General features: G+C 39.9%; 1 protein-coding gene across 1 annotated transcript; it reads right to left on the bottom strand.

Annotated features, from left to right (window-relative positions):
- Positions 1 to 229: 229 nt before the first annotated feature.
- On the bottom strand, positions 230 to 43,661 carry arhgap21a (Rho GTPase activating protein 21a; the record flags this gene model as incomplete). Its single annotated transcript, XM_079406220.1, has 25 exons — positions 230 to 1,964; positions 2,929 to 2,960; positions 6,346 to 6,451; positions 6,764 to 6,805; positions 6,914 to 7,039; positions 7,562 to 7,651; positions 7,752 to 7,825; positions 8,363 to 8,441; positions 8,535 to 8,693; positions 9,643 to 9,785; positions 10,098 to 10,246; positions 10,333 to 10,397; positions 12,726 to 13,025; positions 13,710 to 13,829; positions 14,289 to 14,331; positions 14,446 to 14,548; positions 14,644 to 14,790; positions 17,173 to 19,162; positions 20,085 to 20,108; positions 22,055 to 22,109; positions 22,490 to 22,568; positions 24,460 to 24,552; positions 37,663 to 37,684; positions 39,905 to 40,090; positions 43,380 to 43,661. 25 exons carry the CDS (start codon positions 43,659 to 43,661, stop codon positions 345 to 347), a joined length of 6,129 nt encoding a protein of 2,042 aa, XP_079262346.1. The 3' UTR covers positions 230 to 344.
- Between the last annotated feature and the right edge of the window lie 28,428 nt (positions 43,662 to 72,089).

The following is a 72,089-nucleotide window of genomic DNA, read 5'->3' on the forward strand; positions in this document are numbered from 1 at the left end:
CTAAAGTTCGTGTCGGTCTAAACCAGGGCTGGGCAACTTTGAGCCTGGAGGACCACTGTCCTGCAGAGTTTAGCTCCAACCCTAGTCAAACACACCTGAACAAGCTAATCAGTATCTTCAAGATCACTAAAAAGCTACAGGCAGGTGTGTTTGATTAGGATCGGGGCTAAACTCCTTAGGACAGGAAGTTGCCTAGCCCTAGTCTAAACAGATGCATTACCAGTTTTTGTTTGTGAAATACAAAAATACATAGAATTTTCACACCAAACATTCACCTTGGTTTGAACAGGCCTTTTATACACATATTATGACACTCTTACACACATGCAAATTATTCTTTTCTTTTAAAGATATTGGTAGAATCGTGAGCGCACCACTTGGGCTCCTGACAATTTTTGTGGATGAGCATCATCTCCAGAATTCAAACTGTTTCTGGATTTGCCCTTTGACGCGCCTCCGTTTACTTGTTCAGAGCTGGACTGGGGACATGGAGAAGCAGAGGGAGTCAGTCGCTCAGCGCTCCCTGCTTGGGCCTCTTCCATTTCTGTCTCTATCCCATCTTGACCTTTCAACTCTAGACTGGCCTGGGAGCCCCGAGTTCGACGACACTCACGAGCAATCCAGTCCCGGATAGACACGTCCTGAGAGTCGCACTTGGGTTTGAGGTGCTCCACAGAAGACAGTTCAGCACCTTGGTCCACCCCGCCCTGCTCCCTCCAATCATGAATGACATCTAGTTCAGCAAAATCCCGCTGGCCACCCATAGTATGCCGTCGGCGGATGCCCTTTTTCTTTCCACGTGTTTCTGTAGAGCGGGTCTTTTGCGTACCAACACCAAACATGTCATCGGCAGAGGCACGTAGACGGGACTTGAGTCTCTCTGTGATTTTAAGATGCCATGATGGCTCAACGCGGTCCGATTCAGTACGCAATGAGGCACTAAGGCTGCCGGTGGAACGGCCTCTCTTCATCACCTCCAGAACTCGAGACAGTCGATTTGATTCATTCTTGCTGACCCCTTGATTGCCACCACCAGCACTTGCCTCCACAGATGAATCGCTGTCCGTCTTTTGTCGAAGGGATCGCCTCCTGGTCAGAGAGTCGCATTCTATGAGCTTATGGGAGGGCAGCAAGCGACAAGCTAGTTTGGGTGTGCTGTTGCCACCATCTTCTGTGGATGGTATTTCTAATCCAGCGATGCCAGGGCTAAACATTGGGAAGTCACTCTCACTGTCGGTTTCCATTTGCCGTCCCTCACTGATGAGCTCACTGCGCTCGTCATCTGCCTCGTCTCCTCCTCGGCTTTCTGCCACAGACTGCACCTCTGGACTTAATGTGATGGATTCCACTCCTGTCAGAAAGGTGGTAGAGGAAGTGGTCGAGTAGTCCGATGTAATAGAGCTCACCTCGGCAGTTAGCGAAGCCCCCCAAGGAGCGGGTAATTGCTCAGGGGCCGGTGATGTTGTGCCCCATTTCCGAGGTCTGGCTCTGGGTACGGAGGCTCCAGAACTCATGGTGCCCAAGTCTGAGGTGGTCTCATCTAAATGTGAGGAAGGAACTGAGAGGGTGGATCTGGTGGTGCGACGGTTGAAACCAGGTGAACATGAGAGCTTGGGTGAGGGGGAGAGAGCTAAAGAGGGTTTGTCTTTCATAAAGAAAGAGTTTCTGTGCTCCTTCTTGTTCTTCGGGGTTGACTCTGCACTTACGCCGTTCTTCTTCTCTCCAACAAGTGATTTTCCGCATGGGCTGGACCTGCCTGCCACCTCCTCCTGGCTTTGGCGGTTCTGCTTTTGAGTTAGGTTCTCTTTTTTGGTGAACAAGGTATCAAGGTCATCATCAGAGCTGCTGGGTTGCAGCTTCTCCTTGTGCTTCTTTCGTTTGCGGTTGGCCACAGCAAAAATGGAGGAGACTCGTGGCTGGAGGAACTCGCGGCTGCAGTGGTCCTTCCCTGATCCCCAGGAGCCCTGGACAGAAAGAGAAAGCAAGAGTGACAGACTCAGTCACAAGGGAAAAGAAAACAACTTTGTAATCCAAGGAGCCATAAAGCACAAATGCCTAGCAAGGAAACATGGAATTAAAAGCCCAACCGCTGCCCTTGCAGGTGGCTAACCCAGAGTACTCCACCTGCTTCTCTGATAGCAGCACAAATCAGAGGTTGAAGGACTGAACATAGAAAGAAACATTAGAGACAGTCACAGAGCTCCAAATGAGGCCTCTTTTTCAGAACAACGAATAGCAAAAGAAGCACCCGCAACACCAACAGCACTACCACGTGGAAAAAGCTGCATGGGTTGCATTTGAAAACAAAGCTGGAGCCAGATGACAGAAAAAGGGATGGGAATCTTAATCCATTTAATGGTTCGTCTAGTACTTTGGGAGTTAGAGGAAGAGTCTAACTACAAGAGATCAACTGTATTCCCAACATTTATCTTCATGTCCACCAACTTAACATAGTAATGGTTCTTGGTTGACAAAGTGAAATCTTAATTCAGTGAATGCCAGTCAAACATTAATTCAGTAACTGACAGTGAATGTGCTGTTTTAGACTGAGTTTGAGAGGCTGATTCACTAAAACATTAGAACCAAGTTATACGTTAAACATTCAAGAACTGTTAAAAGAGCCAAACAGCATGAAGATATTTCAGTTGCAGTAGTTTCTAAAAAATGGTTCTCGATTCCCACCCCTAAGCAGAAATGCTTAGTGCACCTTCTAGCAGCATCTAATTTCCCTGTTACACTGAATGCAGGGCATGTTCAAAGCATGACATGATGGCCTCTGATCCATCTGTCCAGTCTCTTCAAGATGGCAACTGGCTCCCAGATGCTGCTTTGGGAGTGGTGGAGCATGTTAGCCTGGTGCAAGAACTACACTCACCCACTATACCTGCCCTATCAGAGAAGTGGCCTCGTTCCAAAAGTCAAACTCACCTTAGATTTAGCAGAGTCACTGGTTGGTGAATCTGTGGAGTAAAGAAAAATGATACATGGTTAGTGACTTGCACATGTCTTTCTACTGATCTCAAACAAACTGATATACAGACATAAGGTAATAAGCAGAGAAACATATGCATGAAGAAAGGGTGTGCATGACGACGAGAGCATGGCAAACAATGAGAGAGAGGAACATTGAGGAATATAGTTCAAAAGCAGGCATGCATGCAAACGAATGAGTGAGCGCTTTTACTGTAACGTTCGGATACATATTAACCAGTAGGGAGCAATCGTTCACGTGTAAGACCATCCAGCAAACACAGACAATACAGTAACACGAATCTGGTAAAAAATATTTTTTTGTGGTTGCGAAAGAGATCAGCTGGACTTGAACTTTTATGAAGGAACTAATAGGATGCACGGGCTACAGAGTACACACAAAATGATGCAGGTCTTACAGGCAGTGTCATTGACTGATGTGACGTCATTGAGTGACATTTGTGTTATAATGACCTATGGAAAATCTATAACCATCTGATTCTGACATACTAAGATCTTTAGAAGCAGATATACAGAATCTATGATTATAAGAAGAAACTGGAGATACATTTAATTATCTTTGCATTTTAAATAGAATATATGTATAATTTAAAGTAATCAGCAAAATATTGTACATAATAAAGTATTGTGGCTATACACATAACCAAAAGTTATTATATTAACAGCAGGCCCACTAATAATATGACCATGTAGACAACTTAACAACTCAAATAACATATTTTTGTAAAGTAGAATTAATATAAGGGCTTAAACAAAAATACAAGTTTCCCATTCATTTAAACACTTCTGAAGACTGCATTAAAGTGTGAACCTGCTTGTTCCTTTAAGTGAATTTAGAGCTTTCTAATTAATTAATTCTACAACCCTTTCCACTATGAGCTCAAGTACAATGTATGTGATTCAGAAATGGATGTTTAATGATGTATGTTGCCGTGACCACAATGAAGACGAGACACTCAAGGCATGAACCAAGGTCAGAAGTGACAGGGGTCAGAGAGGGGCTAGCTACGCAGAAAAGATGACACTATGGTAAGACAGAATGCCAGCAAGGAAAAGTTAAAGAACCGATTCACTGCTGTCTTTGCTCTCATTTCATTTTCCATGCAAATACTAGAAATTTTGGAGGCTTATTTCTTCTGTGTCGAGCCAAGCCCCCCCTACACACCCCTTGGTGGTGACAAATGGTATGACCGAGTGATATTCAGAGCCGAGTAGCATTACCATGCTGTCTCTCCATTTGGCCAGCGTTGAGAGAGAGAGAGAGAGAGAGAGGGGCGAGAGACGGCGAAGAGCCTTTGAGACAGCAGCACTGCTCTACGCCAGGTAAACTCACAAACCACACCCCACAGAACCCCACACTTCTGCTGCGCTTTCCCTCTGCACTTTTTTGTTCTCTTTTCTCAGTCGCCCACGTCATAAAATACGAGGATGTCTGCAGACTAGGCAGCTACACTGCGGGCAACAGTCCTCCCTCTTCCTACAGTTCCAGCTGCCCATCACGGACACTACTGAGTCCATCAGTGACATCAAGGTGTGATAGACTCCGCCCACTTGTCCTGTGTCAAGATCAGTATGTGTGAATGCTGGGAAAGCCTTTAGGACACGCGACAGAGGGGCACTAGGGACAGAGGGATCAGAGATTGGCAAGCGTGTTCTGCGGTTTGGCTTTAGCTGTTTGTTTGTTCTCTCTTGAAGAAAGAACATGACGTGTTAGTGCAGCAGTTGGCAGAACTACAGAGACGACCCAGTGGAGTTTGAACGCGTAGAGATAGAGACACACTAAATGGGTGAATCTCACAGAAACAGTTGTATTTCACCCCAAAATCAAAAGGAAATAATCTGAAATTGTAATCTGCATAGGATAAATGAAGCCTATTCTAAGTTATTTTGCATTATAATATTATTTTCATAACAATTAAAGGGATAGTTCACCCAAAAATAAAAATTCTGTCATTAATTACTCACCCTCATGTCGTTCCAAACCCGTAAGACCTCCGTTCATCTTCGGAACACACATTAAGATATTTTTGATGCATTCTGAGAGCTCTCTGACCCTCCCATAGACAGCAATATAATTAACACGATCAAGGTCCAGAAACGTAGCAAGGAGATCGGTAAAATAATCCATGTGACATCAGTGGTTCAACTGTAATTTTACGAATCTACGAGAATACTTTTTGTACGCAAAGAATATAGAAATAACGACTTTATTCAATAATTTGTCTCCTCCACGTCACCCTATAGCTCCATTTTGGAGAGTATTCACTGAACATAAACAGCGTATGCTGTTCTGTGTCAGCTGCGTCAGGCGGACACGTTGTTTTCATTCAAATCAAAGCATAAACAACATAGAAAACGTTGAAGATGAACGGAGGTCTTACAGGTTTAAAACGACATGAGGGTGAGTAATTAATAATAGAATTTTCATTTTTGGGTGAACTATCCCTTTAAGGATCTTTCCAGTCAAAATTCTCATTACGGTAATGTGCCCAAATGCTTCACTTTTTTTTTTTTTTGTATAATCTCATTATTCTCTCCCATTCTTCTTATTATTGATTCTCATAAAATATCTGATGTCACTTTATTTTAAGAACCAATTCTCACACAATTAGTACTTATTAAGCACATGACCATATTTTAGATCCATTATTCCACCCCATACCTAAACTTAACATCCACCTTACTAACTTTTTAATAAGCAGCAAATTAGGAGTTTATTGAGGGAAAACTCTTAATTAATAGTTAATATATATTCCTTATTCTAAAGTGTTACCAAACACCTTTATTAATGTTCTTATTTTGCACTGTAGTAATGTGGGGAGGAAATAATTGCACAAATGTCTAAATGTTAAAAATAGCCTTCATTTTTCCTTTGCAAAATAAAATGTAATTCTTTATTCTCAGGTGAAATATGACCCGGCCATGTCTTTGACAGGTTTTGTGAGATTCACACAAACATGACAAATGAGCAAAACAGAAAAGGGATACAGACAGCTATAGAAATTTACATAATTTAAATTAAATCAGCTAAAGGATGTAAAGTAAAAATCCAAACCAAATAATTGAATGTCGCACAAAGCAAGCTTCTGTAGGCAAAAATGTCTAACATCTTGCCTCACAAACTCACACAGGCTTTGTAATTAAGCCATAGCACAGAAAAAAATCTAAGTTGGGAGAAGCTGCTTCTGTTTTTTTTTATTATCAATATTAAAATAAAATATTTAAACATTATTATACTGTAGTTTTTGTTTTAGCTCACATCACAAGGTGTGCTCTTAGACATAATTATACTTTACAGAAGGGTATAAAAGTTGAACCCGTGTCAGAGAAGATCCAACAAAGGGCACATGTTACCTGACACTTCCCCTGGAGAGGTGCCCGTCCGGCCGATGTTGGTCAGCAGGTGGTCAATGTTAGGCACAGGCTGGGACTCCACAGCACTCTCCTCCTGGACCGTAGTCTGAGCAGACATACAGAAAATCAATTCAATGAAGCTGCAGTGATTCAAAGTCATGAAAAGAAACTAGATTTTTAAGGTTCTTGCTCATACAAAATTTTGCCTCTGTGATGCTACAGGTGTTTTCAGTGATTTTTAGTGTAGGAGTTCTGGGTGGCTGCATCCAGTTATGGATAAGATACACTCAAGTAGTGTAAGGTGTCAATAGGGTTAGGGGTGTGTTCAAAACCCTGATGCCTGCCTTAGCAAACACACCTAAAAAGTAAATAATAATAAAAAAAAAAGAATGACGAAAGCAGCTGTACTAATACACACCGTAGGTTCCTTGTCACCCTCCTCAGTGAAGAACCAGTCGTACTGCAAGAGAGCACCAGACTGCATTCAGAATTATTTCACCAATTCTCAAATACCTGACACATCTGATAGAGGTGTTTTCATTTTACATGAGAAAATTAAAGAACTCACATGCTGAATGAGCGTTTCTACAATCTTGTACTGGTCTGGCATGTGCGTCACCATGTGAGTCATATTGTCTTCAGATGTTCTCACCAGTGTTGGGCCAAACACAATAGCCAGATTCCGTGGCTCCATCTGACACAATGACAAATGATGAAAGATGAGACATTTCTCATCATAAAGTTAGTGTACACACAGAACATATTCTTTTGAACGTCAGGGTTTATGTCCAATGCACCACATATTGCTGTTTTGTTTACATGCTTCATTCATGTTCTTCTGTAAAAATCAGCAGTGCACATTATTACACAGTAACTTGCTCTGCCAATAAACACTACTTTCCTTTTGGTTAACATCATATGGCCATGCAATCAATTTTTGATACATACAATCAAGTCCCACCACTTTTGAATATCATATTTCACTCAGAAAATAACAACTAAAATTAGCTGCAAACTTCATTTCACGTTTTCCTTAAAAAAGAGCTTTAAAATAAATATCTGGATCACCGAAAATCTGGGAAAGAGCTTGAAAACATGTCTCGAGAGCGCTGTATTATGTGTTCTGTTACATTCTGTTGCACGTCATCTTGTTGTTTTTAACAGAAGCGCACATTCTGTGTTTGTACATCCCTGTGGACTACCAGAAATGTTTTACCTTGTTCTTTTCCGAGTTTTCAGCCACAGTTTTGAGATGTGCCGAGAGGAACTTCAGTGTTTCGTAATGGTGATCAGGCAGTTCGTGAAGCTGAAAAATTAGAAGTTTATTTAGGGTTGCCATAACAAACAGTGAAATTATTAGCACTATAAACAATTTACAAATAGTAATTAGGTAAATAGCTTCATACCAGTCTTTTGAGCACTTTGAGTCTCTCTACAGGATCCTCTATTCTGTTGGCATCAATAAAGTCTGCATATCTCTCTACAGAGGGCATATCATGAAGGAAAATTACTTCAAATATCATATGTGACCCTGGACCACAAAACCAGTCTTAAGTTGCTGGGGTATACTTGTAGCAATAGTCAAAAATACATTGTATGGGTCAAAATTATTGATTTTTCTTTTATGCCAAAAATCATTAGGACATTAAGTAAAGACCATGTTCCATGAAGATATTGTGAAAGCTTGAAAACTTAGTAATATGCACTGCTAAGAACTTCATTAAGACAATTTTAAAGGTGATTTTCTCAATATTTGTATTTGATTTTCAAATAGTTGTATCTCGGCCAAATATTATCCTATCATAACAAACCATACAACAATGGAAAGCTTATTTATTCAGCTTTGGACATTTTTGGAAAATTGACCCTTATGACTGGACTAGGAAATTGCACATCTTTATCACTCACAGCCACTAGATGGCAAACTTCACAATTAATGTAGAGCAAGTGCAAGATATTTTAAATAAAATATGAGTCATAAAGCCCCGAGCAAGGGAATTCCAACAAGGACTTTTACCGTTAGTGAAGAGAGGTTCAGGAAGTTTTCTGAAGAATGATTTGAGTAAACTGCTGATCACATTCAAGTCCTTCCATTTCTGTGGGGAACAGATAATGTATTCAAAAAGAAGAAATTGGACCTCAAGGAAGAAGCAAAGAAAATCTTACGGACACCTGAACTATAAACTCACATCATCCTGAATATCGATGTCACCCATGCCCTTGTTATTGAGCTCTTCCTGCATGATGGAGATGGAGGCATTATTTCCTGGCACTCTGTAAATGCCAGTGTATTCCAGTCCTCGTTCTTCCACCAGCTTACAGCACACTTCAACTATCAGAGGAACAAACTAAAACACACAAAGAACAGTCACATGCCTGCAAGCCAATCTAAACCTCTGCACACAATATGAATGTGTGTTGCTTACACAGACAAATATGACTCCAAAATCAGCAGTATGAAAAAAAAAAATATATATACTTGCAGATAATATATTAATGAAATGAGGTCACTTAAGTGTGTTAATGACAGTACACTTTCAAGACTGTCTTTTTTAACTCACTTAACTACACTTTTAAAAAGTGCACGGTGGAATGATGTTAAATTCAAAGTTTTACTTTAAAGTACATTTTAAATTATTTTTTAAATAATCTGTTAATAATTACACTTATTGTGATGTGTTGACTAACATACTAAAGCACAAGCAGTGTGTTGTTCAATATTGCAGTTAAAATTAATATATTTTATAGTATATTCAGCAGTACACTTTAACCATATCTACAAGACAACACAATTATAAAATTACATGGTAAACACTATTTTAAGGTGTCCTTGTTACATGTACTTACTATTATGATAACAATACATCATGCATAATTACATGCAAGTAACCCTAAACCAAACCTTAATCCTAACCATATAGTAAGTATATGTAGTTATAAAGTGTAACCAATTACATATAAAGATGTACTGAAATCGAACTTACCGTAAATGACAAAAAAAGAGAAAATGCTCTAAACTTAAGATCAATTTATTTATTTTTAAAGTTAAACTATAATGTATATTCATTTAATTGCAATTAACTTGCTATTACAGTGTCAAAAATCATTATATTCAGTTAGCACTTAAGAATATTCTTTTAAATTATATTAAGCGATAAGTCCTCTTTTTAAAAACTCTAAAGTGTACTTCTTTTTCACAAGGGACTGAGTTTGTCTTTGTTTTTAGTTTGTCACTGAAATCAACAATACCAAGTGCAACAGTCAGAGAAAGAGAAAGGGCGCTCTTTGTGGTCTTACTCTGTTGGTCTGAGCTGGAGGGCAGTCATCTAGTCTTACTCCAAATGTGATTCCATGAGACAATTTCTTCTCAAATGGCTTTCTCATCAGTCCAGGGATGCCCTTCCTCCATGTGCCCTTATCTTTTGGTGGACTGGTTTCATCTATTTACAGACAACCATAATAAGAATTTATCAGAGACGCTAGTCTCAAAGTTAGCGAGCTACAGAATGTATCTTGAAAGGCAGAACCCTACCCAAACGGAAACTCATACATGACTCTTTTGCAATCAACAGCACTAATGAAATGACTTCTGACTCACAGTTGATTACAGTAGAGTTTGATGTTAACATGTTGCTAAGCAAAATACTCTAAGCACAAAAATACGTAACATACACAAGCACTCAATACATTTTTATTGATACACAAAAGAACTGAGTACAGCACAAAGATTTAAGTGCCCTTGATGCTGTTACCTTTGTGCATGGCTTTCCTGTCATGGTCCTTGTTTGGTGAGTGAGGGCTTGTGGCTTTATTCTCCCCTTTACCGCCCAGTAACGTCTGCCTGATGCTCAGGGACTGACGGGACGCTCTGGGTGAGGGTTCTGTCTTACTGCAGGGTGGACTGCAACACACAAAAACCAGGTCAAGATGTAGAAGAGGAAGAAGACTACAACATTTGATGGGAACCCTTCTGTTTTTCCTTTTTACCTCATTAGAGTGTTGTACTCCTTTATTTTCCGGTTGATGAGGTCTGTGCTAGTTACAGTTGCATTCTACAAAAAGAAGAAGGAAACAGAGAAAAGGAAGACAAAAGCTGGTGTCAGACGAGTGGATGAAATATAAGAGTGGAATCCCCAAACACACCAGAGGGCTTGTGGATAACCCAGTGCTGTAAGAAGACAGAAGAAGACACGCTATAAAGAAGATGCATTGGTTTTACTGAAGTGTTACTATTTATAAAAAAAAAAAAGCCCTATCTTATGTTCAGCTATTGTAAGAAAGTTCTTTAAATAGGGTCTTTTCCATGATTCATGAGGAAGTCCAAAACATCCACCATATCTATATCAGGCACTAGACCTGGATAGACTTACCCCATAATTCAAAGATGAAGTGTGGTTTCTGCACTACCCACGTCACTAAACGAAACTGCAAAAATTACGATTATTTAATTTTTAAAAACATGTTTCCCATCTGCCAATGGTCAGACAAACCCATGGTACTGGCTGAGCCAAAGTTAAGTCAAATTTATTTGTGTAGCACTTTTCACAATTCAGCTTTAAAAAAAAAAAAAGGCACACTGAATTTTTATAAAGCCTGATAAAGTCTGATGCTAGGACACGTGCCTTAGCATTCAAAGGTAATTAAGGATTTATATAATGCTCAGTTTTGTTCTAAGTGAGAGTGTACAATACTCAAAAAGCATCGATGAGGATACACTCGGTTGTCTTAAGTGAAAAATAGCTGGTTGTCAAAGAGTCTGAAGTGAGTTTAACATTTTCCATTATTTTATAACATTATTTAGTTCTAATTTTGTTTCTAGCTTTTTGCCAACTTTGACATTTCTACACACCGACACCATCACTTGAATAAAGTCTATGCAGAAATATCATACTATAGATTGCCCAAACTTCAAATTCATCAATGCCACTTTGTTCATTCTTTTTTTTTCTCCCTAATTCTTTTTTTATCATCCAACTCTTTCTTGCAAAGCATGTGTATGGTGTTTTATGTACAGTACATAAGATTTTATTTTGTGCATAAGAAAGATATTATTTTACTGGACAAGAAGAAAAAAAAAATTAACTCATTCTTGAAATGAAATTACATATTGATTAGATTCACTGTTTCGGCCTGCCAACTTGGACTTTAGCACACAAGTACAGACATTTCTGGAGAGTGATATCTGTGAGTTGTGCCAGCCAAAGCATGACATTTCTCGTCCGGTGTGCGAGAATAGAGAAGGCTTGTAGAGAAGACATGCAGGTGACTTGATGGAGAGTATAGGGGTTCATGGGAAGAGATTTGGATGCAAAAGTGTATAACCTGCATTAGCACCACAGCTTAACGTGTAGGAGCATGAGTGCTAACCACTAGGAATTGGCTCCAACAAAACTCTCAACAAATATGAATTCAGCAAAAAAAACTAAAACTTCCAAGCATCCAAGTCAGTCTTAACATAATTCGGATAGTGAGGATGTACGTACCTGGGACACTGAAGTATGAATCGCCACCTTAAAGGGATAGTTCACCTAAAAATGAAAATTCTGTCATTAATTATTCACCCTCAATTCATTCCAAACCCATAAGACCTTCGTTCATCTTCAGAAAACACAAATTAAGATATTTTTGATGCATTCCGAGAGCTCTCTGACCCACCCATCGACAGCAAAGATCCTTACATGATCACGGCTCAGAAACATAGCAAGGATATCGTTAAAATAATCCATGTGACATCAGTGATAACTTTACGAAGCTACGAGAATATTTTTTGTGCACAAAGAAAACAAAAAGAACTTTATTCAACACTTCGTCTCCTCCGTGTCACCCTATAGAGCCATTTTGAGGAGTATCACATACGTAAACAACATATGTACGTGGATACGTTGCTTACGTTCAGATCAAAGCATAAAAAAATGTGAACAATGCATCCGCATACGGTGCTGCTGACTCAGAACAGCATACGTCGTTTATGTATGTGATACTCTCCAAAATGGCACTATAGGGTGACGCGGAGACAAATTGTCGAATAAAGTTGATATTTTAGTTTTCTTTGCGTACAAAATGTATTCTCGTAGCTTTGTAAAGTTGTGGTTGAACCACTGATGGATTATTTTAACGATCTCCTTGCTACGCTTCTGAGCCTTGATCGTGTAAGGATCCTTGCTGTCTATGGGAGGGTCTCGGAATGCATCAAGAATATCTTAATTTGTGTTCCAAAGATGAAAGTCTTACGGGTTTGGAACGACATGAGGTTGAGTAATTAATGACAGAATTTACATTTTTGGGTGAACTAACCCTTTAATGGCAGGTAATGCTCCTTTATTTGTATGTAAGCAGTGAAATTGAATTTTGATGAAAAAAAAAAGAGAGAGTGCTTTCACCTCTTCATCCAAGTTGCTGTTCTCTTGAATGACTCGGATCCAGGACAGCATTTCCTCACGATCTTCCGCCTGGAACAGGTATTCACAGTCTGAAGTTGTCAGCCGAAGTACGTTCTTCCGCTTTGTGTCACTGTAGGAGATGTCAATCAGACAGGCTTTGATGCTGATTGGCAGAGGCTCTTCTTCAATCTGGGAGTTGGTATTGGTTTGCCCATCCCTCTTGTCCTTGTACAGATAGAGGCAGTGGCCACGAAGCACAGCGTAGATCTGCTTCCATGACCGCATGCTACTGCCAACACGCTGTAGAAAAGACAACAGAATTAGGAGTTAAAATAGCAAATACAGAAAACACAAGTTGATCAAATTAATAATTTATAGCAGCTTCAATGATTTTACACCCTTAACCATGGTCACTATAATCTACAGACTTTTTTATTTTATTTATTTATTTAGTCATTTAGCAGACGCTTTTATCCAAAGCAACTTAAAAATGAGGACATAAGAAGCAATTAAAAGCATCAAAAGAGCAACAACGTGCAAGTGCTATTACAAGTCTTGGATAGCCTAACGCAGTACAGATAATTATTAGTATTATATTTTATTTTATTTATTTTAAATACAAAGACATATAGATAAAATAAAATTAGAATAGAGAGTGCTAGAGTTAGAGGGTCAAGTAAAGATGGAAGATACAGACTTATTGTTGAAATGCTACCCCATATTGTACATGCATTTTACTTCTTCTGAATGGTGTAAAATATGACAAGATCTTACAAGACAAGATTTCTGGCACTACCTTTGCCAACATTAAATGTTTCTGAAAGCCTGCCAGACATTCTCATTCATTCAGAGGTGCAAAGACTCGTTGCAACATGTTTACAATATCAGCATCACAGACCAGCATGCTCTGAAAACACTTTCATTAAGTACTGGTACCAGGAACAGGAGAAATCTTGTGAATTATGGTGTTTAGTGGTGTTGTACCTTTCCCTTATCTGAGTTGAGCTGCCGGAAATGAAGTGGACCCTCTTTTGTGGCATCAGTGAAGACATCTGAAGTAGAGTCTCTCCTAGAGCCAGAGTCCTCAGAGGATCTGTCGACAGCCTGAAACACACCAAACATGGACTAACCAGGATTCATCCTTTTAGACAACTGCCATTGAGAACCCTATGAGATACTTTATCAGTTTGGTAACTGGAAGACCACTGAGCTTAATATTCAGTAATCAAATTGGACGAGAAGTCAGATTACAACATTTAATCAAAAGCAATGCTAAAGGTTTAGAAAATAATACAAGTGCTTTGTTACAAAGTTTCCGTCCATCTCTCTTTAATCATTTTAGGTGCTATTCATTGGCCAAAAAAGAAAAAAATATATTGTGAATTGCATACAGGTCAGGGTGCATTATTAATGTATTTTAATAAGAATTGGCACAAAATTATCATTACATTTTCAGACTTAATGTTAGCTGGAGATCAGATGCTAACAAGACCGACCTTTATCTAAGGTGTGAACTAATAATAATTTGTCATGTGTTATCTTTATTACAGCAGTCTCACTCACCTTTCTAAGTCCCTTGAATCCATGGGTGTGTTTAATCGACCACCTGTTCAGACACAGTAAACAGAGAGATCATATAGAGCGAGAAACACCAATAGAAGAGGACTGACTATTCAACCTTGTAGTAGCTTATGACTTCATGTCCTGATCGTAAACTTACCCTCTCTCTTCTCTGTAGTTATCCAAGCCCTCATCGAAGGACCTGGAACGCTCCGTTTTAGCTACAGAATCTGATTCCAAAATTGTGAGGAGTCGTAAGGAATCTAGGTTGGAGATATGGGAGAATTCATGGTTAAAAACAAAAGCACATTTTTGATGCTACTGAGATATTGTATGTGTTGGCAGAGATGTTCCTCACCCTGGTCATGGGACAGCTGTCGCCTTATTATGGGAGAAGGGGAAGCTGGACTGGGTGGGATGGTGGTGATGATAGGTGTGCTGGAAATCACGGCAGAAGCAGGAATGTGTGTGGTGTCATGGTCGTTACTGGAGCCTGACGGCTCGTCTGATGACAACAGACATGAGACACTCATAAGATTATTTATCTTAGTAGTATACAGCATGGATTAATGTAGTCCAATAGAGACAGCAGAATCAGACAGTCTGGAGGAAACATGCTTACTCATTCAGCTAAGAAGAATGAGCAATCATTAAACTGATAAGCCTCCCACACCTTTTCATACACAGACAACACACAAACAGTAGGGCAGACAGATTGCATCACTGGGTAAAATATTCCATTTTTACCCACAGGATTTCCTTCTCTATTATAGTTTTGGTGGAAAGTCCTAGTGATTGCTCTCCCTGCAGTCTCTGTATAATACACTAATAAACTTTATGATGCAAAAATACCAACTGAGAAAATTGCCATTTCAGAAAACTACAAGGCAGTAAATGTTTTAGTGAAGTGAGTGAAGTAACATGTGGCCAAGTATGGTGACCCATACTCGGAATTTGTGCTCTGCATTTAACCCAAGTTTACACACACACCGTGAACACACACCCGGAGCAGTGGGCAGCCATTTATGCTGCGGCGCCCGGGAGCAGTTGGGGGTTCGGTGCCTTGCTCAAGGGTCTCACCTCAGTCATGGTACTGAGGGTGGAAGAGAGCACTGGTTATTCACTCCCCTCACCTACAATCCCTGCCAAACCTGAAACTCGAACCGCGACCTTTGGGTTACAAGTCCCACTCTACAAGTCTATCCATTAGGCCACGACTGCCCCATTGTGTGCACTGTTGTGTGCATTGGCATAATGTTTATAATTATATAACTTGACTTTAAACTTCATGCATGTTAATCCTTTCTTGAGTTCATCAGTTTGAAAGCCCAGATATGTAAAACTCTGCACTGTCGACTGGTTCTGTATAACAAAAAACAAACAAAAACCTATCAAACATAAAACATGGTCTATTAAATACAGTCAACCAAACCAAACCCAATACAGTTCTACCAAGTTAAATATAAACCATACCATAAAAAAGTAACAGCCTATCAAATAACACAGTCTATAAAACCAAACCCAAACCAAGGTAAATCAAATTAACTTCAAAACAAAACACATTCCACCAAATCAAACACAAAAAAGATTATTGCTTTCAAAGAAACTGGCATTTCAGGAACTAATACAAAAAAGGAGCAATCTTTGAGCTAGTTTCCATTGGCATGTTCCATTACTTTGTCCTATCATCACTTTACTGCCCTCTTGTTTGTTTGAGATGTCTGAGCTGTGGATGAACTGGTGTCAGGGAATGGCAGTGCAAGTGGCTTCCTCAGTCCCGCTGCCTTGGGTGGAATGTGTCAGTATGTCACATTATCTGTGCCCCTGGGGACTATGATGTCATGTCCTATCACTGTACTGGTGTACATTACAGTTTGGAGATGCTCCCAGGGACTTCATGAACCCATGTGCTCCATGAAAACTCATGAGCTGCAACACAGTCTAGTTGCATGCACATCAAAGCTTTCTTAAGAAGCGCAACCATTTGTGATGGCAAATGACATATTGAAATGTCTATGTGTAGGACATATTTTGGAAATCTCTATGTATGTCTGTTTTGTCTAGCGTTTGGCCAATATTGAGAGGATGACTGATGACTTGAAAGACACAAAACTGCTTTTTTTAAAGCTCCTCTCTCACACAAAGAGATTAATAGATCTCAGATTACTCATCAGTCCTCTCTGCTCAACAGTGTTTACATTGGGTTGAGCTGTTCATCCTGCTGTTATTAATATTATCATCATAAAAACCCACTGCTATACATCATTTGCTCTAAAGCTCTCTATGCAACGCCTGTGCCATTAAGGATGGAGAAACAGTGTGGCCTTTTAGCCTATATGAGATATCTGAGCAATACAAAGCAAATTCATCAAGTCATGTCCTAGTGTGAACCTGACAATGACTTCCTTGTGTTAAAAGTTGGGGGATAACATTCAGATGTTTAGTTTACTATGAATAATATAAAACATAAAACAATATAAAACATGATTATTGAGACAAAGTCATTTCCCTTGTGTCCCCTCAGCTGCTTATGTTGATAAACAGACTGCTTTAGTAAACACATAAGCTACATTAGATAATAACGAAGCAAGCAAAAAGCCAAAAGAGATGCAGTTTGCATATGCAAATCCACTTTGAATATGTCAAAGTCTACATTCATGTATATACAAAATGTTCCTTTCTGAATCTGAAATGCTTGTATCCAAAGAGACTACTTACATTGCATTAATTGTGTACATTTTATCCGTTTATGCATATTGACAAGTGCCACTTGAGCTACAGGACATATATTTTACATTTTTGAACAACCTGTTCACCTTATCAAAACTCATCCGCCTTTGCGGTAGACTGAGTTGTTGCTATAGCAAAAAAGAGAAAAAGCTCTCACCAATGAAGGGAATGGAGTCCAGTGAGTCATCAAGGTTGCTTGAGAAGGAGGTTTTACACTGGTCTCCTTGCTTCCTCATGTGCATTTCTCGGCAGGTCTCATTAGGCAGCCAGCAAGTGTTGGATTCTGCAGGTGGTTCAGCCCCTCTCTCCGTCTCATTCACTGCCAGAATGTAGGAAGGATGGCGGATAGGTTGAGATCCAGACTTCTCCCTCCGAACCACAACTACAGTGGCATCTGGGCCCTCCATACCCACCACCGTCTTCTCATTGGCTTGGGGTTGTGGTTCTGTGTACCAAGGTTGCTGAGGAACTGTTCCGTTACTCCTGAATCTGGGCTTGGATCCACCCTGCTTTGTTCTATGGGGTTTAGAGGCGGCAGAACAAGAAGAAGAGCGACCTCCACGGGCTACTTCTCTGACGGGATCCTGAAGGCTGTCAGCCCGCCCCCTGGGCTGTAACTGCTTTGCATTGTGGGGCATGTGGTTGGCAGTGAGAGGTGTTCTTTGGTCTTTCATAGGGCCTGTGCTGGAGCAACCACTGATGTGGCCCTGTACTGATGCCAGGGCAGAAGCTATATAAGAAGCAGCAGCAGTGGAAGAATCTGATACATAATTTTTCGCAGGTAACAGTGAGGGTCTGTTTGTGGAAGTTGCAGAGGTATTACCCAGGCTTTCAGCTCTGGAGGTGAGCAAAGAATCTGTACCTCTACTAAAGTGAGGGGTGATGGGCAACCCTGGGTAACTACCCCCTCGCCTGTCTGTGTTAAATACACCCTGTGTTCTGAGAGGCGCCATGCGTAAGGAAGAAGACTGCCTGCTTGCTCTTGCCTCGTCCCCTTTGTGCAAGAGCAGCCACTCATCTGTCTCAGTTCTGCTGCACGCTTGCCTGTCCAACGTGGATGTTGCATTCTCATTCTGTCTGCTTAGGTAGCCGCAAGAATATGCTCTGGGTTTCGGGATACCTATGGGGGCTGATGGGAGAGCATCCTGGGAAGCACTACGAGGCCAATTCCCAGTTAGAGAAGCCCGATCAGCACCACCAAGCCTCTCCTGAGAGGCACTACGCAGTGTCAGCACACTGGATACCTGATAACTCCGATCATGTGAGGCGCTCCTCCGTCTCAGCTGTGATCCAGAAAAGCCCCGTGAGGGCGTAGCTGTTGTTGATGCACTCTTCTGCTTGCTGTATTCATCTGTACTGGATGGGGATGCAGCTCGCAAACTGTCCAGGCGCTCCTGAATAGTCCGGGAGCCGTACATGTAAATCCGTTTGTTGTCAATGTATTCCTTGTAGGTAGTGTAGTTCCTCCAGTCAATGTTCTGATGGGGAGAGCAGGGGGAGGGGGTGGCAGGTGGAGGGGAGGGTGTGTAAGGGGTGGTAGAGGTGGCTGATGGGAAGGTTTCTGCTGTTGTGGTTAGGCTATGTCTGTGGGAAGATATATGCTTTATGTCTATGCAAGTCTGTGGAGTTCTGGGGGTAGTGTCAGCAAAACCAGTGGACTCCACAGTTCTGTTGGGTTTGCGTTGTGATTGTGCTGCCCCGGTTAGAGATAAAGTGACATGGTCACTGGACCTGTTAAAGCTTGGGTCTGTTGAATCCCCATACTGGTTATCCTCCTTCCTGTGGCTGGGACCAGCCCAGGCCACATGTGTAATTCGGTCTGTGGATTCGGGAGATGCTACCATTGTCTTAACATTTTCGTTAAATACACGCACAACAGTTTGGGTGTTGGGGATCAGCGGAGTTTGGGATGCGGTAAGGGGAGATACAATATCAATGTGACAACCTATGTCCGGCTTATAGCATCGATTTACTCCTTGTCTGGTTCCACACGAAGTCTCAAAAGAGCTTGAAGGCTCTGACACCTGTGCCATGGCCAAGGCATTGGGCTCTATCCATGGGTAACATATTGGGGGTGGCTCAGGGATGTTCTGGGCATTTCCACTATATGCCTCATTTCCTTTGAGGTATGCATCTTGAGAATAGGCCTGAAAAGAAGGGAGGTTCTATTAAATGAATGAATGACACTAATTGCACTAAACAAACACTGGAATACCAAATATTCATTGCCAACATGGTTAATGCTGTTTTCAAACATCAGAAATGTTACTTCTTTACTACTTTAATAATAAAATACAGGGGACAGGTTGACCCCCCATTTCAAGTTCAAATGCATCCCAGGAAAAATTACAGGGGAAAAGGTCAAGTAGCCAGACTCAAATGCCTTTAACCTCATGGAGAGATTAGGTATCAGAGGCTTACCTACCCTTAGCTGAGGAGAGAGAGCAGTGCGCAGACAACAGGGAAAAGCGAGAGGAGGGTAGACTTTCACAGACGCTAGTGGCTGCTCTGTTATCATCTTACGAAGTCAACAGCCAAGTAATATCCTTAAGGTCTGACTACTATATTCCGCTCAGAAAATCACTCACATTTACAATTAACTCTCTTAATCCAGGTTAATATAAGAAGTTATTTATGTCCCAATGTGCACAGCACAGAGCTCAGGCGTTAATGCGAGTGTAGATGTGATAGCTGGACTTTTGACTCTACACCTAAGGTGTCGAGTTACACTAGTAGACATGGCCCTCCCTCTCTCTCTTTCTCTTTCTCTGTCTCTCTGCTCCACCCCTTCTATGAAAATAAAGATGACTCAGAAGGTGACAAATACATATAAAGGTGTAACCTCACAGCAAAGTAATAAATTATGGGAAAAATGTGTTTTGTGATTGCATAAGCAAATACTGTACACAAGCCTGTAATTATTAATATAGGTAAAGACTGTATTTTAATAGGCATTACAGGTATAAAGGGAGATGGAATACACATGCACTTTCATGCAAAGAAACCTCAACAGGGCAAAATTACACAACAGAAGAGAGGGAGCAGGTGACAGGTTTAGCTCCTTCTTACCAGAGCTGTGATATCCCTGGAGAACTGCAGCTGGAAGGTTATATTGACAGCGGGAAAAACAGAGGAAGAAAGAACAAGAAAAAAGAGCAATGGTGAGGGAAGATGACAAGAGCTCTACAGGTACACCAGAAGCAATCAGCCCCTACTCCAAAGAGTGCTGCTGTCATTCTAGTGCAGGATAAAGTGTGCTATAAATACACACTGCAGCAGAAAGAGAGAGAGAGACTGCTGGAGGGCTGCCAGTCCAACACCAGAGATGAACTAGGCAGAGGGGGACACACTTAAGATCGGAGGGGGGACTGCTGTTTTTTCCAGAGTGATCCTGAAGCTTTTAAACATGTACAACTTTTTTACACACAAACACACACACACACACACTCACACGTTTGTTTTTGTGAAAAGTGGGGACTTCCCATAGGTGTAATGGTATTTACACTGTACAAGCTGTATGTGCTTTTGCCCTACACCTACCCTATACCTAAACCTACCCCTTACAGGAAACGTTGTGCATTTTTACTTTCTCCAAAAAACTCACTCTGTATGATTTATAAGCGTTTAGAAAAATGGTGACATGGGGCAATATCCTCATAAGTCACCTTCTCCTTGTAATTCCTATGTCATACCCATGTCATTATACAAATTGATGTCCTCATTTGTCACAAAAACGTGCACGCGCGCACACACACACACACACACACACACACACACACACACACACTCGTGCCTATCTTGTAGTGTTGCCTATGTGGTTCCTTTCCATCCACACTGTCTGTATAATTCCTGTCTTTTCAGATGGCAGCTTCATTTGTTCTTTTCCTCTGTTGCTTGTACGCCCTTTCAACCGGTTTACACCTGATATTAAGATCCACCTCAGGTGGTCCAATTACAAGTGGTCACCTAAGACTTACACCGGGTGGTAATACGGGTCTCAGATGTGTTTTCTGTGACCACTTCCACATTGGATTTCGATGGGAGGGTCTCTATTTCACTACATCAGTAAAATAAATAAATAGACTGACATACTTTAAAATCTATACCTGCCTTGGTGTTATTTTTTCATCATTCATCTTTGCTTGTTTCAAGACTTTGCAGTTTTTCAGTCAAAACATTCATTTTGCAAGGTGCTGCTTTGGATCTGATCGGCTGACTGCATTGCATTCTGTACTTGTTGTCCTTCTCTGATGTCCATTACATATCGTCTTCTTAAGCACACATGGTAATGTGATCCTTATATCTGCTCATAATCCGCCTACATCCAGTCTTTATAAACAACTACTAGTGCAAGTCTGTCATCAGCAATGTCATAAAGCAATTTTAGATTACAGCTTTTGCCCTAAATTTTTTTTTACTTTAATTATGTTGTCTGCACTATGTTTGTACTTCTGTACTGGAAGCTCCTAACACCAAGACAAATTCCTCGTGTGTGTAAACACACTTGGCAATAAAGCTGTTTCTGATTCTGATTCTGATGTAACAGCCTGAGATTTGGAGTTCTGTTTGGAATGTGCTCAGATACGGCCCTAGTTCTGAGGAAAACCTCATTATAGCTGAATTCAAAATAAGCACACACACACACACAGGCGCCAACACGCTTCTCTGCTCGGCTGGATCACTGAACTCTGGCTGGGAGAGCATATTCACACACAAACTGGTGCCGTTTGTTTCCACTGGTCTGCTCTCCTTCCCACAATTCCTTTTGCTTGAGCAATTTCATTTTCAAAGCAGTTTATCCATTGTCCATTCAGAAACCTCAAATCTTTTGATCATGGCACACACACACATACCACTGAACACCTGAACATGCATTACTGCCCAAAACATTAAAAATAAGAGGGCAGATGAGTAACTTGAATTTTCTCAAATAAGAATTCATTTTAACTGACCAAGCCAATATGAAATCCTAAAGAGGAATTTATCTATTTGCGCAAGAAAGCAAGTAAACAAGTAAACCCATGAGAAATAAAACCTACCAGCTGTAAAATGTCTTCATCTTTTGGCATCACGCAGAGCTCCAGAGACGTGTCACTGCAAAGAAATGTTTTGAAAGGTAAAATGCAATATCACAGATGATGTCATTACTACAGTCACAAGTACAGTGCTTTCTTTTAGTAAATTCAAGAACAAGGAAGGACTCCTAACTGTTAATTCCAACTAAAATTACACAATAAACAGCATATTCATTAAACTTCCTCAAGGATTAAGAGATTTATCTAGATCAAGTCTTAGCAGGAAGAGATAATCAACCCACAAAATGAGGGGAAATAAGAGCATATGGATACAGAGCAGCAAATATTTAGGTCAAATGTAGGTCAAACAAAACAAAAACTATGACTATTTAGATCTTTAACCATGAAGCTACACCACCCCTCAGGGGCTGAAACAAGCAGCGCAGGTTGCAACATTACCTGTTCTGAATAAGGGCAATTACTTGAGAATATGTTTTCCCGATGATGCTTTCTCCGTTGACTTTTACAATACGATCCCCTGTAGGAAAGAGAAACAGGAAGAGAATCAGATGCTGTAGTTAAGTTATGCAAATACATGTTTTATAAAATGTTTTGAATCTATTCACAGGCTTGGAAGCTCTTTGCTGATCCTCCGAGGAACTGAGGATCCACATGATTCTGTGGTAAGAATAATTAAAGATTTGGACAGAACTCAGAGCCTTGGAGTAAGTGTGTTCAGATATGTTGACTGATTTGAGCTGAATATGAGATTCACAGGAAGACAGTCAGAGTGGGCCAGCAGCGAGAGATTCTGAATAAATGTATGTATGGAATATATGTTCCGGACCCTCCAAAATGTCAGTCTTACGACATCAAATAAGTAGTAGCTCCTCAATGTTTCTTTGGGTTCAGATTGATCACACTTACGTAACACTTCAGCTGCTTATGACAAAGTTCTGCCAGTTAATTTTGGATGTTGGCTGGGGGTATGACCTCTTGCCTGGTTTACCTCCAACCGTTTAGTAGTGATGCTTTCATGCCTCAATGAGCCTGGATTTATGTCTTAAGGGGGCCAACCGGCAGGATGTTTTCGCAGTCTATTTGTCCTATATTTATATTTGCTGGTGTATGTAAATATGCATCAGATGGACGTCTTTGGATGCTGTATTTTTAAGACGGCGAAATAGTTAAAACTTTAAAAAAAAAATGGTATTGATCGTAACTGTGTTATTTAAAATAAATATAAATTGATATCATCTTAAAGGGACAGTTCACCCAAAAATGAAAATTCTGTCTTTAATTATTCACCCCCGTGAAGACGTGAGACATGTTATACGTGAAGATGTATATCTTCAGAACACAAATTAAGATATTTTTGATGAAATCTGAGAGCTTTCTGGCCCTGCATAGTCAGCAATGCAACAACCATGAAAGGTAGTGAGGACATCGTTAAAGTAGTCCATGTAACATCAGTGGTTCAATGTTATGAAGCTACGAGAATACTTTTTGTGCATTTATTCAACAATTTATTCTGTTCTGTGTTATTCTCCACTGCCATTCACAAGAGTACCATGATGCATTTTTGTTTTCTTTGTGTAAAATGTGTCACATGGACTACTTAAATATGTCCTTACAACCTTTCTGGGCCTTGAACGTGGTGGTTACGTTGCTGTCTATGGAGGGTCAGAAAGCTCTCGGATTTCATCAAAAATATCTTAATTTGTGTTCTGAAGATAAACGGAGGTCTTACGGGTTTGGAACGACACAACAGTGAGTAATTAATGACAGAATTTTAATTTTGTGGGTGAACTATCCCTTTAATACACACACAATCATAATGTAAATAATGCAGCGCCATCTGGTTGACACTCCAATATTACACCTAGTCTACAGCTACTACTGCCACACAAACTTGATGATGGATGAAAAGGAGTCACTCGCTTTAAACACTCGAAAAAAAAAAAGATCCTGTCTGTGTGGGTGTTTTTTGAATTTCGTAAAAAAAGGGGTATACCTAGTCTGCCTGAAGTCTATATACGCTTTTGTAACATTTTTGGTTACAAACCATCTCTCCACTTCCCTAAAGTCATGTTTTGCGTGCGATTCATTGGCCAAAAAAAGAAAACACAAAATAAACAAAGTTAAAGATGAATTTGAATTATATTGCCCCCCCTCCAAAAAAATAAGTCTATAGATACTGTGATAATATCCTTATTGTGAATACTTTTCATCATGATATCATCTACTGAAAATCTGATACCGTGACAGCAATAAAACGAACCAATCAGAATGATATGAAGGAAGGACAAGCATTTTCTGTTTACTTAGTGTCTGCTACAATGTTAGTGTCTTAATACCCTAATTATTAATAACTGATGACAAGCCTACGCATTACAAACCTATCTACAGATCCATGTTTCTCTCTGTACCTGTGCAGAGTCCAGCTCCGTGCGCAGGGCCACCCTCTTTCACCTGCTTGACAAAGATGGTGTCCATCGGCTCCAGTCTGTTCCGTTGTCTCCCTGATGGCATGAGACACAGAGCAGGAGTTACTAAAGAGTTTAATCTGTTAAAGCATCAAAAACACACAAAATAAGCAGGAAACTTCTAATGTAATGTAATACATTAGAAAGGAATATTTAAATCAGGCCTTGTTCAGGCCCTCTCTTTTTCTCTTGCATTTCCGAAACTAAACAGGTAATGTCTTACACCATTTTTTTTAAGACTCATATCGCACAACGAGACAGCACATGTTAATCTACTGTACTCTAGTCAAGCTCACTGAATCTTCTGTGGAAATCTCTCATATGCTGATCTGACTAAAGCATAAGATAATATAAGATTTGAGCATGCCTACATGTGAGAGTGTGTGTGCACATGTTTGACGGGGTTAGATCATGCTGACAGCCGCATGCCTGCAGGGATACACTGAGGGAAAGTATGTGTGCTGTCTGAAACATTGTAGCTACAAATATAACAAATATAATATATTATATAATGCATAGAACTGACTGACTATCCACATTATGATGCATTGCACTGAATAGTATGCAATATTAAATGCTAATGCTGCATGCCATATCTGATCTGCAAACTCACACATTACTAGTAAAAAAGAATCATATTCTGCAATACACCTAAACTGCACAACAAAGCCTTTGCAAAAGTGCAGCATCTCTGGGACAACTGCCACAAGCCACATATTGAATAATCAGATACTGTAGGCCAATAAGGATTCTGCACGTTTTCATCATTTTCTGTGCTTAAGGAAAATCTGTAGAATTCTCTGGAATGTTTAAGCTGACTAACCTAATTATTTAATAAAAAAACACACATTGGGCAGGAGACAAATGCCACTGTCTTTGTTTGCTGTTCAAATTCTGCAGAAACCAAACAAATCAAATGATGGCAGATTATGTGCTGGCCTACATGTACAGTTGTCTGGGACCAGAAAAATAAAAGCCACACCAGCACAGAAAAGTGCACTGCAGAAAACATACAGCCACTAAACACACAAAATCATTGATACGTCTTACAAATATGCTTGCATTAACATATAGATATAGAAGTGCAGTATTTAGAGATGTGTTACACTGTTGTGTGGTGTCAGGCTCCCTCTACAGGCAGATGGGGTTTTGCAGAACATTTTCTCCATCCTGAATAATGTAATACCTCACTGACCAAATAGTATACTTATCACACTCTGTTTCTGACATACATCTGGGTGTGTATGTGATGTACATGCATTGGTTTCCGACTTCATGTCATGACCTCAAAAACTAAGACACAAAATGAATGTTTATGTGTCAAGTCAATTGTATTTACAATATAGATTGCTTTAAAGCCACTTATCAGAAAGTTCATCTGTGAGCATCACAAAATTCAGTTTCAGTAACCAGTAGTTTCAAGTAGTATAACAAAGCAGATCTATGGAGACTAATACAGTGCAAGTGAGTAAAGTGCTGCTGCTACTGTAGTTTCATTTGCAAGCTTTAAATATGTCATTATGCCCCCAGTGAGCTAGCCAAATGTAACAGTGGCAAGGAACCAAAAAGCAGTTTCCTGTGGCTTACAGGATGAGCAAATTGTGAATCCAAGTCCATATATTGCAACTGATAGTATTTAACGTAAAATAATACCAAAATTAGCATGTAGTTGACCTACAGTCTGATTGTTGGGGTCTCCTTGTGTGCTTAATTACTGAATGTGCACTTTTAAGCTTCACATTTATATAAGCTGTTGTGGTATATGGTATGAACAACATCTTTTCTCAATCAGTTGCCACAATGGGGGACATTTTATTATTATTATTATTTCAAGTAGCACTGATTTATCCAGTACTGAACATTCATCCATATCCTATAGAGGGCAGTAATTCATCTGACCAATTGATGGTTTTACAGAGTAATGGGATACTATCAATATAGTGGCTCAGTACCAGACCAGGAGGTTAACATTTTATTCCATTACATTTGAATTGTGGTTCAATCTGATTAGTACTGACATGTCGTGAGAGGCTTTGGATAATATGATATGGCTCATCCTCATCTATTGAATCAGGCTGCCAAGGCTGTGTTTTTAATGGCAGTGCTTTGCTGAGAGGTGGAAATAGACAAATGCTCCAAAGGATGTCCCACTGAAACTATTACATCCATCGACTAATGGGCTGTGGACATCAATCACAATACTGTGGTAATTGCAATTTCGAAGGTACGTAAATCTGCAATGCTTCAGAAGACTTAGAATATAGAGCATGAGTTGTACACTGATCAGCCACAACATTAGAGCAACCTTGTTAATGTCATGCAAGTCCCCCTTGTGCTGCCAAAACAGCTCTGATGCATTGAGGCATAGACTTCACAAAGACCTTTGAACTTGTCCTGTAGTATCTGGCACCGAGACATTAGCAGCAGATCCTTTAAATCCTGCGAGTTTCAAGGTGGGCTTCCATGGATTGGATTTTGGTCCAGCACATCCCATAGAAATTTCATCAGACTGAGATCTGGGGAACCTTGAACTCTTAGTCATGTTCCTCAAACCATTCCTGTTCTCAAACTATTTTTTGCAGTGTGCATTATCTTGCTGAAAGAGGTCACTGCCATCAGTAAACACCATTGCCATGAAGTGGTGTAAGTGGTCTGTAACAAGCTTTAGGTAGGTGGTACGTGCCAAATTAACATTCACATGAATGCCAGGATCCAACGTTTCCCAGCAGAACATTGGTCAAAACATAACACTGCCTCTGCTGGCCTGCCTTCTTCTCTCCACAAAAATTTTGGTCAAGCCTTAATTTTTTGTATTAGAGAAATCTAGTACATTGTTGAGCCACCCAAAAGACTGCTCAGCAAAAAAAGTAAAGATGATGATACATGGGGGAACTTTTTAGGTTTGATAGTTCATAGTGTGCAGTTATTATAAAGTGTTACCATGTTAGTTAATCCAAATGTTCATGTTAATTCACAGTGCATCATCTAATGTTAACAGATAAAACTTGACATTTTAATAATGTTTATAATTTTTGAATATTAACTAACATTAATAAATGCTATATAAGGATTGTTCAGGTTAATCAATATAGTTCAGGTTAGTAACTGAAACCTTATTGAAAGTGTTACCGAAGTTTTATGTATTGTTGTGTGTGTGTATGTTTCACAGTCTTGAAGGTTTGGATTAACCCTTTCATTGCTGAATCCCTCAAATCCAAACGGCCAGAGGGTTACTGTAATGCATGTGCTCGCTGTGCACCGTTTGCACTGACGTCTTGGGCCCGCCATCGCTGCTTGCAGCTATATTTTACTTTTGTTGTATGAAAGGCACAACATGAATATTCAACAAGCTCCTTTGTGCAATATTTCAAGAAAATCAACAACGTGAAGGTGAATAAATGATAAAACCCTTGAAAATCAGAAGAACAATTCATTTGATTGTTAAAGCATCTCTGTAGCGTTGAGAAACTTAATGGTTGTAACTTTAGTCTGATCTGAATGTGTCCACATGTGCGATGATGTTTCACACTGCCTGTTGTGCCAAATTCTCTGCTGTCCCTCGGGTGACTCATTCAAACTTGCTTTTCTTCAACACATCAATAGAGGGCAGAGGAGGGCACACTGAAAAAACGGCTTTGTGTGGACAGGTTTGTGTAACCCCCCAGCGTCTGGAATCTCTTTTGTTAGTCTGTGTGAGTGTGTATGTGCTTGTGAATTAAGAACAATGCTTCCACAACAAACACACAGCTTTTTACTGGACACAATTTGCTTCTCACTAGCTTGCAAACAAAAATCCCCAAAGTTTAGTTCATATCCCAGTGTTTGCTTCTCCAGGGCAATTTCTTCTTTCAGTGTGCGGTATATAAAATAAATGACTGATGTTTTCAGCTTGAACTGCACTCGCCCTCAAAACCCAGCCAGTGTCAACACACTATGTGACTTAATGTAAGAAATCAAGGCCTGTTCTGCTGTAGGCAATCTGCACCTGCACCTTAAACTGCTTGTGGAACCAGTGTCAGGCAGTCAGGTATAGATTGCTCTAGGGTTCGTGGGGTTCAACCCAAAACCAGGCTCTGTGGGAAATTCCTGAATTCTTGATTTACATTAGCACACCCTGTTCTGCTCTACCAGCTGAAATTGCCATCCTTCTTTCACTCAAATTTAAAATTGAGTGAGTAATGGTGTTTTGGCCACATTTAGATTTGCCATCACAGGAATATAACACATTTTAAAATATATTGAAATAGAACAATTTAGATTGCAACAATAATTCACAATATTACTGGTTTTACACCTAATAAATGCAGCCTTTGTGAGCATAAGAGAGGTCTTTCAAAAAGTCTTTAGCCTGAGATGGTCAGTGAAAGAACTTTTGCATACAAAAACAGTGAAATCTTTATAATATCCCCATCTCCAAGCCTGATTGGCTGACTGCACACATTCGTAATGTGTTCTCTAATGTGCCAAACTCTGCTCTATATGCTTTACTCTAGTATTTTCCACTCTTCTATATTTGACCTAATCTTTCCTCAGTCTTTTTTCCATCTCTGTGTGTGTTATTTTGGCTAAAGTCTCTCGTGCGCAGCTGGCCCTCCTGTTGTTGTGTTGGATAATGTTGTTTGGCAGCGGTTAGGAGGACGCCCATTCCCTTGATTCCCCTCAACATTACACAGCAGGGCCAAATTCCTGCACAACACAGCACCGACTCTTTCTCTCTGTCTCTCACTCTCAGACAGTGGAGGGAGAAAGGGAATAATTAGGGAACTGGACTTGGTATGCTGCACAGGTGTAAAAGACATGAATGCCCATCATTCATCTGACTCTCGTGAACAGAAAACCACAGGAAATACTTTGCAAGATAATATTATGACAGTGCAGAGAAAACCCTGATGATCCATGAATTTAAAAGAAATAACTCTTTTTTTGTTCTATTTGTTTTTTAATTAATAACAAGAAGTCCTGAATATATTTAGATTTAATTCCCAAATATACTCATATCTGTTTCTAATATGCTCTAAATGGCAAGCCATTTGATTTAAAATCCAGTATAAACACCGAAAGATCACTGTGTGTTATTACCTATCATCACTTTGAGCAGTCAGTCACCTTGTCAGTTGCCTAGAAACCATTCCTCACATACACCATACATTTCAATAAGAAAGCTGCACAAGCTGCCATCTCTCTATTGAACACACCACAAAACATGTCAGTGACACATCAATCAATCCAACATAGAGACTGAACACCTTGAACAACCAGAGTTTTGAAAATGGCAATAGCAGTATCTAGAGAGCATGATGATAGACCTATAGGTTGATATTTGAGATGATTGACATCTGCTGATAACTGTACTTACTTACTTGATTGGGAAAAGTGTACAGTCTTTTTCACAAGGAACGGTGGGTGTAAGTCGATGGCGTCATAGTGGCCAAATTAATCAGCCTTTTAATACATTAAAGTCTGCTTTCACCTGACAAGACAACCAGACCTTAACACTGGCCATATCATAAACATATGAAAGTCAACACTAGTTTTACAGTTTCTTCAGTCTGAATGTACATGTAAACAGTTAACGAAGCATAATGCAGAATGTAACAGTAAATGCTTCAAACACAAGTATGCTACTTTTTTTTCACATTACTTCACTATATCATATAGGTTTAATTCAGCGAGAGACATTGGGTTATCTTGGCTATAAAAATGGTAGAGCTATTTAAAATGCTTGTCTCATATAATGAATCAAGAAAAATAAATTGCGACTGATATTACTACTAATGTCAGGTCAAGTGCAATGTATTATGGCATACAGTATTCCACATGCTAAGCTCTGCTGTATTACTGTATTACAACCAGCTTAGCAAAAGTTTGCATACTGCACATAGTGTACATACGGCCCAATGATTTCCGTGATGTGGAAAATGGAATTTAGCCGACTTTAAAACATGGAATGTCAAATTTAAGATTAATAAATCAAAACATTAATTTCCTCTCCAGAGCTTATTTATGTACCACAATGTTTGATTGTAAATCTTTTATTAAATCAAACACAGAATTCGGATTGATTAAAATTAGTATAGAAATTTGCGGGAAAATAAAGCTGATTTCAATGTAATGATTTATTTAAATGTTAACAATAATAGGGTGATTTTTGTTCCAATTTAAATAATTACAGTGTTAGATTTATTATTATTATTATTATTATATTAAAGCGACTTACAAATGAAAAATCAATTGTAGTATTAAAACAACAACAAAAATAAAACTAAAAACTAAAAACTTGATAAATACTAAATATACACATTTTAAAAATAAAGAAATTAAATGACAAATGCATACAACAAAATTTCAAAACTTAACATTTAAACATAAAAAAAAAAAAAATATATATATATATATATATATATATATATATATATATATATATATATATATATATATGTGAATTAAATTGATGAGGCATGCATTTTTAATGAATTAATTCATTTTCATACTTGAAAATTTTAAACAGAAAACAGAATTTTGAATCAATGAAAAAATAAAGAATTAAAAAATATCACTTAAAGTGTGATTCCATGTATGGTTCCAAACATAGGTCCAAACACAAAACCAGCGCTGGGGGTAATGCATTACAAGTACCGCGAGATATGTAATCAGATTACTTTTTTCAAGTAACTAGTAAAGCAATGCATTACTTTTTAAATTACAAGAAAAATACACCAGTTACTTTGTTTTCCCTTTTACTGACAGACAGCTCTCCGGTTCCCACGTTGAGAGAAATCGGGAGTAAGTGCAGAGACACTGTGTGCACGGTTTAAACATGATTCTTACTGTATAGTTCAAGACTAAATGTGAACATGCATTTACTCATTTACTCATCTTGCACAAAAACAGATTCAGTATTCCTCAAAATGAATAAAAACAGTGAAATGCAAACTGACACAAATATGACACAAACCTCAATAATTCAAAACAAATATCCTTTATGCATAAAATCCCATTGCATTTCCTTCAGCCTGAGGCTTATTCATTTCACTTTTGGTGTGAAAGCCAAAATATAACTTTTTATATTAAAAGCAAACAAACAAGCATTAGCAAAAGTAATATATTAACATGTAACTAAGTAACACAAATAGTTATTTTTTTAGGGAGTTAAGCAATATTGCAATGCATAACTTTTAAAAGTAACTTTCCCCAACACTGCACATAACATTGGACCTGTTCATCTGTAATCAGGTGCAGGAACACAGGATAGCAGCCAAGCTTTTGTGTGACAGCCGAGCCAAAAACACATTGTTTTTTGGGAACCCAGAGCTCTCTTATTTACGAGCGGAGCGTTCTCCATATCTACTGCAGTCAGGCAGCACTAAAGCAGTGGAGAAACAAGAGTCCCTGTCTGGAGCGCATCCAAATCAAGTCTGGCCAGTGCACGTAAGGTGGGGTTTTACTGGTCCTCCAAGAATCATGTGGAATTCTATTTGCTTTGTGCTATTGCTCCCATCCCTCTCCTCATGGACGCCACCCAAAACACTGGCAAGAAAATAAAATGAAATGAAATATCTCTGGCATGTATTTTCACAGAAAAGGAAAACAAATATTTGAACAGATGTTGACTTTTTTATTTTTACAGCAACTTTGTAGCAAAGTCCTGAAGCAAAACACAACAGGGGGGATTCACTACGAATGAACTGTGACCGCAGATATGAAATATGTATTTGTCCGCATTGTTTTAAGGTATAATTCAAATCATACAATGGAGAAAACAACCTGATCACAAGGGAAAATGGTCACTGATACACAGAAATGGACCCATATATTGACAGAAACTAAGTGGCCTTCCTACCTTTTCCTTGTGGAACTTGAGGGACTTCATTTAAAATCTGATTCTACACTTCTATAATTACGTTCTACTCAACCATGTTTGATGTTTAATATACAGTACATTCATTTTCTATCTGAGCGGGGCTGTTGTTCATTGCATTTGCAGTTGGTTAGGACAAAATGTTAATTGATTTTAATTAAAAAAAACATGCATTATTAAATTTTATATTATACACAATTAACTTTCTGTGTCGCATCTGGATAGAACATTGTTTTCTAATAAACCTGTTTACAGTTAGCTTAATGTGTGTGGTTACAGCGTCCTCATGCAAACAGTGATGCTTTCCATAATCAGATACAGGGTTTGCACAAAAATGTTAAAATGGCACAACTGTTTATGCACCAATATGTGAGTTCAACACCCACACTCAACTCAACACTTGCACATCTCATGTGAACGTGAGAGGAAGAGATGATGGGAACTGAGACAAATGTATTCTGGGCTTTACAGAATTAAAGCAAAAACCAACAAACACACAAAAACATTGTGCCATTCTTTCAAACACATTTTAAAGGCAGTAAGAGCGAAGAGCTCATAAAGCTGTTTATACACAGCTCAAACTGGACGACATCCAACTATTCCACCCAGATTGTCTGCACGTGGAGAGCAGATCTCCATCCACACACACGTCAGACAAATAAACATCCTAATTACTCTGAGGAAACATCTAGTCCTATGCAACGATAAGAAGCAAAAGAGGAAGAAGACATCCTAGTTTGTCTTGTTTGGTGACAAACCCAGAGGAAATTTGTTAGGAGACTTGAAATAAACTCTACACAGGCAAGTGAATGCAAAAGCTCAAACTTGATTTCATTCATTGTTGCATTGTGAAATGTGCCAGGATGTAACTCATAAAGCAAAATCATCTGTCATTTAAAGGGACAGTTCACATCAAAATGACAATTCTGTCATCTTTTGTTCACTTTCTTGTTGTTCCAATCCTTTCTTTTGTGGAACACTCTAAACAGATATTTTGGAAGATGTCTTTTTTCCCCATACAACAAAAGTTGGTGTCGTCGATGGAATAAAATGGTTCTTTTTTGTTCCACGGAATAAAAAGCAATACTGGTTTGAAACAGCATGAGGGTGAGTAAATGATGGCAGAATTGCATTTCTGTTTGAACTATTAACTATATTTGTACTCAATCTAGCTAAATCTGTGCAAAGGTTTAAGACATTGATGAAATCTCTTCTAAAGTGGACACGTGTGAGATTATCAGGGTCCAAAATCTGAGAAGCAGAAGACTTCTGTAAAACTCTCTATTTAATTGTGTTGCTGTCTAAGTCAAACAACTGAAATATTTAAAAGACCTTATTATTTGTGTTCACTAAGGCACAAATTGCTAAAATAAGGAGAGGGACCTGAGTTATATCTAGAAACCAAAATATCAGTGGTTCGTTTGGTTTCTTTTGACATGGGCCAGTAAGAAATCATCTAGCAACCACACTGTCAGACAAAATGGGCAAAAATGGGGGTACAAGAGCTTGTCACTGGGGCAATGTCCTCAAAGGAACACATTTGTACCAAAATGTACCCCTAAAGGGTGCATATTAGCAACTTAGAATAGTAATATGTGCCCTTAAGGTACATTATGGTACTATTATGCACCCTTTAGAGGTAAAGAAGGTACAAAAGGTGTCCCTTTGAGGGAACTGTCCCAGTGACAAGCTGTTGTTCCTCTAAAGGTAAAATTATTGCATGTTTTTGTCTTAGAGTGCATGCACCAATGCTTTAGCAACCATTCAGCAAACACTCTGGGGTTTGAAGAGTACTGCCCTTCAGCAGAGTAATACAAGCTGCCAAATGAAGGCGTGTGTTACACATACGGGCAGCATTTCCTTAACACTACAATAAATCTGTGTGTGTGTTTGTGAGAGAGAGTTTCAAGTTACACACCCCCGTCGCAGCGCTCTCTGGAATGCACCGTTTAAGAACAGTTACGAGAAATTTCTGCAGCTCAATTTCCTGCAGGAAAACCTCTTTACCAAATCTGTCACTGAAAGGCCGATCAATTCGCTACAGTCCTGGAAAACATCCCTACACAGCCGTCAGTTGTAATATGCCTTTAGCTTTGGCTGTTAAAGGTTGTGATTAGTGCTTAATTACTGAAGACTACCTAGCATGCTGAAATTATTTTATCTGTGAATTAGGCCTAGTTTTTTTTTTTGTTGACTAATCAAATTCACAATAAAGCAGGCCTCAAATGCCAACATAATTACAAAATTACAAAACTACAGAACTAAATAATAAAAATAATAGCACACAAATGATAACTGAAACATTGTTTTATTATGTTTCAGATGAAGTCAATAAGATTAAAGGAACCCTGAAGCTGGAAACAGAGTTGGCCAATCAGCATCCAGAAGGGGAACTGATGTGATAATGAATAAATCTGTAAAAATGATAATACATCTCTATGTAGGCTTTATTACAGAAAAACTCACTGTAGGACTTTATATACTAATCTCATACTAAAAAGGTTTCTATGGCAGGGAGATATGTTGAATATCTTGTGTGCATATGTGTAAGTGAGTGTGTGCAGTAAAAATGACAAATATGTGCAGCAGAAGAAAGCCAGAGCAGGTCTTCCTGCTGTCATGATGGACGTGATTCGGATGTGAATGAGGAGAGATGTGACAAACACTGCAGCAGAACAGAGAGAGAGAGAGAGAGAGAGATGGCGCTTCCTTGACGAGACTGGACAAAGAGATCATTTAGACGTGCATACAGTAATCTACACACTATAAAATGTTTTTTGCAAATAATTCAATTGCTGCGTTTCCAGCCAACTATCTATTTATATGCAAATTTGGAGTTTGCACTTAAAGAAAATATGAATGGAAATTATTGATATGCACACAAAAATTCACATTAAAGTTAATCACAGATGGATTTTCTGGAAGTCAAAATGTGCTGGAAACAGGTGATGGAAACAGCTTTTCCACATAAACTATGGCATGTTTGGACACTAAAGATGAGGCGCTGTTCAGCAAAGTTGACAGGTTTTAGTGTTTCCCCTGCCATTATATTAGGGGGGGCGCCCCACCCCCCCTTGAAGGTCAAATTCATTTTATTTTCTCAATAGCGCCAGATCACAACAGAAGTCATTTAAAGTTACCGTTCCTATAGAACAGGTCTATACCATGTTCTTTTATTAAACAAACTAAATAGCCTTATGTTATTTATCTTATTCACACGACGGCATGTCATCAAACTCCCTTTCAAGGAAAGCCCGTTCACTCGGCCGCCATATTTGCAATGCCTCCGGGCAGCTTAAACGAGACCAAGTCCTATCTAAATGAATGGAGGAATCCTGAAATCTCAAAAACTGCTCGCTGAACTCGCTCTTAAATTGTAGCAACAAAATCTGAAATGAACTGCCCCATGAATGTTGTTTCTTATGCTCAAATAGCATTTCAAAAACTTATTTTAAAATTTTGTCATTAATCACTTAACCCCATGTTGTTCCAAACCCGTAAAAGCTTTGTTCGCCTTGTGATTGTCCCATTGACTGCCAAGTAAATAACACTGTTAAGGCCCAGAAACATATGAAAGACATCGTCAAAATAGTCCATCTGCCATCAGTGGTTCAATCTGAATGTTATAAAACGACGAGTATACTTTTTGTACGCAAAGAAAATAAAAATTACAACTTTATTTATTTTATTTTTTAAATTTTTTTTTAGCTGACGCTTTTATCCAAAGCGACTTACAATTGCTATATATGTCAGAGGTCGCATGCCTCTGGAGCAACTAGGGGTTAAGTGTCTTACTCAGGGACACATTGGTGTCTCACAGTGGATTCGAACCCGGGTCTCTCACACCAAAGGCATGTGTCTTATCCACTGCGCCATCACCACCCCATATCTTATTCAACTTTATTCAACAATTCGTCTCCTCCGAGTCACCATAGCGTCATTTTGGAGAGTATCCGCTGGACACAAACTGAGTACACTGTTCTGTGTCAGCCGCAACACACGGATATGCTGTTTTCGTTCAAATCGAAGCGTAAATAAACGTAGAAAACTTATTTGTGTGGCGCAGATGACACAGAACAGCATACGCAGTTTGCATTTAGTTCGGGGTCTGCAGCGTTTTCAAAAGTCTCAGTTTTCGACCTCGAAAACGCCGGAGTAGTGTAAATGACAGGTGTGACCGTAGCAAAAGTAATGCATTTTAAAACGAAAACGCACTAGTATAAACGGGGCCTTAGTGTGTCAACAGTCAGTGCCAATTTGAACTAATCGAACTGCATATATAGCCTACGAGTGTGACAGTTACATACTGCATGTAATTTCATGTAAGCAAGATTTAAAAAAAAAAATTCAGTTGTTTTGTGGAAAATAAATGTCTGACATTAATTGCAATCTTTAACGTCATTAACAACAGCCCTATACTGTTGAACCAACGTGGTTTAAGCAACGTGAGTCGCAACTAGCTAGTTAATTTCTCATGTTGCATCATACTATGGTAGTTAAGCAGTGAGTTACGTCATTGAATGGGAAACCAGCCCTGGTTAGGACATGATGTTAGAGCTAACACTGAAAGACTGAGAAAGAAATTGCCAACAAACCATACAGATCTGGACAGACCTTGCCAGGGGCTCCAACACTGTGAATATCAAACATTTGCAACCCTCTTCTCATACATATACATACACACTCAACTATGTATATTTCAGCCTCACTCTTTCTTATAGTTAAATCACTCCTGTAAACATCAGCTTCAATTCACAGCTTCTGATCTTTATTCTGCTGTTTTTCTACTGAAAACAGACCTGTGTACATTCTACTACCTTGTATGATTTGTAACTCCAAAAACAGTCATGACACTCCTCTGCAGTAACCAAACACCAGCCCACAGCTGATCAACCGCCAGAGAGCATGCTGCACTGCCAGCTGGGAGTTTTCCTGCCCCGGGCGCGAGCATTAAAGATTCCCAGCAATTCACATGGTGCAAGGTCAGACATAGGCCATTGAAGATAACACCTCACTCTGAAGTTCATGACAGACACAGCAGATATTGACTTGAATTTCTGAGAACCTCCGACCCACTATTATGAAGCGTGAATATGGTTTCTCCAAGAAAAGATCGGGACCAAAATCATTAACATGGCTGTTCTTGCAGTGATTATCTTGTTGTTAGCTATGATCTTGTGATATTTAATTCTACAGTCAACTCAGTCAGTCCAAGACAGCCATGTCTCAGAGAAAAGCCTTAAATAAACAAGCACAGTGAAAGTGGATCACAGAACGGTTAAACTCACCTCTGCTGCTATTGTCTTCATCCTGAAAGAGAGAGAAGATAAAAGAGTGTTAAAAATATTTCAAAAGACATTCATGAAATCAAGAGCTTTGTGGAGCTGGAATCATGTTCCATCTGAAGTGCAATCCTACTGAGACAATCAAATGTTATTTAGTCTCAGATCCTTCATTTGAGCACTTAAACAATCAAATCTTAATGGATGGATCAAGTCTGGCCACCCAACAGTTTGTTTTACTTGGGAACATTACTGAAGTTAAATGTGTTACAAAAGCTGCTTAACATTGCAAGAAAAAGTAATCTCACTTTTATGTGTCAAACAGATTACTGCGATTCACATGTTTGCTAACAGAAACTAATCTGTATGGAAGCAGTGTCTGAAGCAGCTGATGGTAACAGCTTTATCTAGACGCTTCATTCGCACCGGCTGGTGATGGTGAGAGAACAGAACTTTAATCTATTTACAGGGATCATGAATTTTTTTGACTATTACCATGAAGTCAGGTCAACTTCATAGCTTAAGCGTGTCCAGAAAAACGGCCTTCTGACCAACATGTTAAACATCCATTTATGCTTAGGAGCAGAACAATCCTAAAATCCGAAACACTGAGAGCTCAAGGATATATACTGTGTGTCAATAAGTGTCGCAAACTAAATTCTGAACATCTTTGATTTGATGCCTCTATCTTGGCAAACCTGGCAAATCCAGTGATTAGTTCTTCCTTGGAAGTGCTTATTGTAGCAGCCTGGGAACTTTTCCAGGTAAATCTGTGCAACCAGATATACAATAATTGTGGGAATCCAGAAAAACAGAGTAGACTTGAACTTTTTTTTGCAGCTTGTGTTTGCCATTTTTGTGAGCAAGATGCAATAGATGGTGTGTTTATGGTACACAGGCATACCATCGGAAGAGGAGACTTGGCAGCCAACTGTCCAGTTTGGGTTAGACTTATCTTTTGACCTCATGACCAGAACTGTGGGTGGTCCCAGTTCATTCACTGTCTGATGCATACTACACACAAAAATGACTGACCAACTTCTAGGAGTTTGGCTAGTGTACAAGTCAAGAAACAAAAATGTACCGAAATGCTATGCTCAACAACTTTGAAGATCTAAATGGCAATTAAAACTACGAAAACAATGGTTGGTCACATTACATGTTGGTCAGATGGTTTCTTTCGTAATAAGGTGCAAAGTGAACCAGTGGACTGGATTGACAATACCAATTTCTCGATTTTAACTGACTTTCATTTTGATGAACCAATATAGATTCTTAAATCCTAAAATTAATCTAGTTTTCAGCTGATGCATGAAAACAAACGTCACTAAACATTATTTGTAGCGCACCTGCCATCCAATAATTGCAATAAGCTTTGTTCTTCGGTACTTCTGATATGAAACAAAGTCTCAGTTTTCACATTTTGTCAATTTTTATAACAAATTTTTATAATGTATGTCAAAATTCAAATGATTTGACACTCTTTAATGTGACTTCACAGATTTCTATAGACAGATCAATCCTCAGGAAAGCATTTCAATGTCCATAACTTGTTAGTTAAATAACGGTAGTATTTGCAAAATGTATGCACTATATTACAAATTCATTACAGTGACGTCGTTATTTTTAATGCAATTACATTTGTCATGAAATTAGGCTTATATTTAAATTAAGTTTATATTTCAACAATGAACTGGAGTAGACACATAATTATATCATAAAAACATTTATATAAAACTGCCTTGTGCGCAATTAGAGTGCTGATTATTAAAAAATATTTCAGTGTTTCACTGCTTCCAAACGTATCTCATAATGTAGGATATAGTTTACAACAGGTTTGACAGCAGCTGACGAGGGTTTCCTATAGGATCCCATAAAAACTGGATAAACTGACAGATATGGCACTTTTGAGACTGGACAGCTTTAACACTGCAGTGGAATATGCTGAGATAAAACTTTCTACAACCCACAGTCGAATACATTGAGAATTCACAGTGCTGAGAAACAGGCAAAGCAGCACTACGAGGTGTTATGAGGCCCGGTAGATGTTATTTTTCCCTGCTTGAGATGCAAACATCATAAAAAAATTCCCCTATTAGCGTATGAGGAAAAGCACTAAGCATTTAGATTTAAGCACATCTCTGCCAGTCTCTAAAGCTAAATTATGTTTAAAGAGGAAGTAAACAGACAAAACCAATTGACCCATTGATCTGGACCGCACTTCTGTATATGTTTGCTGTGTGCTGACCTTGAGAGAAGACTGTACGGCTGACTCGGGTGGGTACACGATGAAGTGACGGAGCGTGAAGCCAAATCCGTGAGAGGTACGGCATAGGTGCAATGTTTTAGGCCCTGGCCATGAGAAGGGCTCCTCTTCAGCGGCCGGAGACAGAGCCGATGCCTCGCTGCGCTCACAACCATCCTTTTGTTTAGCCTGAGAAAGAGAACAAACACTTAATTAGTCATTCAGATACATTTATTATAAGTGGCAACACACTAATTAAAGAGGAAATCCACACAGAGGCCCTCATTTAGGGTATTATGTAATTTACTGTTGTCTGAATATCTGCCATTGTTTCATTGCTTACACAAAATATGATAATAGTACATTTTTAGCCTGGAGATGAAAGTCACAAACCTAAGGAGAACAAGGTTTTGTGAAATTAGACATTTGAGCACAATCCTTATAGTTACTGACCCTTGTCATGATGTGACAACTAACCCCTTTCTCACCCATGATGAAGAGCACTTCTCTTTTCACAATTTACAAATGGATCTGCACTTTATTTTGCCATGTGTGCAGTATAATACTGTTGTCAAATCAAGAAAGGGTCAAAATAATTTAAAGAGTATGATCTCCAGAGGGTCTATCCTAATCTGTTTGACCCAAGAGTGAAAAAAGAACTGAAAGGAGCTCAACATTGCACAAAGCACTCTCTGTCCCAATGCAGCAGCAAAACATTTGCCTATTTAACCTGGCACATCAGCACTCACATCGAGACTCTTGGTGTTCTAAATGATTTTCACAGGCATTGAACAGTATTATGACCAGGATATACAGACAAACTGTTACTTATGAGCAAACCATGAGACCGAGGAAACAAGCTAACATTCAAGAAGTTCATAAGAGTTCAAAATAAATTCCTGTACCACTAGCAACTGGTCATGGTATTTGTAAGTATTGATAAAAAAAATAAAAAAATAAACATTTAAATGCATTTTTACTGTGTTCAACTGTGTATTTTTATTCGTATTAGTGTACCACATCATTAACATAGCAACATGCTAATATCTGACTCAATATTAATTAACTGTTGAGTTAAGTCTCCCATGTGTTTTATTTTCGGCATGCTGTTAGATGGTTAAATTGTTGCCTTAAAAATCAGCAAGGCAGCTCACTAGGTTTTGGAACAGAGCTCTTGTGCCCTGTTATCATGTCATTCATATGGTATCTGAAAACAATGTGTTTCTCTTAAGGGCAGAAGGTATTGAAACAGAGTATCCTGTGAGTGTTTATAAAGCATCGCTGACATGATTTTACACATCTCAAATATCTGCCATGACAATGACGGTCACACAGAAAATGCTCTGAGTCAACTGAGACTTTTCTTTCCTATGATCAATGACCAACACAAATGTACATACCACATACATCACACCACATTCTGTGTTCTTTTTGTTTTTTTCTCCTAGAAAACGCTTGTCATTTACATTATGAAATAGTGGCAGTAGAATCCCATTCCGCCACAGGGTTTGTGTTTGTGGTGGGCTCTGACAACACTACACTGACTCTGGGTCACTCTGGCTGCCAAACAGACCAGACTGTGGTCTAGTCCTGCAGGAGATGGATGTATTATAAGGGAATGGATGTATTTTAGCTTGTGGCTGGGCTCAGGTACAGACAGCTGTGGACGTCTCTGTGGAGTCTGGGCTGGGCTTTTACATAACTGAGCCTGAAAATGACATCACCAGGATTTAAAGCACTTACATCCAGTGTTGGACCCCGTCCACTGCAAAATCTCACAAAGAAATGGATAGAGAAGTTTGGGATGGCAAACTAGCATACTAGTACGAAGTGTAGTAATCAATATGCATCTTGTAGTGATTACTGTATGATTTTACACATTCGTCTTGTTCAATTATTTGAATCACTGACAAACAAGGAGACATTTTCACAGATATTAGTCTAGATTTCTCCATACAACATATTATTGAGGTCAATTTCGGAACTTTCTGGCATCAATCAGTGTAATTATAAGCTATGTGAAGGATTCTTTTTCCTGCCTTTGCTCTGGTCCACCTGTGAATGCTACCTTGAATCATACATCATGTATTATTCCTCTGCTTTTCATTTTTCATTTCCCTACCATTAACCAGTCATATTCTCTATGTGGTGGGCACACAACCCTGTTTCCAATGCTAAAATTAACCTGTTAAATTATACATCTGGAAAAAACTCTCGTCTGAATGACGGAAAGTCCAGGAGAAGTGAATGGCTGCCCTGTTTGAGACTCCTTCTCACCAGAAACAGCATCATACAAACCATCCAGTCCATCAAAGAGCATGTATAATACACAAAATCCCATTGGTCATTGGTTACATTTAAGATCCAATCACATGCTCTGATTTCACTAGCACGTGCATCTATTTTTAATTTTTTTTAAGTTCCAGTTACATTGGGACTTGTAAGACCAGAAAAGTTGGCATGGCAAATTCAGCCAAGCTATGGTTCAGCTTTACACTCTGCTGGATCTCATTTGTTTGTCTAGAAAGCAATGAGATTACATTTAGATGGTTTCAGATGTCACCTGTTTATTAATATTTCTCTTTAAAAAAAAGACCCTAGCAATATGACATTTATTAGAGATCTCAACATGGTCTTAAACTCGTATACCAAAAACTTCTCAAAATGAACTCAAACGTTATTTATCAAATTTTTCAAAGGTCAAAGGATTAATTTTATAGCTCTATTCCCCTACCGTCAACAACTGTCTCAACTGTCTATTTTTTTATTTCTCTTGAGGAACGTAAGGAGAAACATCTGAGACAAGACTGATGGTTAGCTAAATAAAAAACTTAAATCCATTTCAGGGTCTCCTGAGCTATGATAGAGCAACCTTTAAGCAATAACATTTTCTTGCAAATGTTGTCATGGCAAAATGCACAAATATGCATGTGCGTCCTGTAGTTATGGCAAGCGTGAGTCACTCTTTAGCCACAGTGGAGCTCCCCGCGAACACAGAAATATCTTGCTTTCCCAAATACACACACTTTTCCAAACATAAAAAACTTAGCCACAACTCTGTTCTCCAAGTAAAACAATTATCCATTGGGTTTAGGTTAAAAATGTGAGCAATTACACAATCCAAAGTCTGTTCAATCCCAAGGTTGCTCTACTGGGACGGCTGCTTACATAGGAACAATAACTGAAACATGAAACCAGGGCATGTACACACACAGTCTTCTTGCTGTGAAAAATATGTTACATGTTTGCTCAATGTAGGAGACCTAACCAACCACCCTGGACGTCAGTGATGCACAAAGCATTCCTGAGAGCCATCTCCTCGCCCCCCTCAGCCTCGCGTAACTCAATACGCCGCTGGGAGCCTCTGCCAATGTGAAAACCCTCCATCCCGCTGCATCACCAGACTGTCACAATGAACCCATCTTCTCCAGTTTAGTTCTGCTACACTTAACCCTACAGCAGATCCAGAGATCCTTACCCAAGACCGCATGCAGTTCCTCGGAGATGTCTTCTTCAATTTTCGCCAAGAGACACCCTTCTGGGCCTCCCGAAGCCCCAATTCCACATCCCCCCAGTATGCCCTGGCCAGGAGCTGGAGCCAAAGGCAGGAAGTGTCCGATAAACAGCCGTCCACCCCTGTCAGACAATCCCAGGGACAGTCCCCTATTGCGCAGGAACACCCTGGTACATCCATCTGGTCTGAGCCGTCCTTCCCGGGCAGAACGCAGTCGGTACACGCCCCATTCCTCTGAGTGAGCATGGCAAAGCCTGCTGGTCCCTGCTATGACTGCTTTCCTCTGCTGATCTTCTGATGATGTGATTCTTTCTCGCTCTTTGCGATCCCTCCCTCACTCTCTTCCTCTCTCTTTCAGAGTGGGAAGGAGTGCACATGCATGAGGTTTCCATTGAGACACGGAGCACGTCAAGGAGAGAGTGAAGCAGGGAAAGAGACCGTCAGAGCTCAAACCAGCGTACCGCAAGCACAAACATCTGTCTGCACTGGACAAGATGCCTTTCTCTTCTTATTTACAATGTTTCTTATTTGATTGTTCTCCATTGCTCAAATGCAAAGCTACTCTACTGCCTGTCTCAAATATACCTATAACCCTGAGAATTTGGGATGTAACTCATCCTGCATCATTTGTGCAACAGAACATGAAGGATAATAGCGTGAGTCCGATTTACAAGGCTAGAACAGACTTGGTGGTAGGCTCTTTTGGCTTGGACCAGTAAACAACCACACAGAACACCCTAGCAACCACTTAACAATCCACTGAAAGTCACCTAGAACATACTAGCATCGGAAAGGCAATTGTTACACAAGAGAGTGACACACTTCTCACCAGAAGATGGCATCCACAGCGGAATAATAAAAGTCAGGGGTTCTCTAGGACCAAGGCTGGGAACCACTGAGAATGATTATGAAAAACTAAGAGGGTGCCTTTATGCTTTTTTTTTTCCTTTAGTGTGTAATATATCTGTTTGTGCTTGTAAATGATCTACAAAGTTACAAAGCACAAAGTTAATGTCTCAAGTAGAAAATACTTGACTGAAACGCCTTGTTTGTAGTCCTTCCATTATTTCTGCTACATCTTATACATCTGCATAATTAGTACACACAGAAAAAGAAAAATACTGACTTTATTCAACAGCTTCCACTATTATGGAGAGTAACATGACCTATGTGTGTGGTGCTGCTGACGTAGAACATAGCTTCATAAAATACAGGCACATGGACTAGCCTATTTTGTTGATGTTCTTGGTACCTTTCTGGGCCTTGAATATGGTAGGACCCTTGCAGTCTATGGACGGTCAGAAACCTCTCGGATTTCATCAAAAATATCTTAATTTGTGTTCTGAAGATGAACAAAGGTCTTATGGGATTGAAACGACATGAGGGTGATTAATTATATTAATATTTATAATTAATTATTAATTAATTATATTAATAATTCTATAAAATGTATTAAAAAATATTTTAAAATGTCCTGGCTCTTCCAAGCTTTGTAATGGCAGTGAATGGCTGTTGAGATTCAATAGTCCAATAGAAGTCCAATAAAGTGCATCCATCCTTGCATCATAAAAAGTACTCCACATGGCTTTCACATTCATTCATTTCACAGTCATTAAGACGTCCTACGCCATCCCCTGAAACGCCACTCTCTTGTGTACATGCATACAACAGATAGCGGAAGCAAGAGATTACGGTTTATAAAGTTATGAATATACATATTTTTCTTACACAAATGCATCGATTCGCTTCAAGAGGCCTTTATTAAACCCAGGGCTCTGAACCGGTTCAAGGAATGGAAACGAAAACCGGAAACGAATGATATTTTGACTGGAACAGAACCAAAAACAGAAACTAAATCAAATTGTATAGTTCCGAACAGAATCGAAAATTTGAAATGGCCATTAACCGGTTAATAACATTATTTTATCGTTCCATTTAATATTTGAAATTTGCTGTCAACCAATCAGGAATTCAAATAGTACGGACTATGCATATGTGACGCTGACGCATCCAGCGAGTGAAATGCCCGCCCGCGCTCAGCTGTGAACTCGTGAAGAAGTCGTAATGGCAATGTTAGAGTTTATCTGAGGATAGTGTAAAATGGATTCAACAGATCTTACACACCTGCAGCGCTTCTGTGAACGGAGAAAACAGAATAAAACTAGGCTTACATAAAAGGAATAACCTATATTGGCCTATACACAAAAAATGCTGAGTTAGGCGTATGTTCATTGTGACTCGTTCCATAGTTCTCGTAAAGGAAAACGAGACAGTAACTCCACCGTTCAACAGAATGACAGCAACAGGACAGCACACAGATAGTTAAAAAAATTAAAATAAAATTTAAAATTAAAATAAAATTTAAAACAATTTAAAATAATGGACAAATATACAAAAATGGACAATGTGCCAAATAGCACAAACACAATATACAAAATAGACAATTCAGTATGTACAGGTATGTTAGGTGCAAATTTGAAATGTAATAAGTATGTGTGTAAAATAAAAATAAAAAGTATGATAGTGTTTTGTGTTTCATGTTTATTGTTAAGAGTTCAAGTGTTCATGAGATGGATTGCCTGTGGGAAGATATATGTGCTGATATAGCCGACGTGAAGGATGATGTTTTACGTCAATGAAAGTACAAAGCCTATAATAAATAATATTTTAGCATCCAGATACGAATGAGAGAGGTAGGCATCAGTTTCACCTTTAATGTTTGGCCTTAAGTTTAGAGGATTTGTTGTGGAGAGTTAATAATTATAATAACTGTGTTTATAATGTCTGTAAACATTTTGATTTACTGGCATTGTAGCCTAGATCATTTCTGAATGCCTAAAAAAATGCGACACAACTTAGCCTATACACAGACCTGCAGCAGACACTAAGAATTGCTTTATTTTAAGACCTGCTCCCCACAGTGGCCGATCTTGGCTAGATAGCACTCAAACAAGGATACTGATAGATCAGCATCCCAGCATTAAAACTATGTACCAAAATCACACAGAGCATAAACAAAACAAAACTATATAAACCTGCACTTCCTCTAAGAATCAATAATTCTTTCCATAAATCACATGCACAAACACTTTCCATATCCCACAAGCATGTGCTGGGCTATTTTGTGCAAAACACACAGAGAGCCTTCAGAAATATGAAAACAGGAAACCAATGATGGCATGCTCATCTTCATTCCTCTACACCGGCATGGCATCTCATTACCACACACATTCCTTTAGACATACACATGCACTCACTCACACTATTGCGTATGGAAAACATATCACAAAAATAACTCATCCAGCCATGTGAGGCATCCCTGTTTGTGAGGATCAGGGTGAAAGGGAACTCAAAGAGGGCACTGTGTGATCCCCACTGAATATGCCAGCCCCAAAAAAGAAGGCATGCTGCGGTATTGGTTGGTGTTCATCCCAATGGGTTTCACTCCACACAAAAAGCATTCCAGTGCAACTACATAAGCATCTAAAAAGAGAGCGGTCATAGTTCAAAATGCATTTTAATGTGAGCGACGTTAAGAATTAAAACACGTTTGGATGAGTACTGAAAGTTCCTGTCGTTTAAGACACATCATAAGAAATCCACATAAATAAAAATATATTCCAGCTGGCTGAAGCCATACACTGTGTGCTCATGGAGGTTATTTCATAGAAATAAAGGGGGAGGAACTCCCTGCTGCCATGGAAACAAACAGACCATCACAACAGGTTAGACTCTTGCTTTGCTGTGATGTCACTTATAATATTGGTCAAGGGTTTTTACACTAAAATAATTAGGTTATGTAACAAAATATAAAACCAACGGCATTTAATTTAAAGAAAAAGAAATACACTTGCCAAGAAAAATATTTCACAAAGAAATTAGCAAGGTTTCAAATTAAGTAAATGCCAGTGTGAACAGTCAGTCCTAAAGATTGCATTTGAAAAAGAAACCAAATTATGTGAGTGTGAACATAACTAAAGCTTCTTTGGGTCACTGTGTTTTTCCAGTCACTTCTGAGAATAGTATCTAAATGTATTTCATTTGAACATGTTTAACACTCACAGACTTGAAAAGTAGATTGAGGAGGGTTCAAATAAAGAGACAGTTTACCTGAAAAATCTAAAATTTTGTCATCATTTACTCGTCCTTATGTTCATCTGCGAAACACAAATGAAGGTATTTTTTTAATGATCAAATATCAAATATACCACATCTAATATTGTTAGTTGGAAGGTCACACAAAATCAGGGAGTCGACAATAGTTGGTGCATTTCAACAATTAAATGGATAAAAGCATGTTTGCACATTTCAAAGGCTCACAAGCATCCACTTCAAAGAAACCACAATACACTGAGCATCTTTTGAAATCCAGAGCCTTATGGCATCACAGGTGTGTCACTTCAATCGACCTGTTGACCTTCCAGCGTATTGACTGACATGTTGTTCCAAACCCATTTGCCCTTTTCTTCTGTGGAACTGAAAAGGAGATGTTTAGCAGAACGTTCATGCTGCTCTTTACATATAATGAAAGAGTGTTAAAAAAGTGTTCCATGGACTTGTGCACTATATTCCAGTCTTTTGAAGAAACAAGTCTTTACTGTTAACTGCTGATGTCTTCTGTAATAGATGCCAGTAGCACAAAACTGAGGCAATTCAAATGTGGAGGTTATGCCAGAGCAGCTGACAGCACTGAACTATCATCTTCAGACAGCAGTGTTTCATTAAAGCTCTTCTTGTAGCAGGTGAGCGTTCTAACCGCAGAATCACTGCCTGTAAAATTAAGAGCAGTTTAAACATCCCCCTGAACTATTGTCTGCCTGCTACCTTTATAAACCAGTAGCAGACTTCTATGACATGTACTGAATACATACAAAAGACAGTAATAATATATGATTATAAACGGAACTAGAGCCATATCTCTAAACTTTTGACAATCATACAATGGCTTTTCTAATCAGATGAACATGGCAGTGGGCACAAACAAAAAGACTGGGGCAGCAGGGAACACAATTTCTTTAAATATACATGTTTTTTGTCAAAATACTTTGGGTGCAATGCAAGTTGCTTTGGATAATAAGTGAAGTGACATACTGCCAAGTATGGTGACCCATACTCGGAATTCGTGCTCTGCATTTAACCCATCCAACGTGCACACACACAGCAGTGAACACACACACACACAGCAGTGAACACACACACACCGTGAACACACACACACCGTGAACACACACCCGGAGCAGTGGGCTGCGGCGCCCGGGGAGCAGTTGGGGGTTCGGTGCCTTGCTCAAGGGCACCTCAGTCGTGGTATTGAGGGTGGAGAGAGCGCTGGACATTCACTCCCCCCACCTACAATTCCTGCCGGCCGGAGACTCGAACCCGCAACCTTTGGATTACGAGTCTGACTCTCTAACCATTAGGCCACGACTTCCCATAAAAGATGGGGGGTTCCCTTGGTTTTTACACTTTTTTTTGTCTGATCTGTGGTCTCCTCACACCCTCACGTCACAGCTGAGAGCAGCTTTGCCAGGGAATTGTGGGTAAATGTATTAGCAGTCTTCAGGCCAAGCAGAGCATGCTGTAACCATGGCTGGCGTTGTTATTTGCAGTCATGTTTGGGTTTTTTCCCCCTTTATTGCTTGGTAAACTAAAACCAAATTAGTGGTAAAGAGTACATCCTAAGGGGAAAAAGTGAGCCAGCTTGTGGATTTGGACTTTCTGCGAGTCGTAGACTAAGAGCCAAACACAAACACATGGCTTTCACTTTACTTCTGTTCAGAACAAGTGCAAAGTAAGTGAATCTCACCAAAAAAAGTTTGTATCATATTTCATCCCTAAATAAATAAATACATTTTTTGAATAAAAGGGAATTTTATTATCTTATTTCTTATGATTTTGGGGTGCTCATCCCGATGGGTTTCAGTCCACAGAAAAAAATAAAAATAAACATTGCAGTGAATTTTACAAAAATGGTAAAACTATTTCTGGGTCATATCAAAAGGGGGAAAAAAAAAAGTGGAATTAATCCAAAATCAAGGATCATTTTAGTCAATAGCCCATAATAATAATAATAATAATAATAATAATATACAGTATATATATATATATATATATATATATAAAGTTATTTATTTATTTAGAGTGAACTTTAATTTGTATATTTCTTTAATTTTTTTATTTAAATACAAAGCTTTCTGTAGTCACACAAGTAATTCTTTGCAAACCGTTGAGGTTTATTTATTCAAATCATGGGGCCTAAGATTTATTGGCCGATTATTAAGGTGGATTTGTGTGACAAAAGAAACAAGGGCGATGCTTCAAGACAAAAGGGATGGAGTGGATTGGCAGCAAGAGATTAGAGCCACAAGACGGCCACAAAGGAGCCCGAGGAACCCTGGGCATTCATACGAGAGCGAGGCAGAGGATAGATTAGGCTCTATTCAGGAGGCCTGAGACTCACAGTGAGGGTAAATTTAATCTGGGCAGACTGCATCTGGACTCACTGAGGTATGTCTTACAGTAACAAAAGCTGCTCTAATGAAGGCTACAGGAAGAAAACATCACCAAGATCCCTAATATAGCCCCCTAACCATGTGAAGTTCAATAATATGCAAGCTTTACCCAAAAAAAATCCTGCCTCCTGACCTGGTGCCACTGGCACACTACAGTACACTACACAGGAAGTGAGATAGCATGAACAGACGGGCCATTATGTCTAATAGTGACTCATATTACTTGTTTCTGAAAGGTAGGCAGTTGTGGGAAAGTTATTGCCAAGGGTAGAGGGCTATTTTGGCATTTCTGGTCACGAGGAAAGCCAATTTGAACTGTTTGTGTGGCTGAAATGTGGCAAACAGCATGCTTAGGACAGTGTTGCGTAAGCTCTGTTAGCCTAGCGCTGAGCATAACTGAACTGAGAAGGCTCAGTCACACTGGTTTTCCCCATTCACATGAGGAAAAGAAAACAATATCCTAAAATCTTCGTCTATAGACCAAACATCAACATAATCTTTTGAGGAGTCAGTGAGTCACACCTATAGACTGTTTTGGTAAAAAAGAACACAACCATCTTTCAAAAAAAATGTTTTTTTCAAATGTGAGTCACACTCTTACCGCATTTTAGAGAAGTTCAGGGTTTTTTAACCATCACATGAAAAAGTTACGCTTGGTCTACATAGAGGACAATTCCATTAAAGTAATAAGAGTTAAACTCTATCAGCAAATAACTGGCATAACTCTTAAACATTGTTATACAATGTAGAGCATGAGACTAGTGTGGCAAAATCACTGACAAACTCTTAGTTACATCCAGTTTACCATGCCATGACCTTGTCAATCCAGTCACTTTTGCATGATCTGCACAAGGATACCAGGTGACATTATTCATAAAACACTATGTGTGGAATGTTAGAATAGCGTATGGTGTGCATTTTGCAATGCTAAAAAATTCAAAATCGAAGTCCCTTGTGAATAAGTTTGTTTAATTAGGTCAAATGTGCACTTTTAGTGTACTTCAAAGAATATAAAAAACTGTAATTACAGATAATATAATAGAAGTACACTTGTGTGTCATGTACTAACATACTAAAGCACATGCATTTGATTATAATTTTAACTGCAGTGTTATTCAATATTACATTTAAAGTCACTATATTTTAAATATACTAAATTGCAACTTCATTATTACAGATGTGTAATTACAAATATCGTATATTTAAATAGCCTACATGATGTACAAGTTTCAATGAAAAATACAAAGATTTGCTACTAATTTAAATGGAGTGTTGAACACAATGCATTGTGAGATACACTATCCATATTGTGCTCTGACTTTATATTGCACTGGCTATACCGTACATACAGAAAATGTGCATATTGTGCACAACATGAATAGCCTATTATTTCTGAATAGTATGAACAGTATTTTAGTACGCTATTCCAAACATAGCCACAGTTAACATGGCACAAACTCCAGTGGTAATGCAAAACCAGATGTTCATGCACCTGGAAAGGTAGCCTCAGCTCAAAAGGACGATTTAGACAACTTTGCAGCTCAAATCACAATTAATTAGTCAGGTTAAGAAAAAGCTTCTGATTTTAAACCCTTCAGTACTACTCTCCCATATAGTTCCATTATAAGTGAATTACTGTAAATAAATGTTTTTTTGATTTACAAACTGTGGGACAACTTAAAATTATTGTCTTTGTTAACCACCAGCACTCCACAGATGTTGTTAATCAACTTTAAGTTGTAAATAAAGTTATATTATATAAGGACTATTATTTTAAACCAAGCCTGAATTTCTATGTGGAGAAGATTCCTAGTTCCCTATAGAGAATACCAACAAAGGGTCCAATGGTGGGGGTGCAGGGTCTGAGGTGTGGTAGCTATTGCTCAGTGAAGGGCCCTGCCATTGTCCCCACGGGTCCCTAGACACTAACAGACAAATGCTGCTGTCAATCACACACCCTTTCATTCGTTTAACAGCAGCTGCTCCCATGCAGAAAAGAAGGCAAAATATGTTTGTGACAAAGGAAAAGTGTGGCGATAATTTGAATATTTGCATTCAGACAGATTCTGCCTGAGGGATTAAACCAAATCTGACAAACAAAACCTATGCAAAATGAAAAGGGCAATGAATAGAATACCATCAAAAGAGAAAATAACACAGTCCAGATATGTAGAGTTCTTAATATAAAAATAATTCTTATTTGTATATTAAGCATAAGCAATTCTTCCAACGAGTAATATTGTTCATTAACGGAAGTATATGCTTTTATGGGTGACATAGATTTAAAATAATAACGCAAAATAGTTTGATTTGGAATTTCTAATTTGGAATTGGAATTTACTCACACACTCGGGTCTAGACACTCAACACAGACAGATTTATCATCCACACAAGCACCTGATTCATGCATAAACCAAAAGAGACGTAAACATTTGGAAACATAAGGAACATGTGAAGGTATAGGCTAGCCGTGTGGTGTGTCTAATGACTCAAGCGTTCCAGTGGGCTGAAAGAGGCCTAAGTCTTTAATGTGCAGCACTGGAAAAAAACACTGACACAAAAGGGGCTGTACAGCAGCAGGGCCAGTGCAAGCTGATGCTGAAATATATCTGAGCATTTACTCAAAAACAAATATTAAAGTAATGCCAAGTTTCTATGATTCTTTTTCATTCATCGAATAAAAGAAACAGGTATTTTGCTGAATGTTCAAGCTGTTCTTTTCCATTCAGTTAAACTGAGATGGGACTGGAATGAAACAGACCAAAAGGCACTATCAAAGCGGTCAATATGACTTATTATTAAGTCATATGACAGCTTTGTGTAAGAAAAAACTCCAAAATTTAAAGGGATAGTTCACCCAAAAATTATTCATGCTGTTCCAAACCTTTCTTTTTCTGTGGAAAATAAAATATATTTTTAAAACATTATTATTATTCTTATCTAAAACTGAAACTATTTCAAATAAATTTTGTTAAACGGAAAAACAAAAAATCTAATATTACATGAAAAACGTCAACTTATACTAAAACCGAAACTGTTTATTAAAAAAATAAATAGTAATAAATAATATATTAAAAACTAATAATAATACATAAAAAATTATAAAAGCACATAAAATTACTAAAACTAAAGTTGAAAGCATATTCATAACAATAAAAGCTATTTTAAAATATTAATAAATACTACAATAGTATATAAATAATACTAAATGTTCTTTACACCCTACAGTGCAAGCCAATGGTCACCAAAACAGTTTGTTTAACAAGATTGCTAAAAATATATTATTTTGTGTTCTGATGAAGACAGAAAGTCGTGGTTTAAAATGACACGAGGGTGAATAAATTATGATCATTTTCATTTTTGGGTTAACTATAAATTTAAGGCATTTATGAAACAGAGAGGTTGCTACATTCAGTAGTTAGTTGAAGAAGAAAAAAATGAGGATGAGCATGATAAAAATAGATTATTAAAAATTCTGTCATCACTTACATGACCGCAACAGTCATAGCCTTGCAGATGTGAAGATTAAGACAGTCACAACAATTGCTTTTGAAAGCTATTAACTAAGTTTCACTTCATTCATTCTCCAATGCGTGACCAGGTTGTTAAGACAGTGATGTAACCATCATTACTCAGAGACAGACAGATAATGTGATAATGAACAAAGTAGAACAGAACCTCCACAGCTGTTTATGAACCAGAAATCCACCGTGATCCTGCCATGAGAAACTGATTTGCAATTTGACTTTCCGAACACACCCGTAGCTAAGACATGCCACGCATGTTATTAGCTGCGTCTGCCATGTCTATTTATGTGACTGGTGAAATATTCACAACCGGGATCCAAAATTCATTGGTGCTTTGAAAGACATGCCTAAATCTAAAAATACCCTGCCTTCACATGAAAGATTAAGATCCATATGACTCCTGTGAGCATCCAGCATGCGAATAAGCTTGGGGCTTTCTCGCCATTGGTTGGTTCCTCGGTTGACATCAACATTTGGATCCAAAGAGTTTCCAGCATGATGACTTCATATCGAAAGAGCCGAGTGGCTGGGGTTAGACTGGAGAAAACAAGACTTCGGCCCAGTTGAGTTGTTTTTCAAGAGCAGTTGCTGTGGGCTTTGGTGGAGTTTATTGCACGATAATCCTGACTGCTGGAAACAGGATCTTCTAAAGAACGCCGGAGCCGTTAGTGTGACAGAAGCGGTCCACACCCTTAAAGCTGAACCTAGAGTAATAAATAAGGGGGAGTTTTATTCAAGAAAGAAATCGAAAGCGGGGGGAGTCATGATCACATAAATTGAGTGATTTGAACTGTCCACAGCATCTGCGAGTGAAATTAGCATGCTTAGAAACTGCACTGGTGTTTTCCCCATGTAAACAAGCCCTGGGTCACGGCACATGGAAGAACCTCCATCAGCTGATGGGTGTGTACCGCTCTCCTCTCACGATGCTAATGTTGCAGAGCTCCAGCCAGCCTGCCAGTTATGGTCATTCTGGCGCTTTAAAGGAGTAGTTCACCCAAAAATGGAAATTATTTTATTTACCTTACTTATGTAGCTACATTTATATTGTATGTATATGTTTTCTTTCATTTACATTTTAATTCAGGCTATTTTTCTATGCAAATAAATTATAAAGTATACTTGGTTAAAAAAATGCTCTAAATTCTCTCTAGTCTGCTCCAAAGTCTTTTAAAACCATGTAATACCTTTGTGCGAAAAAAAAAATAATAATTATTATTCACTGACAACATTCTTTTGCAGCCATTGGTGTTTAAAGTAATTGATGTCAAACCAATGTTATTTAGTTTTAGTTTAGCATTACTTATATTAGGGCTGCCCGATATATCGTTTCAGCATCGATATCGTGATGTGCGCATCCATGATAGTCACATCATGTATGATGTTTACTATACTGACCGTTAAATTTATACTGATCGTTTTCTTTGCTCACACATAGACACCGTGTCTACACCGGACACGACATCTTGGACCTTTGCAAAACATTTGAACTCTGTGTCAGTATGTCATAAATAGAACGAGGCATCAGTTTACTGTCGGTGATTTGCCGTGTCGCGCAGCGCTGCATTCAGCGTAGACAGCATCACTGATTATAATGGGTTCATAATATTTTGTCGCGCATCCGGTGTAGACACAGTGAAAGCCACGCAGATGCACGTGAACTCTGAATTCTGTTCACTTCCGTGTCTATTAATGACACATACACGCAAAATTCTGTCAAAATGCATGTCTCTGCAAATATCCTTGTAAACACAGTTGCTTATGGCTTAGGTGAAGGTAAACAATTGAGAAAGAAAATGGACGTGTGAGAAAATTTTCAAGCTTTAACACAGATTAATTAGATTTAATTAATACAGTGAATACATTTGAATACTGTTAGACTTACCTGAAAAATGTAAAGCACCGTTCATTTCATTTCTATCTTTGCTCTATTATATTTATGCTTGTAATTTGTTAATTTTCTATGCTGATTTACTCACCTCCAAAATGACCCCAATCACTGATTTTTTTCTTTCTTTCTTTTTTTTTCCCAAATAGAGCTATTCAAGTCATCTGGTGATTTTTATTTTGTCATATTGCAATATATATTGCAGAAAAACTAAATATCGCAATGTTTGTTTTTTTTCAATATCATGCGGCCCTAATTTATATAGTATTATATACAATTCATTTTAATTTTAGTTTTGTTTTTTGTCATTTTATTAATTAAAATTTCTAAACTTTAATTTGTTTTAACAGAAGATTTTGAAAGTCAGTTGTAATAAAAAATAAAACAGAGATCATACAGGTTTGGAACAACACTGTAAAAGTGAATAAATAATTATGGATTTAAAATTTTTGGTGAGCTATCCCTTTAAATTTCCGTCTGTTTCTCACAATAATGTGTGTATTGCTCTGTGTACTGCACAAATTTACTGTATGGTTTCAGAGGGCATTTAAAATGCACAATCTGTATGAACTAACAGTATAATCTTACACTTTTTTGCAGCTCAACAACTTTTGCAGTATGGAAAACTATGACTAACATCTTTTGTCTTCTGTGGGAGAAAAAAAAAAGTTTGGAACAACACAGTAAATAAATGATGACAGAATTTCCATTTTGAGTTCCTAACTATTCCTTTAAACTAATAAAAATGACAAGCATAGTTAAATGTGTCATTAAGCACATGTCCAAAGTTCTCCACTTTCCAACTTGTTTGGTCTGAAGTTATGAGGGTTCCTCTGATCTTTGAGACCACAGAAGGGTGATATCACCCCTCTGAAATATCAGGGTTCTCTGAGGACAGCAGAGAAGGCTGTAGGGGAAATCCCATCGCAGAACAAGCCCATCTGTCCTAGCACTGGCCTTTCGAGCTGTCTGTCCAACTGTCTCCTCCGAGGCATTCCTCCAGTGTTGAGTAGAGAGATCCCAAGCAGGATTTGCTTTGATTTACTGTCTGCTGTGTTGTAGTGCTGTAATCAGTCGCTTTGCGTAATGTCTGTGCTCAGCTGAAGCCCTGCTGGAAAGTCAGAAGCTGGAGTTTACCACGATGATAGGGTTAAGGTCAGGTCAGGTGACTCGGGAGAAGAAAGTGGTGGAGCCGGTGAGAAGATGTAAGCATAGAAGAATTGACTTTAAGGTGAAGTAGTTTCTAAATTACTCAAAACACAAAGACGATGACTTAACAGAAATACTAGGATGTTAGATAAATTAAATTTATGATGATGCATCCTTGATAACGCCTTAATGGTTGACAAAGAAAAACTGCAGTGGTTGACATCAGATTAACTATTTTCTTAATAATTGTCTAACTTTTAGCCTGATTAAACAATGTTTAGACTGCTTCACTCTAGGGCTGGGCGATAAATCGATTTTATCGATTAACTCAAATGTGTAGTTTACATTGACTTGTTTGAATGAAAATCGGTTTTCTCTAACATCCGCCGATGCTCCACTCTGGACTCCCGTAGTTCCGAATGGGATCAATTATTATTTTTTTAAATGTTTTGTCATCTGCCAATTGATTTTATATAGGGGGAAAAATCGATTTAAATCATAAATCAGATTTTTTTTCACTCAATGAAACTATAAAAGGCCTTCACTGACAGTGATGTGAAAAGAAAACTCCCAAAGTCATTCATTTGTAATGAGGGTTGACGACTTGAGGCAATATGAGTGTCAGACTATTGGCAATGTAAGAAAGTTGAGAAGTGTTGAATTTTGCAAATACGCAATGACTAGATGCTAGCAATACAGGCAGTGGAGCTCACATGATCTGCCGCTTGGCACAGCTGGATACATTTTAAAGTCTAATGATTAAAAATAGTATAACGCAGGGTTCCTCAAATCCAGCCGTGGCGGGCCACTGCCCTTCAGCTCAAACACTTATCAAGGTCTCCTACCTGTGATTTCCTAGTGAACCTGATTAGCTTGCTCAGGTGTGTTTGATCGGGGTTAGAGCTTAACTCTGCAGGGCATTGGTCTTCCAGGACAAGAACTGGGGAACCCTGGTTTAGCATGTCCAACATCTGTATGGTACATGAGCTATCAAACAAGCAAAATGCACTGAAACTGTAAGTTCAGTGGTGAACAATCCTGCTCCTGGAGGGCCACTATCCTGCAAAGTGTATCTCCAACCCCAATAAAACACACCTGAACCAGCTAATCAAGGTCTGCAGGATCGTTAGAAACTTCCAAACATGTATGTTGGGGCTGAACGCTGCAGGATGCAGGAGAAGGTCTCCAGGAGCTGGACTGGACATTTCACTCCGAGTTCTTGGTAAAAACCCACCACTGTGACTTCATTGTGTTATTGACAGAAAAGGGAATACCAAGGAACAAGGATATATGTTTATCTGGATAAACATAGTTTTATCTTTTCCATTTCTCATGTCAATGTGGTTTCACAGCCCTCAAAAATGTCTGCAGATGCTTAGCATTTATCAAAACACGGGGTCCCTCTGTGGTGCTGTTCCTGATTTGTTTTTAAGTCATGCTTATGCAATCAGGACCAAAGCCAGATGAAGGTTGGAACAGGCCATTAAACCCTCCACACCTCCATCGCAGCAACCCTCCAGCTGCAGAAAATACTTCACCGTGAGCTCTACTTTCTCACAAGACACCACAGATTATAGTTACAGACTACTGAGTGATTTTATATATTATATATTATATATATATATATATATATATATATATATATATATATATATATATATATATATATATATATGCTGTCATTTCACATCTTGCACATTCAAATGCCTGTATGTTTGCAAGTGTATTCTTGACTGAGACAAAGACTCATAAATGTGTTCACTGTATTTGATGTAACAAATATGTTCTGTTTTGTTACTTTTCTTATGAAATAGCACTGGTGTTGTGTAATAAAAACAAGAGGCATTTAGAATGCAGAGAATGTCTACAATGAGAGAATGACCAAGGATGTTGAAAGAGGGGGTCACTCTTTCTTTCTTTGGCTGAAAACTTTACTCACCTGGGTACAATTACGGTTTTCACAAGATGAAATATATGTTGCAAGAAAGCTTCTCTCTCTCAGTATCTGTTTTTGCTTGTGGAAAAGCATTGCTTCCACATAACTTAATTTTCTTAGCTGTATTTGACATTTAAGCAATATTTCATTCATCTACTGATGTCATATATAATCGATTTACATCAAATCTGTGCTTTGCCTGACACTTGGCAGTGCGGAGATAACGTCTCAGGTTACGTATGTAACCATGGTTCCCTGAGAGGGAACGAGACACTGCGTCCTCTAGAGGTCGCTATGGGGAACTCCATCTACGTGACCCGTGTCTGAAGCATATATACAACAACACCAAATATTGGCCGGCGACAGCCTATGACGTCACTCCCGGTGCGCCACAGTATAAAGGGGCGCCGGGAGAAAGCATCATCCGCTTCTTCGTCTGAAGCTGCATCCGAAGCATGGCCTGAAGTCTAGAGGACGCAGTGTCTCGTTCCCTCTCAGGGAACCATGGTTACATACGTAACCTGAGACGTTCCCTATCAAGGGAACTTCGAACTGCGTCCTCTAGAGGTCGCTATGGGGAACGATATACCAACGCCGCCATGCTGAGGGAAGTGCATGCCATTCCAAAGGCGAGCACTAAGCATCAACTCTTATCAGCGATAAAGGAGTTGTCCCTGGGATGAATTGACGGCTGTCAGTGACATTATCCCCTTCGGCCAAAGTCCTGAGTTTCATACCCCGGAATTACCTGATAGAGGCCGGACCTCCCGGACCTGGGGTAAAACTCAGGGCTTGGAATCAGTTTACGGAAAGATTCCTTTAAGGGGATACGGCCGAGTGCTTGGGATAGTAACTAAGCCTGGCCTGTCACCCAGGAGCTACTGCTTGCTCTTACGAGAGCTTGCTGAAGGAACTGTCTCGACAGATCCTTAATAGTAGCCCCCGTGCAAATGATATCCCTGGGGATACATAGGTAGAGTGGGGCCCAAGGAGACCGGGGCCTAACCGACTCAAAGAATGGGACGAAGCCTCGGCGCGTAACCCATACCATACAGGATTTTTAGAAAGACCACAAGACACTCGGTGTGCGATCTTACCACATCGTGGATTTCAGAAAGCGAACAAAGACTGGCGTGCGCACTTACCATAACATGGATTTAAACATCGTTGCTTTCACATGCTCTGGAGGGAGCAGCAAGCTCATAGATAACCCTCTATAGCGAGGGGAGCAGTGCCGGCTCGACCAACAAGGAGAGCTCGTGAGGGAGCAGCAAGCTCATAGATAACCCTCTATAGCGAGGGGAGCAATGCCAGCTCTACCACGACAGAGCTCCAGAGAGCGGTGAACTTAACTCTCAGTTCATGAGAGGATACTAGCACGTACATGAGTAGAGTGGGGCCCAAGGAGACCGGGGCCTAACCAACTCAAAGAATGGGACGAAGCCTCGGCGCGTAACCCATACCATACAGGATTTTTAGCAAAGACCACAAGACACTCGGTGTGCGATCTTACCACATCGTGGATTTCAGAAAGTGCCCAGAGACTAGCGTGCGCACTTACCAATATGGATTTTAGAATTGTACTGTCAGATGACAAGGAGGCCTAAAGAAAGGCCTGACGTGCTGAAATTTCTGAATAACAGAGCTCTGAGAGCGGAGACTCGACCCTCATAAGAGGGGAAACTCAACGCTCAGCAGGGAGCGGCATGCTCATAGACAACCCTCTAACGAGGGGAGCAATGCCAGCTCTACCCAGCCCGAGCTCCAGCGAGCGGAGAACTTAACTCTCAGTTCATGAGAGGATACTAGCACATACATGCGTAGAGTGGGGCCCAAGGAGACCGGGGCCAAACCAACTCAAAGAATGGGACGAAGCCTCAGCGCGTACCCCATACCATACAGGATTTTTAGAAAGATCACAAAGACACTCGGTGTGCGATCTTACCACATCGTGGATTTCAGAAAGTGCCCAGAGACTAGCGTGCGCACTTACCATAATGATGGATTTGAAATTTCTATTCTCCAAATGCTCTAGCTTTTAAACAACGTTACTCTCTATCAGATGCTCTCTGGAGGGAGCAGCATGCTCGTAGTCAAAGTGACCCTCTAAGAGAGGGGAGCAATGCTATCTCGCCAGAAAAGAGAGCTCCTAAGGGAGCAGCATGCTCATAGGCGACCCTCTAATGAGGGGAGCAATGCCAGCTCTACCCAGACCGAGCTCCAGCGAGCGGAGAACTCAACTCTCAGTTCATGAGAGGATACTAGCACATGCATGCGTAGAGTGGGGCCCAAGGAGACCGGGGCCAAACCAACTCAAAGAATGGGACGAAGCCTCAGCGCGTACCCCATACCATACAGGATTTTTAGAAAGACCACAAGGCACTCGGTGTGCGATCTTACCACATCGTGGATTTCAGAAAGTGCCCAGAGACTAGCGTGCGCACTTACCATAATGATGGATTTGAAATTTCTATTCTCCAATGCTCTAGCTTCAAACAACGTACTCTCTATCAGATGCTCTCTGGAGGGAGCAGCATGCTCGTAGTCAAAGTGACCCTCTAAGAGAGGGGAGCAACGCTATCTCGACCAGCAAAGAGAGCTCCTGAGGGAGCAGCATGCTCATAGGCGACCCTCTAAATGAGGGGAGCAATGCTAGCTCTACCAAGACAGAGAGGCTGCTCAGCACATATCTAGGCAGCCGTATTGTCAGCTGCTCTCTGGAGGGAGCAGCATGTTCATAGATGACCCTCTAAATGAGGGGAACAATGCTAACTCTACCAAAAAAGAGCTCTGGAGAGCGGAGAGTTCAACTCTCAACATGAGAGGGACCTCAGACACTCAGAAGGGAGCGATACGCTCATAAGAAACCCTCTAAATAAGGGGAGCGATGCCAGCTCACCCAACAAGAGAGCTCAGAAAGGGAGCAACATGCTCATAAATAATCCTCTAGAGTGAGGAGAGCAATGCTAGCTCGACCGACTATGAGAGCAACCTGACAAGGAGGCCTAGAAAAAGGCCTGACGTGCTGAAGCTTCTGAACAACAGAGCTCTAGGAGCGGAGACTCGACTCTCGTACGAGAGGAAACTCAGACGCTCAGCAGGGGGCGGCACGCTCATAGGCAACCCTCTATAGCGAGGGGAGCAGCGCCAGCCCAACTAACAGGGTGGAGCTCGGAGGGGTACAGCAGCACCGAGGAGCAGGTTGTTAAGTAACAATCTCTGGGAGCGGAACTCTGCTTACTGCAAAAAAGCTTTTTCTTTGGAACTCACACGCTCATACGAGCAGTATACTCAGGTGACCCTCGACAGTGAGGGGAGCAAAGACTAGCTCTACCATGATAAAGTTCTGGAGAGCGGAGAATCTACTCTCAGCATGAGAGCTCAGACGCTCAGGAGGGAGCGGCCTGCTCAGAAACTAACCCTCCACATTCTAGGCGAGGGGAGCAAAGCCGGCTCGACCTACGAACAGAGGGATACCTACTCAACCCGAACGAGCTGCTGGAAAAGTATCAGGTAACGGGTAGTTGGACAGAAGGCAACAAGGGCTCAGGGAAACTGCTACTTAAGACCCTCATAAGGGTGGGCAGTTCCAAGCTAAACCTCGTGTGCCTATTATGGCCTCGCTTGAAGAACAAAAGGGGCCAAACTCGAAATGCTGTTCCTAGTTACCAAAGCATAGTAGTAACGGCACTCATCCATACCTGATACCCTTCTAGAGTAGAATAGAACCCATCTCAGCGAATCTGAAAATTGGATCGTACTCACCCATCCAAGGATCCAGCGCATAAGACCGGACCCAGAGGCGCAAGCAGGGCCTAGGTCCAGATCATCAGTAAGGCAGGTTCTAAAGGCATAGAACCTAACCAAAATCATCATAGATCCGAGATGGAATGTGAGTGTAGGAGGTGCTCACCTAGCCTCAGTTAGGTGGAGTGAACGGAGGTTGCAAGGGAATTAGAGAGGGAGATGTAAAGGCCCTCTGAAGGAAGGAAAGTCTCAACTTTCACCCTGGCCCGGGCGAGAGCGTTGTGAACGCCTCTTCCAGACCACATCCCTCAGGTTCTGCCTACCTCTCGTCGACCTGCGCTTCCCTGAAGCCCTACCCGCAGGCGGGGGAGGGGCGCGAGTCGCGACACTAGCCTTCTGTACCCTTCTCTGATCCTCAGATCTAGATGGGCCAGGACCCTCGCGTTGTCTGGGTTCAGACCTGGACCTTCTCGGGATGAAGGTTCTAAAAGCCGCTGAGCGCGCCCTCGCCTCCCTAAACTTTTCAACCACCGTCTCGACGGAGGTACCAAAAAGTTCAGAAGGCGAAACCGGCGCATCGAGAAGAAAGCCCCTCTCTTTCCTCCCAACGTCTGCCAGGTTCAACCACAGCTGTCTCTCCGTTACCACCATGGCCGCCATGGACCTGCCCATAGCAGCGGCGGCCTGTTTGGTGGCTCGGAGAGCCAAATCAGTGGTGCGGCGCAGCTCAGCCACCTCGTCAGGGGAAAGACCCTGACCCTTATCCAGGTCTTTCAGCAGATCAGCCTGATAAGCCTGAAGCACAGCCATCGTGTGCACTGAGGCGACGGCCTGACCTGCTGCTGCATATGCCTTGCCATTTAAGCGGGATGTCATTTGAAGGGGCCTAGATGGCAAGGAAGGAACCTGAAGAGAGGATGTCTTACCCTCAGAGAGATAGCTAGCTAGCGTCTCTTCTATGGGAGGCATCCGCTCGTAGCCGTTCTCACGCATCCCGTCAATATTAGCATAGCTGGTATGCTGATATCTAAAAATCCGAGAGGAGAACGGCTTTTTCCATTCCTTCTCAACCTCCGCATGAAGGTCAGGAAGGAAGGGAAGGTTCACTTGGGCTGGGGGGTTATGGCCAGAGAGGTAACGCTCATCGAGACGACCCCGCGGCGCCACCGCTCTGGCCCGCTTCCACGGCAAGTCAAGCCTTGCCGAGGCGCGTTCCATAACCTCCAACAGCTCCTCATACGCAGGGCAGGAGGATTGAGAGGGCTCAGTCTCGACTTCTTCACCCTCAGACATCTCCTGCTCTTCCTGGGCAGCGCCCAGCAGAGCACTAGCTGTTGAGTCAGATGGCGCCAGTGAAACCGCGTCATCCTCCTCCAGCAGCTCGCCCTCGTCCGCGACTGATGAGCGGGAGAAGGAAAGCCCTTTCTCCAACTCACCAGCGAGACTCACCTGCGAGCCCCACGAGCTCATTTTCCTCCGTGCCTCAGCAGCAGAGGGTCCTGAACCCCGGGGAGCAGATGGCTGTCCCTCTTCCCTCGAAAAAAGAGACAAGCGAGAGCGGAGCGTTTTCATGGAAAATCGCTCACAGTGCACGCATACCGCTCCCTCGAGAACGTCGCGTGCGTGCTCTTCACCCAAACAAACGACGCAAAGATCGTGTGAATCATCAGGTGTCAGATAACGCGGACACGGATGCACACACCTCTTAAACGCCTTGCTAGTGCTCGCCATTATTTAGAAAACCGTTCTTACCTCGTGAATACACGCTTCAAACAAAGCAGTCATTGAAGACGAAGAAGAGGATGATGCTTTCTCCCGGCGCCCCTTTATACTGTGGCGCACCGGGAGTGACGTCATAGGCTGTCGCCGGCCAATATTTGGTGTTGTTGTATATATGCTTCAGACACGGGTCACGTAGATGGAGTTCCCCATAGCGACCTCTAGAGGACGCAGTTCGAAGTTCCCTTGATAGGGAACCAAGACTTAATCAAGCCAGATGAATCAATCAATCTGTCAATCCCCAGTAGGGACCAGAATCAACAAAGCTTACTTCAAGATCTCAAGCTTTCACACAGGCTGATCTTGTTAAATCTAGTTCTTTGGGCAGCACGGGAACATCATCAATCTCATGTAGTAGAATACAGAAAGTGTTGTTTGGCAAATGCATTTAGCCAGAAAATAATGCAATTTTTTGCATTCTATTAGAAACAGAAAATGTCTACATAAATGAAAGACCAATATATTGGTGAGACTGATATTTTTAGATGGCATTGACACTTTTTCGTATCCGTACATTTTTTAATAAGCTGTGTATTTTGTTTATTTAGCTGTTTTAGGGACAGTTGACCCAAGCACAAATGATCTGGTCTGTCCTATGAGAGTTATCACAGACTTTGGCGGAGTGGAGAGAGCAGCTCCCGGTTCCGGAGGAGTCCCAGATTGACGGCCAGATGGCCCCACCACCTAAGACCACCATCAGCCACTCGTGCTGGGTGGGGGGTTGGTTAAGCTTGAGCGACTGATTAAGAATCAGCCTTTAATCTGGATGCGTGCAAGAGTGAATCAGAGTGGGTAGCAGGCAAAGCCCATGCTTCCGTCATGGACACATTCAGATCAGCTGGTCTGTATTTTCATCAATCTTCAGATGAAGGAGTTTGAGAAATATTAGAACAAGGTAAGATGGAGAAAAAAGTAAAACACTCGTGTTATGATTCGTGTTATGGGTTGCTGTCTAAATGGACTGCAGGTGCATTTAGAGACATAAGTGTCTTGTTTAAAGGTATTTTTCTTGTTTAAAGGTCTTCTTCTGAGCCATTACTTTGGTGACATGCCAGATATTCTGTCAGATAATAGTCATAAGAAGACCGTACCAGTGCAAGCTCGGCAAAAGAAAGAATTGAGGGTGAATGAGCACCCTTCTGAATTCTACACTTCACAGGAAACATCAAGTTCACATCAACTGAACCATTTTGGACAAGGCCAAAGATGGGATGAACCCCTGTGGACAAACCGTCCAATGAGAACAGATGGACACAAGTCAAGGACCATGGTGATGTACTGTCCCAATGAGAAAGTCTGTCTGTGGGAACAGACTCCTCGTTGGCAGCTAGTGCAGTTCATGCTGCACATTTCTTTCTGAACTACACAGTAAAAGTGAAGGTAACTGAATAAAGACAAGACACAAGACGCAACAAATCTTCCAGTCTAAATTCTGCTCCCCAAAACCTCATCTGAAACCTCCCCCTGAGCTTGGCAGCAAGCATGTGCCCCAAAGTTTGAAGCTTTAAAAAAATAAAGCAATCCTTTAAGCCTTTTAAGAGGAACTGGAATCCGTCTGAGGGTTCCATGATGAAATCCTGATAGATTGAGAGTATGCTCTATGTGTAACATAAGCCCTCAGAAGAGGCCAAATGGTTCAACTACAGTAACCAGGTAACCTGCAAAACAGTGCCCGAGCTTACATTTCCAAAACCAAATCGAGAGTCCTGAATGAGCAACTCAGGAAATTACATAATACAGAAAAACCTACAAAAAAGGCAAGAACAAGACTTTATTTCTCGTGAAGGCTCAGATCCTTTGTTGTATGTTGCAAGATGCTTAACGTGTTCTTTCCGTCTGTTGTTGACAGTTCCTTGATCTATGCTGGGGCACTGGAATTAGAGTTGGAGATTCCAACCAGCTAAATAAACTCATCAGGAAAGTAGGTTCTGTCATTGGAGTGCATCTGAAACCTGGAAGTTTGTTTCTGAGAGAAAAATGGTGTCCAATAGGGCTGTCAAAAAAAATGTGAATTTTGAATATTCGTCGAAATTTAAAATTAAAATCCACATTCGAATGCAAAAACGCTGGATTTGAATTTTAGGTGTGCGTCAAGCAGCCTTATCAGTGGCACACGAGATGCGACGACGATGTTGCATTTTAATGCTTTTTTTAGCCTATCCAGTTGAAGCCACTAGATGAAGCGCTGCTACGTTCATTCAAAATATTGCAGGAAAAGAGAACATCAATGCAGAGATGTTGTTGTTTACGGCAAAACTGAAACCAAGCCATTCACACAGAATGCATATTTATCGCATTTTCTAGAGGGACATCTATCACCGTTGCACTCACGTCTCCCACAAGAGAGCCGCATGTTTAGAAAACCATGTAAAATTAATGTAAGTTTAACTTTTAAAAAACATGTCTCGAGACTTTATTGGCGGTTTTTCTGCGTCCTACTGCATCTCATGTTTTTAAATGAAAAAAGTAGACTCTTTGTGATTGGTTTTCGGGCCTTAGTATTAAACTATACATACTTACATGATGCTTGTTGTTGCTAATTGTTTAAACAATGTAATTAATTATATATGGTTTATAAACATTATTTTAAACATTATGCACTTTTTTCAAAGATAGCCTTGTTTTTTTTATTGCTTTGAAGAAACGTGCATTAGTAGGATAATATTTTGCTCGATGCACCCTCTTGTGGCCTCAGGAGAGAAGCCAAAAGCTTTTTTCCCCCTAACAGAAATGATGCATTTTAAATTTGAACATAATTCGAATTTTGATAATATTTTAGTACAAAATTCGAATTTAGCTTGTCAGCCAATTTGACAGCCCTAGTGTCCAAACTGCCAACCATCATGGACAATATGTCCCAACTCCTCTATGACATGCTTGATAGAATGAGGAACCTGTTCAGCAGAAGGCTCATCCTGATTCAGTGCAACACCATCTACTGCCATAAAACTGTACAATTCATCCATCACATGCAGGGGCACCATGGACTTGAAAATGAATGTTAATTTTGGTCTTTTTGAGGACCAATGACATGGAAAACTGGAGTATAAGTATAAAAAATATGCATTGCTCATTGTGGGTAGCATGTTGCAGTCACCTCTGAATTATTATTTTTTTTTGTCCTGGTTATGCTGACATTGGCAGTATCTTGTGGTCTGACTGATTAGTGTTAGATCAGCATATGGTCCAGACTGGAGAGAACTAAAGTGAAACTATGGCTTTGAAAATGCACAGCGATGCCTGGAATTATTTTGATAATGAAACTGAATATCCCAGGAGTATTCTTTTATTGACCTACTCGTGTATTGGCCTATTGAGTACTCAAATGAAATTGATAGATGTTAATACATATATTTTTTTTTTTTTACATACAGATTCTCATGTTTGAGGCAGATCTCTTGCAGAGGGACTGCCCACTCCATGATGTTGCAATGATGAGGTTAAGACCTTGGTACATGACACTCCCATACATTTTTGGTAACATCTATGGATTGTTATGTTGTTTGCAATGACAGAAGAGCTTCCCATGACAGTGATTAGCATGTAGAAGACACCCAATATGATAACAGTTAGTTCTGGGGCACCATTGACTTCCATGGTATTTTTTTTTTCCTTCTATGGAAGTCAATGGTTCCCCCAAAACAGCCTGGTTACAAACGTTCTTCAAAATATCTTCCTTTGTGTTCAGCAGAACAAAGAAATTCATACAGGTTTGGAACTACTTGAGGGTGAGTAAATGATAACAGAATTTTCATTTTTGGGTGAACTATCCCTTTAAAGAGGTCTGAGTGAAAAACAGACCTGTTTGAGGCAAACTCTCCCTTTCTTGACAGCGCTCAGGCCTGGTCTCAGCGGAGGGTGAAGTCATATGGAGAAGAGGGTCGGGCCTAGAGAAATATGTTCACTATTAGAGTTTAGGGTCTCCCCCTTCCTCCACTGTCCCACCCAAACCTAAAGCAGCTGGGCCGCCTCGTGACCCACATGATTAAAAGCAGTTGGGGCCCTTAGTGAGATATGCAGAGTGGAATGCAGCGACTGGATATGTGTGTGTGTGTGTACTGTAAGCTTAAAGTGATCCGTCAGGAACAGTTTCGCTACACAAGAGGACGTACATTCCCACACCTGCGTCACACCTGATACATGCCATTACTTCAGTTTTTGTAATTCCCCTTATAAACAGACCAGGATGAAAAGCTAAACATAACAGCACAGGTGGATGAACAATAAAGTAAGCAAATCTTTTAAGGGAGCTCAAAAGTCATGAGACCACCAGGTTGATTTTAGGAAACACTCTTCACACAGTTCCGACCACATTAGAGGAACAGGAAATTAGGGACAAAAAAGTTGTGTGAATGAGAGAGAATAAAAGTGGCTCCTGTACACACACACACAGACCAAACCAAAAAACTTTTACTCACTCCCTGATGACCCAATCCATCCAATAGCCGCTTTTAAAACCACTAATTCAGGAAAGAATTCAGGGAGGAATGTACAGTCATATACCTGTGAGGGTGGTGTTGTCAAAAGACCCCGGTACTTTGGTACCAAGTCGGTACTAAAAAAATGAAAACGTCACAGTGCCAGGTTTTTTCAAGTACCGGTGGTACCGAGTACCTGGTTTTTGACCCGTACAGCCCTATGATTTCCGCGATGCAGAAAACATGGACGGAATCTCGGAATCCAGTTATAAAAACGGAATTTACAGTTTTACATGGAATGTCACGGAATTTGTCAAAGTTTAGATGAATTAATCAAATGTAGGTCATTACACTTATATTAAATTGCCATATGGACTAGTATTTGTAAATATTAAGCCGCAAAAGTCGATTCAAATATGAATTCTGCATATTCTGTCTCTCTGTGTGAATGAATGAATGGCAGAGACGCGCGGTTTTGTTTACTACATACACTGAAACGCGCGTGACGCTCGCAGTGATTTCAGCATCTGCCGTCTCAATGAGGACATAAATACATAAACAACATCTCCAGAACTGTTCTGAGAGTCACTTCACGAGCATTTTCATTTGAGTAAAACCATTGTCAATTTAAAGGTATTCACGACAACACTATGTGAGGGGAAGCAATCCATCTGTTATATGGGAGTCACCAAGTAATTAATAACGTCTGTCAAAGGAAGCGTCACTATTACCATTGCTTCAACAAACCCTCTAATCCTAAAGCCCAAAATATATTTTTGTCTTTATACATACACTGGTGTATGTATACAGTGCGCATTAAGTAAATGTAATTATCAGAATATGTGCATACTGTATGTGCGCAGATAGATTTTTCTATCAGTGTGTTCTCTGTACATCACACATGCACCTTGAATCTTTTTTTACACTAATTAGTTTGTCTACGAGGTGGCAACACTGACCCCACATTGTTTCACAGTCAAAAAAAGAAACAGATGACGTGGAACAACAACAAACTCTTCATGATGGGAACAATAATAGATGGCTGCATTGACAAGTGCTTGTGTGGAGGGTTAAAAGATACCCACAACTCTAGTATAAATGAGTATGCTGACTTTTTTCATTTGTTTGATCATAACTTCTGAAGAGAAATAGCGCAGAAACCGGATAGGGATTAAACTTTCAAGTGCATGTATGTCAAGTTCCTGTGTTCATGTACACTATCAAATGACATACATTTTTAAAGGCTAAACATTCGACTGTAAGCATATGCTAGTGCTCATCTTAAAACTGAAGTATACTTTGGCCTTAAAGGGATAGTTCACACAAAATGTTGTGAATGGCGGCGAACTGACCCGGAAAAGAAGAAATCATTGAATAAAGTTATTTTTGTTTTCTTCGCTCACAAAAAGTATTCTCGTTGCTTCATAACATTACGGTTGAACCACTGATGTCACATGGACTATTTTAATGATGTCCTTACTACATTTCTGTGCCTTGACCCTGGTAGTTCCCTTGCTGTCTATGCAGGGTCAGACAGCTCTTTCAAGATTTCATCAAAAATATCTTAGTTTGTGTTCCAAAGATGGAAGGACATGATGTGAGTAATTAATGACAGAATTTTCATTGGGTGAACTATCCCTTTAAGTGTTCATTGAGTGATGATTTTTACCTAATCAAAAGCTGATACAAATTTGGTAGGTAGGAAATGAAATCCCCCATAGGCAACTATGGGTTTCATAACATTAAAATATTCTAACATAAACCACTAAGCTTAACTTTTGGGAAAGTTGTGGTTATGTCTGTGATGTATAATTCAATCTTATAGCCTGTCATGGCTGTGACGTAGTGGTTCACAGATGTGCTACAGAAACTGAAACACTGTGCTAATGTTGGCGATAAAGGCTCAATCCTGAATTCCCCTCTCCTGACAAATCATTTCCTGATGCTCTCTACAAAGTTTGTCAAATAAAAAGCAGCAAAAGGCAAAACTCCAAGAATAAAACATAATAAACCAAAAACAGCAACATGTAAGTTGTAAAATACAGAATGTAAAGTAAAAACATTTTAATTATCTCTTCATGCCATCCCATATGAGCATAACTATCTTTGTTCAAATGAACATAGACAAAATATTTTAGAAAAATACTTAATCTTACTTAAAATACTTAAAAAAGTCAAAATAAATTGAATAGGTCACAAGCAAAAGTTGTGAACATACACCCATCATGATGGTAATTCATACTTGATGAAGCTGATGGTTTACTATTTTTAACTATAAGCTATCTTTTCTATTCGCCACAAGAAGTTGACTTAGAATTTGAACTGGAATGACAGGAAGTGAAATGAAGTGAAGTGACATACTGCCAAGTACCCATACTCTGAATTCGTGCTCTGCATTTAACCCATCCAACGTGCACACACACACACACAGCAGTGAACACACACACACCGTGAACACACACCCGGAGCAGTGGGCAGCCATTTATGCTGCAGCGCCCGGGGAGCAGTTGGGGGTTCGGTGCCTTGCTCAAGGGCACCTCAGTCGTGGTATTGAGGGTGGAGAGAGCGCTGGACATTCACTCCCCCCCACCTACAATCCCTGCCGGCCCGAGAATCGAACCCGCAACCTTTGGATTACGAGTCCGACTCTCTAACCATTAGACCACGACTTCTCCTAAGGGAAGGTAAATTAAAGGAAGATAATTTACTGAACCCAACACAGATTTATGCAATCTGGGAAAGGAAGTGCTCTTCCCCCTGAGCTATAAAAGTTAATCTATACATCATTCTTTTCTAAAACTTGAGTGCTTTTTTGCATTTTTAAACTTTCAAATAAAGTTTGTGTTAACAAAAGTTGCTTTCTAGTTATATGACTTTCTTTAAAAATCTAATTTGAATGGAAGTTTTGCATCCTGTTTGCTATCTCAATTCAAATTCAGGAAACAAATTGGAATTTACAAGGCATACTCAATTCAGTTCTGAATAGTACACAACCCTGATACATTAAAGGGCTTTTCACACTTGAAATAGTTGCATGGGTCATTCTAAACCCCTGATAACTGGAAGCCTGGGTTATCTTGCTTCAGTTTTGCTATTCACACTGCTCACCATTTACCCGGGATAACAAACATCCCTGGGTACATAATCTGACGATTCACACTGTACATTCTCAAACCCTGGTTTAAGCATGTGCCTGTCCAAAGCATTTGAATATGAGGTACGTGATTGGCTGTCAGTTGCTAAGCATCTAGCCATAACATTGTTTTACAATCTACAAGTTTGGCACCACAATGCAAGGTTAACACCACAAAAGAAGACTAACCCTGCTCCAGAATAGGGTCTCCTAAACCCAGGTAAAAAGCAATGATTACCCCGAGGTTCAATGCAGTGTGAATAGCCCTAAAGTGTCCAGTTAAAATACATTTAAACAGTGAACAAGAGAAGATTATAAAAAGCTATAGATATACTTAAAAATAAATAGAATGGTCAAGTAAAAAATGTCAGAAGACAAAAGCAAACAACAAAAAGCCCCATCACAGAAGAAAAAAAAAACATGACCTAAAGCAAAACCAATTAAACAAATTAATTAACCCAGAAAAAGCCAGTTACAGTGCAAGGTCAGCAGGTTTAGAAGCAACTAACACGCAAGTCGCAATATACTGAGGCACAGCAGGCAGGGACGGACACTGCAGGCCCAAGGCAGCCAAATAACACAACAGGA

The sequence above is a fragment of the Barbus barbus genome (genome assembly GCF_936440315.1).
Source record: "Barbus barbus genome assembly, chromosome: 44".
NCBI classification, from domain to species: domain Eukaryota; kingdom Metazoa; phylum Chordata; class Actinopteri; order Cypriniformes; family Cyprinidae; genus Barbus; species Barbus barbus.